The sequence below is a fragment of the Manihot esculenta genome, chromosome 3, assembly GCF_001659605.2.
Source record: "Manihot esculenta cultivar AM560-2 chromosome 3, M.esculenta_v8, whole genome shotgun sequence".
NCBI classification, from domain to species: domain Eukaryota; kingdom Viridiplantae; phylum Streptophyta; class Magnoliopsida; order Malpighiales; family Euphorbiaceae; genus Manihot; species Manihot esculenta.
The window spans coordinates 17,117,983-17,190,071 of NC_035163.2; the positions used below are offsets into that span (position 1 = coordinate 17,117,983).

Sequence of the window (72,089 nt, forward strand, 5' to 3'; positions counted from 1 at the left end):
GGAACCAGAGAGAGCAGCAGTGAGTACTGCTCCAGAGGTAAACCTGCAGAGTCAGTCAGTCCAGATAGCCAGAGGTGAGTGGAACTAAACTTAACTCTTTTAAGTGACAAATGGTATGTTTTTAGCATATCGCATGCATCATGTTTATGCCCTAGGTTGATTGCATTAGTATTCACGACTATGTTGCATTTCATTGTTATTTGGTGATGTGAGTAAATGCTGAATGATCCAATAGTCTCAGACAGGAAGTCCAGGAGCCTTTGACTACGCCCTGGCACGTATAGCAAAGACCAGGAGCCTTTGACTACGCCCTGGCAGGTATATAGCAAAGTCCAGGAGCCTTTGACTACGCCCTGGCAATGGTAAGTTCACAGGTGTTATATACACATACATATATGACAGGAAGACCAGGTGCTCGATTCTACGCCCTGGCACAGAGTTACTGGGACTATGTAGTGACAGGTTTACTCTTGATGTGGCTTGTCTGTGTTATGGCGCATTCCATGAGATCATATTTTACTGAGGTGTTTTACTGTTCTACTCACTGGGCTATAGAGCTCATCCCACTCCCTTAATCCCAGTTTTGCAGGTTCAGTGTACAGTGTACAGGGACAGTCCAGCAGAGTACAGAAAAAGTAAAGACATATGTAATAGCGTAGAGTGGACATGTAATATGAAAAAGATGTAATAGTTGTTGCTTGACCTAGTGATGTATGTTTTGTACATGATCTGTATATGTATATATGTTTTCCTGTATGTGAAAACCAGGCTTAACAGGTATGAATTAACCCATCTAGAGCAAGCTCTAGTCAGGGATACAGAGTACAGAGTACATGAGTACAGAGTACAGAGCTAGTGCATGCACAGGTTAAGCCTTGGTTCAGAACAGAGTTTTATTTTCACTGAAAATGTATGATCATGTATGAGGTTTATAGGTACACAGAGAGTATAGCAGGCTTGCTACGGGTTCTGGCGGCCTTAAGCCGACCTGAATCCTAGCGCCGGTGACGGTCCTTTTTGGGGTCGTTACAGCATCACAATACACGGTGAAGTCTTCATTACTAGTTGGCAGAGCTAACACCGGTGCTGACGTCAACCTTTTCTTCAGCTCTTCGAAGCTCTCTTCACACGGGTCAGTCCACACAAACCTCTGGTTCTTCTTAGTTAGCCTGGTCATAGGAGCTGCAATCTTAGAGAAGTCCTGAACGAACCTCCTGTAGTAACCTGCCAAACCCAAAAAGCTCTTGATCTCAGTCATTGTAGAGGATCTAGGCCAGTTAGCTACGGCTTCCACCTTCTTGGGGTCCACTTCTATTCCATTTTCTGATACAACATGCTCCAAGAAAGAAATGCTCCTCAACCAGAACTCACACTTGGAGAACTTGGCATACAAGCCGTATTCCCTCAAGGTCTGCAAGACTAACCTCAGATGATGCATGCTCCTCTGCATTCCTGGAATACACTAAGATATCATCTATGAAGACAATAACAAAGTGATCCAGATACTGACTGAAAACTCTGTTCATGAGGTCCATGAATGCTGCAGGGGCATTGGTTAACCCGAACGGCATCACAAGGAACTCATAGTGCCCATATCTAGTTCTGAACGCCGTCTTCGGCACATCCTCTTCTCTTATAATCAGCTGATGGTACCCGGATCTCAGATCTATCTTGGAGAAACACCCTGCTCCTGCTAACTGGTCAAATAGATCGTCGATCCTCGGCAATGGGTACTTATTCTTAGTAGTGACTTTGTTCAACTGCCTGTAGTCGATACAAAGTCTAAGGGACCCATCCTTCTTTCTCACAAACAGTACTGGAGCACCCCAAGGTGAGGTACTCGGTCGGATGAAGCCCTTATCTACCAGCTCTTGCAACTGCTCCTTAAGCTCCTTCAACTCTGCTGGTGCCATCCTGTAGGGAGGGATAGAGATCGGTCTGATTCTAGGCATCAACTCTATTTCGAACTCTATCTCCCTAGCAGGTGGTAAACCTGGCAGCTCGCCTGGGAAGACATCTAAAAACTCACTGACCACGGGCACTAAGGCGGGCTCTCTAATATGACTATCCAGCTCTCTCACATGAGCTAGAAAATCCTGACAACCCCTCCTGAGTAACCTACGAGCCTGTAGGGCTGATATCAAACCTCTAGGTGTACCCCTCCTGTCTCCCCTGAAGACAACCTCTGACCCATCCTGACCTCTGAACCTAACTATCTTGTCTCTGTAGTCCAAGGTAGCACCATGGGTAGATAGCCAATCCATCCCTAGAATGACGTCAAAATCTGTCAAATCTAGAACCACAAGGTCGGCTGAAAGGCATCTCCCCTCAACAAAAACTGGACTACACTGGCAGACTGACTCTGCCACTGACGGGTCACACTTGGGTCCACTGACCCATAGGGGGCACTCTAACCCAGAGACCATCAAACCCAACCTCTCGACCGCTCTTGGAGCAATAAAAGAATGAGATGCACCAGGGTCCATTAAGGCATAAACATCTGAACAACCAATGATGAGATTACCTGACACCACGGTGTTTGATGCATTTGCCTCCTGTTGTGTCATACTGAAGATCCATGCTGGAGTTGATGGACCTTCACCCCTGAAACCCGCTGAAGAAGAGGCTGCCCCTCTCCCTCTACCTTTGCCACTGGCCTGAGTCGCGGCTGGAGCTGCTGGCTGAGCCACACTACCCGAAGCTGTCTGCTGGGACTGCGCCATAAAAGCTGCTCTAGGACACTCCCGTGCCATGTGTCCCTCCTGCCCACATCTGAAGTAGGCTGTCGTCCCAAACTGACATACTCCCTTGTGCGGCTTCCCACACTTCATACATACTGCATTATCTGCACCTGAGCTCGAGCCACTTCCTAATCCCAGACCTGACTTGATCTTGTTCCAGAACTTGTTCTTCTTTGACTTTTTTGTGGTATTACTCCACCTCTTACTGTCTGAACTCAAAGAAGAAGGGTCTAACTTTCCCCCACCTGGGGTATTGGAATCAGAAGGCTGCGCCACTGACTGCTTAACTTTTCCTTCGATTATTGCACTAGCCTCCATTCTCCGGGCCATATCCACTATGGCATGGAAACTCTCCCTCTCTGCTGACTGGATCAAGGAGGAATATCTGGAATGAAGCCTCATGATATACCTCCTAGCCTTCTTCTGATCTGTGTCCAGATTTTGCCCGGCAAACGGCAACAGCTCTAAAAACCTGTCTGTGTACTCATCCATACTCATCTCCTCTGTCTGCCTCAACTGCTCAAATTCAATCATCTTCAACTCCCTTGAACTGTCAGGGAAAGCCCATCCTGTAAACTCATTAGCAAACTCTTCCCATGATAGGCTATCCAACCTCGGGTTCACATAGTTTTTAAACCACTATCGGGCCTTCTTGCACTTCAGTGTGAACCCAGCCATCTGAATGGCTCTACTGTCATCTACCCCTAACTCATCTGTTATCATCTTGACTGTCCTGAGATACTCGAATGGATCATCACTTGTTTCATACTTAGGAGCATCCAACTTCAAATAGTCAGTCATCTTGACCTTGCTCCCTCCAGATGAGCTAGGTTTAGGTACTTGGGTTTTTGGGACCATCGGTTCTACTGTTGGTGGAGGAGGTGCAACATCCCCGGATTAGGGTTTGCTATGCCTGGAAGGAAAGATGGGGGTGGGTACATAGGGTACTGTGAGTATGGTGGGTAGAAAGGTGGGTATGGCATGTGAGAAGGGTAAGGGTTAAAACTGGGGTAATCCAATGTACCTCCCATCGAATACCCGGGATTCTGTGAAAAGGGCGGGTATTGGGGTGGTTGAACAAACCCCGAGGCCTGAGTGCCTCCCTGAGACTCTCCCATGCCCTCTTCAGACATGCTCACACCAAGACTGCCATCCCTCCTCTGATCCACATCCATATCATCCCTTACATCTTCTGACGCTCCACCTTGAACTGTTCCCCTTCTGCTCACATCAAAAGACCTTCTAGGGTCCCTTGATGTTCTCTCCTTGCTAGACCTGCAGGACATTGCCCTAGCCAATGCAGGAGGACGGGCATCCGTGCCCTCATCCTGAGGTGGTACTCCAGTCAATCGTGCAGATCGACAAGTTCCTCTCATCTTGCTTACTGAAAAACAGCACACATCACACAAAACATTAGCATCATATGGTTCATGTGGAAACACATGAACCCGCAACACATACATCACATACATAGCATATCATCAATGCACATGCATAAAATCATGGCATTTCACATCATTATTCAAGACAGGACTCTACATCCTATCCTAGTGGACATGATTTTTCCTATTGTACTTGACCTTCTAGAACATCTATGAGCCCGACACTCTCTATAGGTCCGACCATATGAACCTAGGGCTCTGATACCAATCTGTAAAGATCCGAAAACTGGACCGCTACCGGTGCTAGGATCCAAATCGGCATAAGGCCGCCGGGACCCGTAGCAAGCCAAACATACATTCTGTATACCTGTTAAATCCCATACATGATCAAACATATATATAAAAAAAATCTAAACTTTTTCTTTCATTTACCAAGCTTAACCTGTGCATGCATAACTCATACTCATAATAACAAACCCCATACTGGAGCCCTCATCAAATGCTCCAATGGGGCAACATATTATACATTAAGCTTGGTCTACATAAACATCAATAAATCATCTCATTAAGAGATCATGTACTCAAAAGGGATTAACCAACATACTAGGGTCAAGCACAACTCTAAACCTCAATAAACATCATTACATCACATTACTGCACTATACTTTACATTACATCATCTTCATGTCCACATCTAGCTATTACATAAAACATAACTTTACTCTTATTGACTTCCTGATCTATCCCGTACCTGCAAACCTGGGGGATTAAGGGAATGGGGTGAGCTACTAGAGCCTAGTGAGCAGAATAATAAAACATTATATTTAAAGTTCATGCTTTCATGAAATGCATCACATCACAGACAAATCACCTTAAGGATGAACTTGTCACCAATAGCCCTCTACATTTCCATTAGTGCCAGAACGTAGAATGGGTCCTGGTCTTTCTCTTACATAACATATCATGACATTCCAATGTGCCAGGGACGTAGAATGGGTCTTCCTGGACTTTCTCTTACATAGTGCCAGGGACGTAGAATGGGTCTTCCTGGACTTCCATACCGTATCATCATCATATCATATCATACCATACGAGGGCTAATGGATCAGTCAATATTCATCCACATCAACAACATAATATGCAATGCAACATATTCGTGAATTCTAATGCAAACAACCTAATATATCTCATGGTATTCATGATGCGTGATTCATGCTAAAACTTTCATTATTTGCTTTGAAACATAAAGAGTCATTCTACTCACCTCAGGCTAGCTCTGACAAGACACTGAAGCAGCTATCTCACTGCTGGGGTCCTCGGTTCCTCGGGTCCGAACCTACACAGGTGGACTCAAATTGTAATATCCGGCTAGACTCCGGTATCGGAATTCCTACCGTCCTGTGGGATCTCGGATGTCAGAGACCTCTAGAGGGGTAAAATCATGTTTTCATAAAATGTTTTAATGTGTTTTATGATTTTAAGTAAGAAAGAAAGTGAATTTTAAATGAAAAAGACCATGGAGGCATTTCCAGGTTCGGCCGTCGAACCTCAAGTTCGGCCGCCAAACATTGGATAGTTTAGGGGGGCAAGTTAGGCTTCCGAAAGTGGTTCAAGTTCAGCCGCCGAACCCCATGTTCGGCCGCCGAACTTGCATGAGTTTTGGAGGCACTTTAGGCTGCCGAAGGTGGCCTGGCCAGCCCCTATATAAGGGCTCCATGACCGAAACGGGCGAGTTTTCTCCCCATTTTCGGCCAACGGTGAGTCCATGCTCTCCCATGGTCGTTTTTGACGATTTTCCTCCAATCTTTCAAGTTTTAACAAGTTTTTGCTTGGTTTTTGAAGATTTGTGAGCTTTGAGCAAGTTTTGGAGCTTGGAGACCCAAGGAGCTAGATCTCCTCCATCTCCGAGTTAGATCGCCTCTCCTCTCGTTCTCCAAGAGGTAAGAGTAGATCCTTAGCTCATTTTATATTTTAAATGAGTTTTATGAAAGTTTATGGGGTAGAAATGCATGTTTAGGTTATTATTGAGTTTATGGGTTTATGTTGAGTTTTTGAGCAATGTGGGTTGTTTGTTTATGCTTGATGTGTTGTAGTTGGGGTTTAGGATAGTTTGAGGCCCCTAGGAGCTTATGTATGTGTGTATGCATGTTGTGGAAGTGTTGTGTTTGAGTTGAATGGTTTGGGAGGCAAATGTGCATTTTGGAGGCTGAGTTCTGCCCTTTGGAAGAACTCAGGTTCGGCAGCCGAAAGGACTTTCGGCCGCCGAACCTGCCTGTGGAGGCAGGCCTTTGGCTGCCGAACCCTGCCCTCGAAAGTGGACTTTCGGCTCTGGAAGGGAGTTTCGGCCGCCGAAGGTGCCGCCGAACATGCATGAGTTTTGTCTCTGGAAGGAACCTTCGGCCGCCGAAAGTGCCGCCGAAGGTGCATGACTTTCGTCTCTGGAGGGACTTTCGGCCGCAGAACCTGCCGCCGAAAGTGTCCTGTTCAGCCTTCCTTTGCATGATTTCTGTGATTGTTTTAAGGTGTTTTAGGGGGTTTTTGGGGAGTATTTTAGAGTCATGTTCATGTATATTTGGTCCCTCATTTGAGTCCACCTGTGTAGGTTCGGACCCGAGGAACCGAGGATCCCAGCAGTAAGACAGCTGCTTTAGTGTCTTGTCAGAGCTAGCCTGAGGTGGGTGGAATAACTCTTTATGTTTCAAAGCAAATAAATCAGTTTTTGAGCATGTTCATGCATCACGAATGCCATGAGATAAATTAGGTTGTTTGCATTAGAATTCACGAATATGTTGCATTGCATAATATGATGATGACGTGGATGGGTATTGGATGATCCTTTAGTCCTCGTATGATATGATATGATGTGTTATGTTATGGTATGGTATGGAAGTCCAGGTCGAGGCCCATTCTACGCCCCTGGCATTATAGGAATGTTATGTTATGTATGTTATGTTAAGAGAAAGACCAAGACGAGGCCCATTCTACGCCCCTGGCACTATTGGATATGTAGAGGACTATTGGTGACAAAACCATCCTTGATATGATTTGTTTGTGATGTGATGCATTCCATGAAAGCATAAACTTTAAATATAATGTTTTATTATTCTGCTCACTGGGCTCTAGTAGCTCACCCCATTTCCCTAATCCCCCAGGTATGCAGGTACGGGATAGGCCAAGAGGTCAAGAAGAGTAAAGTTATGTTTTATGTAATAGTTAGCTGTGGACATGAGAATGATGTAATGTAGTGTAATGTAATGACGAGTATTGAGGTTTAGAGATGTGCTTGACCCTAGTATGTTGGTTAATCCCTTTTTGGTTACATGATCTTTTAATGAAATATTTTATGATGTTATGTTACCCCATTGGAGCATTTGATGAGGGCTCCAGTGTGTAGTTTATGTTTATGGTTATGTGCATGCACAGGTTATGCTCGGTAAAGGAAGGAAAAAGTTTACAGTTTCATGTATATGTTGATCATGTATGGGATTTATCAGGTATACAGAATGTATGTTAGGCTTGCTACGAGTCCCGGTGGCCTTAAGCCGATCTGGATCCTAGTGACGGTAGCGGTCCGATTTCCGGGTTGTTACACAAATGAGGGACCAAACATACATGAACATGACTCTAAAATACTCCCCAAAAACCCCCTAAAACACCTTAAAACAACCATAGAAAACATGCAAAGGAAGGCTAAACAGGGCACTTTCGGCGGCAGGTTCGGCGGCCGAAAGTCCCTCCAGAGCTGAAACTCAGCCACTTTCGGTGGCACCTTCGGCGGCCGAAAGTGGTTCCAGAGCCGAAACTCATGCACCTTCGGCGGCACCTTCGGCGGCCGAAACTCCCTTCCAGAGCTGAAAGTCCAACTTTCGGGGGCAGGGTTCGGCAGCCGAAAGCTTGCCTCCACAAGCAGGTTCGGCGGCCGAAAGTCCTTCGGCTGCCGAACCTGAGTTCTTCCAAATGGCAGAACTCAGCCTCTTCATGCACATTTTGCCTCCCAAACCATTCAAACATGCATTAAACTATTCTACAACATGCATACACAAGCAAATAAGCATTTAGGGGTCTCAAACTATCCTAAACCCCAACACAAACACATAAGGCAACTCAAACAACATACATTACCCAAAAACTCAACATTTGCCCTAACAACAAACAACTAACTTACACATGCATTTCTACCCCATAAACTTTCATAAAACTTGTTTAAAACATGAAATGAGCTAAGGATCTACCCTTACCTCTTGAAGATCGAGAGGGGAGGTGATCTAAACTTGGAGATGGGAGAAATCTAGCTCCTTGGGTCTCTAAGCTCTAAAACTTGATCTTAGCTCCAAAACTCTTCAAAACCAAGTTAGAACTCGTTAAAACTTGAAAGATTTGAGGAAAATCATTAAAACCAACCATGGGAGAGCATGGACTCACCGTTGGCCAAAAATAGGGGAGAAAGCTCGCCAGTTTTCGGCCATGGGGCCTTTTATAGGGACTGGCCAGACCACCTTCGGAAGCCTAAAGTGCCTCCAAAACTCATACAAGTTTGGCGGCCGAACATGAGGTTCGGCGGCCAAACCTGGGCCACTTTCGAAAGCCTAACTTGCCCTCCCAAACTATCCCATGTTCGGCGGCCGAACCTGGAAATGCCTCCATGGTCTTTTTCATTCAGAACTCAGTTTCTTTCTTACTTAAAATCATATAATACATGAAAACATTTTATAAAAACATGTTTTTACCCTTCTAGAGGTTTCCGACATCCGAGATTCCACCGGGCGGTAGGAATTCCGATACTGGAGTCTAGCCTGGTATTACATAAACCAATTATAGAACGTTCTCTAATTAATTACTAATTAACAAGTTGCCAAGGAATGTTCTTGGGCCTTAGGCATCAAAACAACTGTCAATTGCATTAAGAGATAGAGAAAGCCAATCCTAACTACTCAAACGCATGAGATGTTGCTAGATCATACAATTTCCTTAGTTTTTACACCAAGTGTTCTTATGTTTGAACAATCCAAGCAATTACGGACTTAAAATTATCCAAACTAACAATATATTACCTTGTAATCAAGAATCAAGTGGCCAATTTGATCAAAACAACAAAGCAATAATGGAATCAAGCATGAAATTGTATGAATATTGAATAAACCAAAGACAAACAACTTATGTTCAAATCTCACAATCCATAAAACAACTTAAGTTTCAACCAATCTTCAACTAGAATAAAAGGTTTCAGCTACTCATGGTTGAACCAAAAACCAAAAATAAAAGAAAAGAAGAAAGGTAGAAGAAGAGAAGAGAAGAAGAGTGCGCCAACCTTGTGCAATCCGAAGAGAAGAGGTGCAATAAGCTTATGCGGCTGGTCTTAAGTGCTTCTTAAATAGGATTAGATGCTGCCCTAGGTCTTACTTGCTGCCCAAGAGGTGCTTACTGCCCAAGTTGTTCCTGAAAAGGAAAGAAGCGCGTTGCAAGGCTCTCAGAAGGCAAGAGGCACGCGGAAGGGTTGTTCAGAAGGAAGGAGGCGCGCGGATGGGTTGTGCAGAGGGAAAGATATGCTGTCCAGACTTTCGTTTTTAGGTGGAGTCTTCGTTTGAATTTCAAATCTTGAATACTGAATGCAAGAGAGGCAAAAGTGTCTTCTTGAAATCTTACTGCCCAAATAGGAAGATCTGACTGCTGAGGTGTCTGCACATCTTTAAACAAGGAAAGAAAGATCTGCTATTTGAATTTCAAATAATCTGCTGACTGCGCTTTCCTTCTCTGTTTTTGCTTCTGCACTTTTCTTATTTGAAAACTTTCCATATTTGGCCCTTTTTGGCAGTTTTAAGAGTATTTTCACCAGATTGTCTCTTTACACCTATCTTCTGCAAAATAAGTTCAAAACCACAAAATTATGCAGAAATAGTATAAATGAACATCAATAATATCTTGATAAATGGATCTAAATTATGCTCTATCAAATACCCCCCACACCTAGCCTTTTGCTTGTCCTCAAGCAAATAAACATAGTCCAACAAGCTCTCTTTGCTACTTGATCCTTATTACCACTTAAGCTCTTACTCTAGACCCCTTTTTGAATCATTGCAGTGAAGAATATATACATCAAGGTTACTTACCTTCTTTCATTGTCTCCCTTCACTTACCATGGCTAGGATTTGTTTTCCTCAAGAGAGAGATCATACATGCACATGTTTTGTTCAATTAAGACTTTTTCTAGCTTTCAGAGTGACTTGCCCTTACCTTGAAGTACTTTATTCAACTTTTTGCACTTTAATCTTGCTTGAAAAAGTCACCAACCTTTTGACGTGAAGGTACATATTTGTGATACCTACCTCAAGTTACTCAGTTGGTCACCTGTCCAAGTGGCTACTAGCTTTGTTCATAGTCTTTCAACCATTGGAACAATTTTCAATTTGTGCTCATGAAGTCTAGGCCTTTGCTGAATTTCTTTAATCAATGCATTGGGCAAATCAACACCAATTGCTAAAACAAGTCATGTTAAGTTCATTCACATAACTTTCAATTCATTCTCTCTAATGAGTTTCATCAATATATTTTTCACCATGGCAAGCTCAAAGATTCAATTCAAAAGGTAATTCCCAAACATGAATATAACTCACTGCAATTGATTCAACATAAGTTTAAAGAGTCATCACATCAATGGGGTCATGGAAAGAAAGTTCATCCAACATAGTCTATCAGTTTGAGTAGAGCAATCAAAAAGAAGAAGACTGTGGTTGTGTGTGTTATTGAAAGCAAAAACGAAAAAAAAAGAATTTTAAAAAAATCAAACTGTGGCTAGCTATTCTCACGAAGAACTGAAAGAAGACTGAAAGGAAAATCGCAAACTGAAAGAAAAAAGAAGAAGAAAAAATCGCAGAAACTGAAAGGAGAAAGAAGAAGAAAAATTTCAAAAAACTGAAAGGAAAATTCAGAGATATAAACTGAAAGGAGAAAGAAGAAGAAAAATCGCAAAAAACTGAAAGGAAAATTCAGAGATATGCACCCCCACACCTAATTCATGCATTGTCCTCAATGTATAAGAAAAATAAAAGATAAAAGGAAATTGAGTACTCCCCTGGGTGGTGTGCATGGTGCGATCCACTTATTCAGAATGAGTGACGAACAGATGTTCGTCTGGGAAGTCTTTCTTGACTGGACATGGCGCAGAGCTAGAGGAAAGCCGGCTCAAGTGATCAGCCACTAGATTCTCCTTTCCTTTCTTGTCCCTTATTTCCAGATCGAATTCTTGTAACAATAGAATCCACCGAATGAGTCTCGGTTTGGCCTCCTTTTTCTTGATCAGATATCGCAAGGCTACATGGTCAGAATAGATGATGACTTTAGTCCCCAGGAGGTATGGTCTGAACTTCTCTAAGGTAAATACAACAGCTAAGAGCTCTTTTTCTGTTGTTGAGTAGTTGCTTTGGGCAGCATCCAATGTGTGAGATGCATAGTGAATCACGTGGGGTGAGTTTCCCACACGTTGCCCCAAGACTGCCCCCATTGCATAGTTGCTTGCATCACACATGATTTCAAAGGGCAAGTTCCAATCAGGTGCCTAAATGATTGGGGTAGTCACAAGCAATTCCTTTATCAGATCAAATGTTGTTTTGAAACCTGCATCAAAATCAAATGTTACATCTTGTTGGAGCAATTTACACAATGGCTGTGTGATTTTGGAGAAATCTTTTATGAATCTCCTAAAGAATCCTGCATGACCAAGGAAAGAGCGGATTTCTTTAACGTTTGTAGGATAAGGTAGATTTTTTATTGTGTCTACCTTGGCTTTGTCCACTTCAATCCCTTTAGTTGAAACTATATGCCCTAAAACCGTACCTTGATTAACCATGAAGTGGCATTTCTCATAATTAAGCACAAGTTTTGATTCAATGCATCTCTGTAGGATCTTCTCCAAGTTGGCAAGGCACTCTCCAAAGGAGTTACCATGCATTATGAAATCATCCATGAACACTTCAATGGTGTTTCCCACATAATCTGAGAATATGCTCATTATGCAACGTTGGAAGGAAGCAGGTGCATTGCATAGTCCAAATGGCATTCTTTTGAATGCAAAAGTGCCAAAAGAACAAGTGAATGTGGTCTTTTCTTGGTCTTCTGGAGCTACTGCAATTTGATAAAAACTTGAAAAACCATCAAGACAACAATAGTGGGACTTACCTGCGAGCCTTTCCAGCATCTGATCAATGAAAGGTAGTGGGAAGTGGTCTTTCCTTATGGTTGCATTCAACTTCCTATAGTCCATGCATACTCTCCACCCATTATGAACTCTAGTGGGAACAAGTTCTCCTTCAGCATTTGGAACAATGGTGATCCCAGTCTTTTTGGGAACTACATGCACAAGACTTACCCATTTGCTATCAGAGATTGGGTAGATGATACCTGCGTCCAGAAGCTTGACTATCTCCTTTTTCACTACCTCCATCATAGGTGGACTTAGCCTTCTTTGAGCATCTCTGACTGGCTTGCATTCTTCCTCCATGTGTATTTTATGCATGCATGTGGCAGGGGAGATACATTTTATGTCATCTATGGTCCATCCTATGGCTCCTTTGTGCTTCTTTAGTACTCTCAGGAGGCTTTCTTCTTCATTCTGGCTCAATTGATTGGACACTATCACTGGATGTGTCTTTTCAGCTCCCAAGTACATGTATTTCAAATGGCCTGAAATTTTCTTACCTGTATTCTGCGGACTGGGTGAGCAAGGGGGTATCTGCGATTTCTGTCTGGCTGAACTGGACTCAGCTTGCTCTTCTTGGGCTTGTCCTTTCTGCGTTGGATGAAGTGCAGAGCTGAAGAGGTGCGATCCGGATGGCAGAGGTGTGATGGGGCTCCCTTCATTCTGCGCAATGCCCTTTCCCTTTGCTTCATGCGTTGGTTTGCAGCTCATCTGCTGGATGCTGCAGACAGTCTCTTTCAGTACCGGCTCTTTCTGGCTCTCTTCTTTTTCCTGGTCATTCTCCCTACAAAGATCATTAGTTAGTGTATCATCTTGATTCTCATCAAAGGTGTCCTGACTCAAACAATCAATAATATCAAGACCATAAACAGAGGACATATCATGGGGATATTTCATGGCATCATAAACATTGTATTTAATCACTTCCCCTTCAAATTCCATGGTGAGAGCGCCATCATGCACATCTATTTTAGTCCTGGCAGTGCTTAAGAAAGGACGTCCAAGTAGGATGTCTGAAGAAGTGCTACAATTGTCTTCCTTTGTGTCAATCACATAAAAGTCTGCTGGAAAAACAAGTTCATCTACTTGCACTAGAACATCTTCTAGAACTCCTTTTGTATACACTACAGATCTGTCAGCTAGTTGAATAACAACTCTTGTGTCTTTCAGTGCACCTGCATTTAAAGAATTATAGATAGCAAGAGGCATAACATTAATGGATGCACCAAGATCACACATAGCTTTCTTAATCCCAACATTTCCAATTTTGTAAGAAATAGCAAACATTCCTTTATCTTTACATTTGGTTGGGAGTTCTCTTTTTATCACAGCAGTAACAATCTCACCTACACTTACTTTCTCTCTCTCATCAAGCTTTCTTCTGTTGGTACACAGTTCTTTCAGAAATTTTGCGTACCTAGGAATCTGTTTAATAGCATCTAGCAGAGGCATGTTGATTTTCACTTTCTTGAAGGTCTCAAGGATCTCCTTTTCTTCTTTTTCTTTTTGTGTTCTTTCAAATCTTTTTGGAAAAGGAGGTGGAATTTGGAAACTTACCTGTTGATCAGCCTTCTGCGTGTGTTCAGGAGTGGTGCGCCCAATCGGCTTGGAGAGGTGGTGCGCAGGTTGCTCAGCTGAAACACCTGGTTCTTGCGCCTTTTGCTTCTCTTCCTCAGATCTGGCATCTTGAAGCTCTTTTTCACTTTTCAATGTGATAGCACTCACATTCTGTCTAGGATTAGTTTCAGTTTGGAAAGGTAGCTTACCTTGGGATTCAGACTTGCTCATAGATATGGCCATTTGTCCCACCTGTTGTTGGAGAGTCTGCACAGAGTTTGCCAGTGTTTCCATCATCTTTTCAAGGTGCTGGATGGAACTTGGAGGTGCTGGTTGGGCTTGATTTGTTTGATAGTTCTGATTGTTGTTAGCCCTTCCATAGCTGAAATTGGGGTGGTCTTTCCAACCTGAATTGTAGGTGTTAGAATATGGATCATGTCTTACCTGACTGTTGTATCCTCCAATGGCATTGACTTGCTGGCTATCTTCTTGAAGAGTAGGACATTGATCAGTTGCGTGTCCTACATATGCACAAATCCCACATGGCCTAGGTGGTTGGGATGCTTGAGCTTGTTGAGCATATCCTATGGCAAAATTTTTCATAATAGAGGTCAGTTCGGAAAGCTGAGAAGCAATAGCGGGTGTACTTATCTCATTGACTCCTTTCTGCAGTTACTTTTCTTCTCCATATTGCCTGGATGAGGCTGCAAGGGTGGAGATCAACTCTCTCATCTCCCTAGGTGTTTTGTCTGCAATGGAACCTCCACAAGCTACATCAATGAATCTTCTTTCTGATGATAGCAATCCTCCATAGAAGAATTCTATGAGTGCCTTATTTGAAATATCATGTTGAGGACAACCTGTACACAACCTTTTAAACCTTTCCCAATAGTCATACAAATCCTCAGATGGTTTCTGTCTAATGCTACTGATTTCTCTTCTTATGCCAATGGCTTTAGAAGTTGGGAAATATTTATTCAAAAAGGTTATTACCATATCATCCCAAGAAGTAATAGATCCAGATGGCAAATAAAATAACCAGTCTTTAGCATAATCATCAAGTGAAAAAGGAAAAGCTCTCAACTTAACATGATCTTCAGAAATACCTTGAGGTCTCATAGATGAACAGACAATGTTGAACTCTTTCAAGTGCTTGTGTGGATTTTCATTTTCTAAACCTCTAAACTTAAGAAGGAGATGGATCAAACTTGTTTTCAGTTTAAAGGGAACTGTCAGAGGCGGATAGGTGATGCAAAGAAGTGTTTGATCACCTATAGGTGCAGCCAATTCTCTCATGGTTCTTTCTCTTGGCAGTGGGGCTCTCATGGCTGGATTTTGTTGTATTATTTCCTCACGGACAGCATGTTCATTGTGGACAGCAGGTTGTGCCACGTTTTCAGCCATCTCTGGAGTTGGATTGTAATACCCGGCTAGACCCCGGCATCGGAATTCCTACCTTCCGGCGGAATCTCCATTGGAATTCGAAATTCTCGGATGTCAGAGCCTTCTAGAAGGGTAAAATAAAGGTTTTTTAAAAATTTTTTATATGTTTTTATGGTTTTATTAAAGAAAGAAATTGAGTTTTGAAAAAGAAAAGAGCTTAGAGGCAAACCCAGGTTCGGCTGCCAAACCTCATGTTCGGCCGCCGAACATGGGGCGGATGCGGAGGCACTTTTGGCCCCCGAAGGTGGTATGACCAGCCACCTATAAAGGGCCCCCTGTCCGAAAATGGGCGAGTTTTCTCTCTCCATTTCCGGGCAAGGTGAGTCTCCGCCACTCCTTGTCGATCTTGTGCTTTTCCTTCAAGTCTCTCATGATTTTTATAAGTTTTTATCTTTTTTTTGAAGATTTTTGAGTTAAGATCAAAGTTTTGAAGCTTGGAGACTCCCGGAGCTCGTTCCTCCATATCTCCAATGTGACGACCCGAAAATCGGACCGCTACCGGCGCTAAGATCCAGATCGGCTTAAGGCCGCCGGGACCCGTAGCAAGCCTGACATACAACCTGTAAACCTGTTTAATCCCATACATGATCAACAACATACATAAAAATTTGAACTTTTCTTTACATTCATTCATTCATTCACCAAACTCAACCTGTGCATGCACTAAACATAACCTGATCATAAACATTAACTCCTCTTTGGAGTCCCAACAGTGCCCCAATGGGGTGACATCACATATATTGAGTTTGGTTACATAAGCATCATTAAAACATAGATCATGTTTACAAAAGGGATTACTATATAACTCGGTCAAGCACAATCTCTAAACCTCAATCTCTGAATCAACATATACATGACATAACTATTCATAACTTTTACATCATTATACAATTTATCATGTCCACATTCTAACTATTACAAACACAAGACTTCATTCATCTTGACTTCTCTGTCTAGCCCGTACCTGCAACCCTGGGGGATTAGGGAAAGGGGTGAGCTACTAGAGCCCAGTGAGCAGAATAATAAAATATTTAAAATACATACTATCATGGAATGCATCACATCACAGGTAAATCACATCAAGGATGGTATTGTCACCAATAGTCCTCTACATTCCAAAGTGCCGGGACGTAGAATGGGTCAACCGGTCTTTCTCTTAACATATCATAACATAACATTTTCAAGGTGCCGGGACGTAGAATGGGTCAACCGGTCTTTTTCTTACATAGTGTCGGGACGTAGAATGGGTCAACCGGACTTCCATACCATACCATACCGTATCATATCACATCGCATCATATCGAGGACTAAAGGATCATTCAATAACCAATCCGCATCAACATCATAAAATGCAATGCAACATATTCGTGAATTCTAATGCAAACAACCTAAATCATCACATGGCATTTATGATGCATGAACATGCTCAAAACTTTATAATTTATTCGCTTTAAAACGTAAAGGTTTATTCTACTCACCTCAGCTAGCTCTAACAAAGACTGAAGCAGCTGACTCACTGCTGGGGTCCTCGATTCCTCGAGTCCGAACCTACACAGGTGGACTCAAATGAGGCACCAACATACTAGAACATGACTCTAAAAACATCCCCCAAAAACCCCCTAAAACACCTCAAAACAATTATGCAAAACATGCAAAGGAAGGCTAAACAGGGCACTTTCAGCGGCAGGTTCGGCGGCCGAAAGTCCCTCCAGAGCCGAAAGTCAGGCAGGTTCGGCGGCACCTTCGGCGGCCGAAAGTGCCCTCCATAGACGAAAGTTCATTTTCGAGGGCAGGCTTCGGCAGCCGAAAGGCTTGCCTCCTAGGCATGTTCGGCGGCCGAAAGTTCCTTCGGCTGCCGAACCTGGTTTCTCCCGAAAGGGCAGAAACTTGGCTCTTATGCACATTTGCCTCCCAAAACCTTCAATCATGCATATGACTCAACCAAAACATGCATAGAAACATACATCAGCTCCTAGGGGCTTCAAACTATCCTAAACCCCAACTACAACACATAGCAAACAACACATCAACTCACATTGCCCACAAGTTCACATAAAACCTAACCATGCTCATCTAACCTAAACATGCATTTTTACCCCATGAATCAACTTAAAACTTAGTTAAAACATAAAAAGAGTTCAAGATCGGCCCTTACCTCTTGAAGATCGAGAGGGGAGGCGACCTAAACTTGGAGAACGGAGGAAGAGGGCTCCTGAGTCTTCCAAGCTTCAAAACTTGCTTTATGCTCAAAAATCTTCAAAAAAAAGTTGTAAACTCATAAAAATCATGAAGAATGGAAGGAAGGAACTCAAAATCGGCGAGGGACGGTGGAGAGCTCACCTTGGCCGAAAATGGGGAGAAAAGCTCACCCGTTTCGGCTAAGGGACCCCTTTATAGGTGGCTGGCCAGGCCACATTCGGGGGCCGAACATGCCTCCGCATGCATGCCATGTTCGGCGGCCGAACATGAGGTTCGGCGGCCGAACCTGGACTTCCCTCACTTATGCTTTCGGGGGCCTAAAGCACTTCCGAAGTGCATGCATGTTCGGCCGCCGAACTTGAGGTTCGGCGGCCGAACCTGGGTCTTCCTCCAAGATTATTTTCATGCAAAAACTCATTTTCCTTCTAGTTCAAAAACATAAAATACATTAAAATATTTTATAAAAACATGATTTTACCCTTCTAGAGGTCTCCGACACCCGAGATTCCACCGGACGGTAGGAATTTCGATACCGGAGTCTAGCCGGGTATTACATCCAAGTTTGGGATCGCATCTCCTCTCGATCTTCAAGAGGTAAGTGTAGATCCTCCTTTCTTTTAAGTTTTAAGTGAGTTTTAAGGGGTTTAATGGGTGTTTAATGCATGTTTAGGCTAGTTGTAAAATGTTAGGGTTTATGATAGTTTAATGTTAAATGTGATGCTAAATGTGATGTTTGTTGGGGTATAGGCTAGTTTTAAGCCCCTATATGCTTGATGATGTGTTTATGCATGCTTTTGAGTGTTGAGTATGAGTTTGGAGGGTTTTGGGAGGCTAGATGAGAGAGGCGAATCGGGTTCTGCCATTCTGGAGAACCCAGATTTGGCCGCCGAAGCCATGTTCGACCGCCGAACCTGCCTGTGGAGGCAGCTTTAGGCCGCCTAAACTCGCCCCTGAAAGTTGGACTTTCGGCTCTGGAGAGGAGTTTTGGCCGCCGAACCTGCCCCCGAAAGTGCCTGACTTTCGGATCTGGAGGGACCTTCGGCCGCCGAACCTGCCACCAAAAGTCCCCTGCCCAGCCTTCCTTTGCCTGTTTTGCATGCATGTTTCATGATGTTTTAGAGGGTTTTTGGGGAGTTGTTTAGAGTCATGTTAGAGTATGTTTGGTCCTTCATTCGAGTCCACCTGTGTAGGATCGGACCTGAGGAACCGAGGTGATCAGCAGTGAGATAGCTGCTTCAGAGTTAGTTCAGAGTCAGTCAGAGGTGAGTGGAATGAAACTAATCTTTTATTTCGAGAAATCAAATGTTTTAAGCATGTTCATGCATCATGATATATAACAGGTTGTTTGCATTAGAATTCACGAATATGACGCATTGCATTATTCATTGTGGGTGTGGATGGACAACAGGACGACCCATTAGCCCTCTAGATATTATGTTATGTAATAGAAGTCCTGAGGAGCCCCACCGAGGGCCGGGCACAGAGCTTATATATGTAATAGAAGTCCTGGGGAGCTCCACCGAGGGCCGGGCACAGAGTAAAGGGATTTTTGGGTCAGTCCATCCGTGATGTGAATTGTTTGAGTTGTAATGCATTCCATGAAAGTATATGTTTATTAAATTGTTTTTACTGTTCTGCTCACTGGGCTTTTATAGCTCACCCCTCTCCCCTAACCCCCAGGTTTGCAGGAGCACAGGTAGCTATGGAAAAGTCAGCAAGGCTATGTTTATGTAATAGATTAGTAGTGGACATGTAATGTAAATTGGTATAATGTAAGGTAATGTAGAGAAATGTTTCATGGTTTAGTATTGTGCTTGGCCCTATCAGTAGTGATAATTCCTTTTGCACAGGATCTATATGAAATATTTTAATGATGAGAAATGTTGAACCAAACTTGATGTATGTTATGTTGACCTACTAAAGCATTTGATGAGGGCTCTAGTATGGGGTTTTATGTATATTGTTATGGTGCATGCACAGGTCAAGCTAGGTATATGAAAAGTTTAGAGTTTTTGTGAAAATGTATGATCATGTATGGGATTTTATCAAATGTACAGGATGTATGTTAGGCTTGCTACGAGTTCCGGCGACCTTAAATCGATCTGAATCCTAGCGCTGGTAGCGGTCCGGTTTCCGGGTCGTTACATGGATGGTTACGGTTCAGTGGTTTCAGAAGTGTGGTCTGCGCAGGGGTGCTCTTCAAATGAAGATTCGGGCGTGACTTGCTTGTTCAATCTCCTGATTGTGCGCTCAATTTCCGGATCGTAAGGCAGAGTTTCCCTACGTTCAGATCTGGTCATGAAAGAAAAAAAAATAAGTTAAATCAACTCCACGGCAACGGCGCCAATTTTTGACTCGCGGTTGTCAAAGCTGGTTAAAAATAACATTTCTGGTTGTCAACAATATTACTACTGCAGATAGTGATAAAAGATCGAATCCACAGAGAATTCAAAACTTACCTATCTTTCTTATCAAAACTAAGACAATTGACTGAAAGCAAATAACTGAAAGAGAAGTAAACTGAAACGAGATAAACTGAAAGCAAATAAACTGAAAGTAAAATAGGGGGGGAGTTTGAGATTGATTTAATTGATCTAATTCTGAAAGCAGTAAAAGTAAAGCAAATAATAAAAATAAAGGGAATTCAATAATGAAAAAGCTCTAGTTGAAGTGTTGGATCCACTTCAGTTGTTGGGATTGATCATTGAAACTTATGTTCTTTTGATTGATTCAATAGGTTAGTTATGGAGATGGAAAAGGCTTCTCACCATCATGGCTCTCCTTAATCATAAACCAATTAGGGAACGTCCTCTAATTAATTACTAATTAACAAGTTGCTAAGGAATGTCCTTGGGCCTTAGGCATCAAAACAACTGTCAATTGCATTAAGAGATAGAGAAAGCCAATCCTAGCTACTCAAACGCATGAGATGTTGCTAGATCATATAATTTCCTTAGTTTTTACACCAAGTGTTCTTATGTTTGAACAATCCAAGCAATTACGGACTTAAAATTATCCAAACTAACAATATATTACCTTGTAATCAAGAATCAAGTGGTCAATTTGATCAAAACAACAAAGCAATAATGGAATCAAGCATGAAATTGTATGAATATTGAATAAACCAAAGACAAACAACTTATGTTCAGATCTCACAATCCATAAAACAACTTAAGTTTCAATCAATTTTCAACTAGAATAAAAAGTTTCAGCCACTCATGGCTGAACCAAAAACCAAAAATAAAAGAAAAGAAGAAAGGTAGAAGAAGAGAAGAGAAGAAGAGTGCACCGGCCTTATGCAATCCGAAGAGAAGAGATGCAAGAAGCTTGTGCGGCTGGCCTTAAGTGCTTCTTAAATAGGATTAGATGCTTCCCTAGGTCTTACTTACTGCCCAAGAGGTGCTTGCTACCCAAGTTGTGCTTGAAAAGGAAAGAAGCGCGTTGCAAGGCTCTCAGAAGGCAAGAGGCGCACAGATGGGTTGTTCAGAAGGAAGGAGGCGCGCGGATGGGTTGTGCAGAGGGAAAGATATGCTGTCCAGACTTTCCTTTTTAGGTGGAGCCTTCGTTTGAATTTCAAATCTTGAATACTGAATGCAAGAGAGGCAAGTGTGTCTTCTTGAAATCTTGCTGCCTAAATAGGAAGATCTGACTGCTGAGGTGTCTGCACATCTTTAAACAAGGAAAGAAAGATCTGCTATTTGAATTTCAAATAATCTGCTGACTGCGCTTTCCTTCTCTGTTTTTGCTTCTGTACTTTCCTTATTTGAAAACTTTCCTTATTTGAAAACTTTCCATATTTGACACTTTTTGGCAGTTTTAAGAGCATTTTCACCAGATTGTCTCTTTACACCTATCTTCTGTAAAATAAGATCAAAACCACAAAATTAGGCAGAAATAGTGTAAAAGAACATCAATAATATCTTGATAAATGGGTCTAAATTATACTCTATCAGTCTTCCACCCCCATAACTAATTTATTGAGTCAAATAAAAAAACCTAAGTGTCAATGGTCAATCCCAATAACTGAAATGGATTCAATACTTCAACTAGAATCTCATCATTATTGAATTTCATTTACTTTATTATTTGCTTCACTTTATTGATTTTAATTCTAGTTTAGTTCATCAAACTTCAAAACCCCCCTTCTATTTTTATTTTCAGTTTATTTACTTAGTCTTTGATAGAAACATAGGTAAGTATCAATTCTTTGTGGATACGATCCTTTTACCACTGTCTACAGTTGTGAAATTGTAGATAACCAACAATGTTATTTTTGACCGGCCTCGACAACCGAATAGTCATTAGAATTGAAAAAATACACAGAAACCCGTCAGGGCTATAAAAGGCCAGAAAGACTGTCAGGGTTGTAAAAAGCCAAGAAGCTCGTCACGGCTGAGAAAATGCTCAAAAACTTGTCAATGCTAGAAAAATACACGAAAACCCATCAAGGCTGAAAAATACACGAAAACCTGTCAAGGCTGAAAAAATAGATGAAAATCCGTCAAGGTTATAAAAGGCCAGGAAGACTGTCAGGGTTGTAAAAATCCAAGGAGCTTGTTAGAGCTGAGAAAATACTTGGAAGTTCGTCATGGCTGGAAAAACACACAAAAGCTCATCAGGTTTGTAAAAGGCCAGGTAGCTCGCAGGGGCTGGAAAATGCTCGGAAGCTATTCAAAGCTGGAAAATGCTCGGAAGCTATTCAAGACTGGAAAATGCTCGGAAGCTTGTTAGGATTAGAGAAAGCTCGGAAGCACGTCAAGACTATAAAATGCTCGTAAACTTATCAATGCATTACTATATCACTCGGATCAATTTTTGCCAGACAAGACTTTGGACCTGACTGATCGGTATGGCAAGTAAGAAGAAAGTAAGGATATCGTGTGCTCGGCCTAAACAAACAAGTCACATGACCCAGATCATGAATACAACTGTTACCTTCGAATCTAAAGAATCAAAGGCCAGCAGGGGACCTTTGATGCTATATGAAACTCGCTCAAAATAGGCAGTGAGCTGTCATTATAAGATAGGGTCACGTGGCAAGAATTTGATAAACCTATATGCGCGGTCCCACTCGTAGAAAAGAAGATCCGAGCGCTTCAAGTCAGTTTTCGGACAGGTCGGACAAACAAGCCACATGACCCAGGTCATGAAGACAATTGTCACCTTCGAATCTAAATAATCGAAAACCAACGAGGAACCTCTGATGCTATATAAAACTCGCACAAAGTAGACAATGAGTTGTCACTATAAGATAGGCCCACGTGGCAAAGATCTGATAAATCTATACGCGGTCCCACCCGTAGAAAAGAAGATCCGAGCGCTTCAAGTTGATTTCAGGACAGGTCGGCCTCAGGTCGAACAGACTCGCCCTCTCAATTTCAGGGCGAGTCTCCATAAGGAAGTTACCGTTAAATAGCTATAATCCAGCAGATCCCCTTTATGCCTACGATCACGGGATTCCTAACCAATTAACCCTTGAAAATCTCTTACTAATGGGTCGGCCACATTATCGTCGGATTATTAGAGAACGTTATCTTTATCTTCATCTTCTTACTGTATAAAAGGAAAATAATCACGGAGGTAAAAGTAGGTTATTCTCCCACACAACTACTCTTGATTTTTAACATTATACTTATCATTCTGTTCAACTTATTGACTTGAGCGTAGGAATAGCTACCGTAAGCGCCAATCACCTCATATTTTTTATCTTACAGGTGGACCAATTACAGTACAGTTCCGTTATGCATCATCAATTTTTTTTCAACAACATCACATATTATTGAAATTAAAAATTATAATACCTTTACAATTATTATTATTATTAAATATATAAAATATTTTTTCTATGTGGTTCTAATTTCAATCTGATTACATTTGATTATCAAAAATCATATTTAAAATCAAGTAATTAAATAAATTCAATTTTTTTCTATAATATGATTGATTTTCGATTTTGATATAGTTCAAAATGATTCTTTAATCCGGTTCAAAACCGTAACTGCCCTAATAGAAACCATTAAAGATAAAATCCCCTTGTCCAATCGAAGCACAATGTCTCGCACTTTATCAATTTTTTACAGCAATCTAATGAATGGTAGTTATACTCAGGCATATATACATCTGATGAGTATTGATAAATCTGATTTTCTTCTTACTCATCTGGTTTTCTTCTTACTCTATTATATGAGTCCATCATATGGGTCTCTCAATGTTCGATTTGATGAAAGGATCTGCAAAATAAGTAAAGATGGTCAGGGGTCTATCGGGGATGCCCCCGGTGGAAACCCTCTGACGTTCAAGTCAGATTCATGAACTAAATGTAGAATCCATAGGCTAGAGTTGCAGAGAAAAATAAAGTAAAAATATAGAGCCGAGGAAGAAGCCCCAATAAGAAGGAAGACCATCTCTCCTTTGTTTTACCTGCCCCTGACGCCTTCCCTGCTATTGTGCTACCTTTCTATGTCACCCAAACCCGTACGTACGGAAGTGTTAGACCCTCTCCATGTCAGGCGGCCATTTAATTCCCCGGCGCACGTGTAGGCAGGGCTGCGAAGTGACTGGGCTAGCTCCTCTCCCTCACTTCACATCATCGGGCTGGACTTCTTCCTCCTGGGTTTGGGCTCGCGGGTAACCCATCCGGCCCGGCGTGTTTGGGTGGAGGCCTGAGATGCTGAGTTGGTCAGCCTAAGGAGCACTTAATGGGCTTTGGGTCATTGTTCTCCTCTTTGACCCGGTCTCGCCCAGAGTAGAAGAAGCCCGATGGTCATCAAGTATATATTAAAAATATGGTTGAACTCAACTAATAATATTATGGTTTTTCTAAAAAAAAAATATTATGAAAAATTTATAACTTAATTTCTACAGAAATTTATTAATTAATTTTTTAAATTTAAAAAATATATTAAAGTATTATAAATATTTTAATTTATTTATTAATCACTTAATTTTATAAAAAATTTATTAATTAATTTTTTATTATCGAGAATATTTTAATTTTTTTATAATATCTAATAATAAAAATTTATAAATAAATTAATTAATAAATTTTTTAAAATATCAAAAATATTTTAATATATTTTTTAAAATTAACTTATTAACTAATAAATTTTTTCATAATACCTAAATAGTATTTTTTAAAATATTATTTATTTTTTTTTTTTTAAGGAAAAGTCTCTCACTAATTGGAAATTACGATTTTTTAAGAAAAATCTCCACTGATTGAAAATTACAATTTAATTACGATTTTAAGAAAAGCCTCCACTGATTGGAAATTATATATATATATATATTTTTGTCCACATTGGATGTAAGTATACTTAATCAATAAGAAATTGCTATATACATAAATACCCAACTTTTCTCTTCATTTCTTTTTCTTTTTCTTTGTATATTTTCAATTTCTGTTCTTTTGTGAACACCTTTAATAAGGAGCTGGCTTCCCTTTTTTAAATGTGTTAAAAAGAATTTATAATTTGATCTGTAAATTTTATAATTAACAATTTAATTTTTATATTTGAAAATTAAATTATTTAGTTCTTTAATTTTAATTCGATCACACACTTACATTCTTCCATTTTAGTATTAGTATTTAAGAAAAATTTATATATAGTCTCTATATATTATAATTATATTAATAATTTTATTCTGTAATTTTGTAATTATTCATTAATTTTATGTTTTTTAAAGAGAGATACAAAGAGAGAGAGGGGCAAGAGATGAAGAAATGAATATAAGATATTAAATTGTAACTAATTATAAAATTGAAAGATGAAACTATAAATAATTATAATATTCAAGGATTAAAGAGTAATTTAATTTTAAAATTAATAAAAAAAATAGACAAAAGGACGTAAATATATTAATAAAAGCAAAATCAAGAGATTAAATATTTTTAATTTTTAAAATATAGGGATCAAATATAAAATTGGAGAATGAAACTGTAAATAATTATAATATTCAAGAATTAAAAAGTAATTTAATTTTAAAATTAACTGAAACATAGATGTATTAATGAAAATAAAATTAAGAGATTAAATAATTTTAATTTATTTAAAATATATACATATTAAATAAATAAATAAACAAAAAGCAAGGAAGCAATTGAAACCCACTTAAGCAATGATGAATATATAAATGATAATAATAATAAGCAAGAAATGAAAGTAGGTAAAGTGGTTGCAAAGTTACTTGTAAATGCGGTATATGCTACGCAGAGTAGAGTGTGGAAGAGAAGTGGGAAATAGAAGCTATGGGCTATGGATTTTGTCAAAGCAAAAGAAATGAGAATTGACAGAAAAAGATTGGTGGTGGTCTCAAAGTGCGCACTAAAATGAAATCCGCACAAAATCACCACATTTTTGCTTCTCAAATCCAAATACAAAACACAACAATACAAGAAACCGTGCTCTTAGTGGACCCATCCACGCCCCACTCATCATTTCCATCAAGAACTCTCTCTCTCTCTCTCTCTCATTCATCACCAATTGCACCCACAAACATTTTTCTTTCCTTTCACTTAAATAACCTGGATTTTGGAAGCGTCTTCTTTCTTTTCTCATATATTTATGGGCTTTTTTCTTCCTTTTAGTAATTTGTGTTTTTGTGTAATCTTTCCATAAGGTTGATGTTAAGTTTGTTGGTGGTGAAGAAAGTTGAATTTTTTGTTTGATTACTTTTTTTTAAAATATACTGTATATAGTTTTTTTTTTTTTTTTTTTATATATATAATGGGAAATTGTTGGAGTAGATGGAAGCCTTCAGTTTATACTGTTTCATCAAATGCAAAATCAGGTTGGTTACCATCCTCTTTACTTGTTTAATATAATCAAATCATTCTGTTTCTCATTTGATTTAAGAAGTGGGTTTCTCTTATTGTGATTTTTTCTTTCTATCACAATCAGCTAAAAGCAGGACTATAGTCTCATTGAAATGATCTTGTTCTGTGATTCCTTTCCTGCTTCTCTGTCCTTTGTGAATTATATGTTTCATTTTTCCTTTTTTTTTTTTTTTTTTTCCCTCTTTATAAAGTTTGATTCAGTGATGCAGTGTGGTTCTGGTTTTGATTCTGATGACTGTATCTTTCTTCAAGTCATACGAGAGTGGATATTCACATTCTCCTTGTCTAGTGTTTCTTATGTTTTCTAGTCATTTTGTGGGATTTTTCCCCGATTATCTTGAAAACATTAGAATTTGACATCTTGGAAGATGATTTATTAGTATCATAGTATGATGTCCTAGCCTTCTGCAACTTGATTAAGAAGAGAGTTGAAGGGAATGTAACTTTTTTTCTTTTCTCTTCCCAGCCTTTAGCTTATTCTCACCAATGAAGGTGATATACTTTTTATTTTCCTTCTTATGTGAAAAGTGGAAAATTACTGTGGTGGGGTTGGTACTTATCTCAAACTATTATATTATTTGTAGTAATATGGGAGAACATATCCACTGTTTCAATACTAATTAAAAAGAAAAAGTTTTTAAATTGTTATTTTATTAAACATTCTTTATCTTTGGTTTTCTTTTCTTGCTATAGAAATTAGTTACTATATCTTTTATTCTGTGTTTCCTCAGTGTCTTTCAAGGTTCCATTCTAGTTTTTTTCTACCTTATTGATAATTTAGTTTGCACTGTGATTCTTCTCTCTCAACTGATGAAGAAAGGAAAACATGTGGAGTAAATTAATTGACTCAATTTTACAGCTGCTTATCAACTTTTCGATTTAAATTATAGTTCAGAGTGCTGAACATGGTTCTTCCTGATAATCTTCTTTTACATAAAAGTAGTTTGAAAGAGTATTATTTGATTACAATTTCAGAATTTTTTAATTTTCAATAGAAATATTGCAGTGGACTTATTTATTTCATTGGTCTTAAAGGAGTGTATAAATAAGGATTGCTTCTTCCTTCATGTGATACAAAATGATGGTATATTTGACATTATGTTTTCTCATCTTTCCATTTTAGAGTCTCCAAAAGACCAAACCCCTTCAGGGAAACCAATAAAGGATATTAGGAAGCTACCATCAAATCCTGAGGAAGTAGAAGACCTACGTCGCAATTCAGCTGCAAATCCATTGATTGCCTTTACATATGATGAGCTAAAGGTAATCACCGAAAACTTTAGGCAAGATCGCCTGTTGGGTGGAGGAGGATTTGGAAGTGTTTATGAGGGATTTATTAATGAGGATCTAAGAGAAGGACTTCAGCCACTTCCAGTTGCTGTGAAGGTTCATGATGGTGATAATAGTCATCAAGGCCACCGAGAATGGCTGGTAATCTATGTGTTCTTTTCTTGCCCCTGCTATATATAATGTTATTCATTTTGACAGCCATTGTTGTTCATTTTCTTTCTGTTATGTCTTGGTATTCTTGATAAGATTGATTGAGAGTTTTGAGAATTTTCAGGCAGAAGTCATATTTCTGGGGCAGCTTTCTCATCCAAATTTGGTGAAATTGATTGGATACTGCTGTGAAGACAAACATCGGGTATTAATATATGAGTATATGGCTCGGGGCAGCGTGGAAAACAATCTATTTTCAAGTAAGTATCTTATAAGTTCTCTGTAAAATATTAAAACCCTATTGTGATCTTCTTGTTTTTTTTCAACGGTTTAGCTTTTGAAATTAAAAAACAAAATACAATAGCGGAAGCAAGATATAATAGTAGGAAAAGTTCGCGGGTAGATGCTGTAGAAAGTATGGTATTCTTTTACTAGCTTGCAAATTGAATGGCAGTTCAGCTCTATTTATAAATGAAAAGGTCGCTAAGGAAATAATGCCTCATGATCTCCCCAACTTGCTTGCTTCTCAAATTGTGGTACCTGCACCTCAAGTGCAAGAAAACAAGATAATGCACTAACAAAAAACCATGTCATTAGCTATCTAACAATTATGGCATCACATATTGACTGTGCGGTTGTCGAAACCGGTCAAAAATAATATTTTTTGTTATCCACAATTTTACAGATGTAGATAGTGGCAAAATGATCGAATGCACAGGAAATTGATACTCACCTATTTTCCTTATCAAAACCAAGTAATTAAATTGAAAATAAAATAAAAAGGGGATTTTGGAATTGATGAACTAAACTAGAATTCAAAACAATAAAGTAAAGCAAATAATAAAGTAAAAAAATTCAATAATGAGAAAGGCCTAATTGAAGTTTCGGATCCACTTCAGTTGTTGGGATTGATCATTGACACTTAAGTTCTTTTATTTGACTCAATAAATTATTTATGGGGTGAAAGACGTTTCTCACCACCATATCCCTCCTTAATCATAGATTAACTAGGGAACGTCATCTAATTAATCACTAATCAACAAGTTGACAAGGAACGTCTTTGGGGCTTTTAGCATCTAACAACTGTTAATTGCATTAAGAGATAGAGAGACATAATTCTAGTTACCCAAACGTATGGTGATCTTGCTAGATTATGCAATTTTCTTGGTTTTTACACCAAGTGTTCTTGTGTTTGAATAATTCAAGCAATTACGGACTTAAACCACTCAAACTAACAAATTATCATTTTGTAATCAAGAATCAATGGGCCCTATTGATCTAAACTACAAAGCAACAATAGAATTAAGCATGAAATTACATAAATATTGATAAATAAAAGATAAACAACATGTGTTCAGATCTCACAATCCATAAACAAACTGAAATTTCACTTAATCTTTAACTAGAAAAAGGGGGTTTCAGCCACTCATGGCTGAAACTAATATAAAAATAAAAGAAAGAAAACCAGAAAGATGGAGAGGAAGGAGCCGATCGGCCGGCTGGTGTGGCGTGCGGCTGCAGGTGCAATCTCCCCAAAGATTGAAGCTCGTTTGTTGCTAGTTTGATCCTCTTTTTATAGCTGAATAGGCTGCCCTAAGTTTCTTGATTTGGATGGAGTTCTTTTCCTATTTAGAGTTGGATTTTCTTGAAGGCAATTGAATCTTCTTGAGATTTGACTTCCTAAATAGGTGGGATAGAGTGCTAAGTTGTCTTCACATGTTTTGGGAGGGAAAGACTTTTTCGAAAGTTTAAAATTTGAATTTCTCGCATCTCTGCTTCAGCTTTGTTTGGGCAAACGGTCTTGGCCAAACCAGGCTTGATCTCATTTGTTCTTTTTTTGGGCAGTTTTAAGGCCATTTTTACCAAATTACCCTTTTACACTATTTTCTGCAAAATAAGATCAAAACCACAAAATTAGGTAGAAAATGTGTAAATTAATATTAATAACAACATAAAAAATGGGTCTAAATTTGGCTTGATCAAATACCCCCACACCTAGCCCTTTGCTTGTCTTCAAGCAAATAAACTTAGTCAAACAAGTTCTCTTTGCTACTTGATCCTTTATTTCCACTTAAGCTCTTACCCTAGACCCCTACTTTGAAGCATTGTAGTGAAGTGTGTATGCACTAAGGTTACTTTCCTTCTTTCCTTGTTTCCCTTTACCTACCATGGTTATTAATTGTTTTCCTCAATAGAGAGATTTAGTTATACATGCACACGTTCTTTGTTTATTTTAGACTCTTTCTAGCTCTCGAAGTGATTTGCCTTTACTTGAAGCACTTTATTCAGCTTTTTGCACTTTTATCCTTGTCTGAAAAAGTCACCAACCATTTGACGCAAAGGTACATATTTGTGATACCCACCCCCGTTTACTCAGTTGGTCACCTGTCCAAGTGGCTACTAGCTCTGTTCATAGTCTTTGACCATTGGAACAGTTTTTATTTTGTGCTTTTGAGGTCTTTGCCTTTGCTGAATTTTCTTTTTCTCAATGATTTGGGCAAATCAACACCAATTGGTAAAATAAGTCATGTTTGTTTCCCACATCTTTCATTTTATTATTCTCTTTAATGAGTAATAAAATTTATTTTTCACCATAGCAAGCTCAAAGATTCAATATAAAAAAAAATCCCAAAAATGAATACAACTCACTGCAATTGATTCAACTTAGGTTTAAAGAGTTATCACATCAATGGGGTCATGGAAAGAAAGCTCATTCAATATAGCCTATGTGTTTGAGTAAAGCATACCAAAACAGAAAAAAGAAAAAAACTGTGGCTACATGTGTGTGAAGACTGTGGCTGTGTGAAAGCAAAAATAAAAAAATTTCACCTAATGTATGCTAATTAAAAATTAAAACTTAAATGGATATAAAAGAAATAAAAAAGAATGCATGAAGCATCAAAATTCAGAGATATGCACCCCCACACCTAATTCATGCATTGTCCTCAATGCAATGGAGATATTAAAGCTTAAGAGAAACTGAGTACTCCTCTGGTGTGGTTGTTTGGGCAGCTGTTTAGGTAAACAACTGGCCAAACTAGGTGTCTCGGTGTGCAGATGGCAGTGTGTGTTGCACCTGCAGCTGCAGCATGTCTTCCATTGGGCAAGTTGCCTCCGCTGGGTTGCCTCCCAGTAGCGCCCTAGTTTAAAGTCACGGGCTGGACCTTCTCGACTTGATCAAGGCTCAAGTAATTGGAGGAGGGAAAAGGGTCCCAACTGAATTAAGTAAAAAGTGCAGCATGCCTTTTGTTTTGGTCATAACCCATCCTATTTCTTTCATGTACTCATAAAGTAATATGATTAGTTTCTCCTCTTTCAAGTGAGGTGTGCCTCTAGCCTTTATGTTTGCATTTTTGAGATGATTGGGTAGCACTTCGAACTCCAATTCATATTTCTCCATAGGTGTCTGCAATTTAGTACTGAATTTGAGCAAATTGAATTCTGCCTTATCCTCTGCTAGTGGTTTGGGAAAACCACTTTCTGGTTGTGCTGTCTGCATAGCTGGTTTGGGCAAACCAGAATCTGCCTAGGCTGTCTGCTGAAGTGGGTTGGGCAAACTGCTTTCTGTCAATTGCGTGTAGCAGGCTATTTCTTCTATTTCAGTTTCTTTCAAATTTCTCCTGTTCTCCTCATCCTCCTGGCTGGTATCCCTTGCTGGAAAGGGAGGTGTAATTGTGAATTTTTCTTGCTGTTCTGAATTCTGCTTTTGTCTTGAATCTGCCTGTTTGGGCAAATAGATTTCTGCTTTATCTGTCTGTTTGGGCAAATAGTTTCTGCCCTACTATGCAGTCTGCCTGTCTGTTTGGCTTGTTGTTTGGGCAAACAAATTTTCTGGATCACTTTCGAGTAGATTTTCTTCAGCAACCTATTTTTCCAATTGTGCAGCCTTATCATCAGCCCTATCATTCAGAAGCTCTCTCCCATTTCTCAACGTGATGGCACTAGCATTTTGCTTTAGATGAATCTCTATTTGGGAAGGTAATTTCTCTTGAGATTCTAGCTTACTCACGGAAGTAGCCATTTGACCCATTTGCTCTTGAAGGTTTTGCACCGTATTTGCTAAAGATTTTACGATCTCTTCAAGGGGCACACTAGATTCCCGAGGTGTTGCTTGGACTGGATTTTGATATTGATTTGCCCTAGCATAACTGAAGTTCGGGTGCTCCCTCCAACTTATATTGTAGGTGTTAGAGTAGGGATCGTATCTCTGCTGTCCATTAAATCCTCCATTGGTATTGACTTTCTGTTCTTGATGAATTTGTTGAGCCTGACCTACAACCAAACTATGGACAACAGAAGTTAAATCAGAAATTTGTGAGGCTAAGGAAGATTTACTTACCACGTTAACTCTCCTTAGCAGTTCTCTTTGATCTCCATATTGCTTGGATGCGGTTGCCATTGTTGAAATTAACTCTCTAATTGCTTGAGGTGTTTTATCTTCAATTGAACCTTCACATGCTGCATCAATGAATTTTCTTTCGGATGGCAGCAAACCTCCATAAAAATGTTCAATAAGGGATTTATCAGAGATGTCATGTTGAGGGCAGCTTGTGCACAATCAATTGAATCTTTCCCAATATTCATATAGCTCTTCATAATATTTTTGCTTGATGCAATGGATCTCTCTTCTGATGCCAATAACTTTTGAGGTTGGGAAGTATTCGCTCAAGAAGGCTCTCACCATCCCTTCCCATGAAGTAATGGATCCGGGTGGTAAATAGAACAATCAATCTTTGGCAAAATCATCAAGAGAAAAGGGAAAGGCTCTTAATTTAACATGCTCTTTAGAAATACCTTGAGGCCTCATTGTTGAGCACACAATGTGAAATTCTTTAAGATGCTTGTGTGGATCTTCATTCTCCAAACCTCTGAGTTTTGGAAGTAGGTGAATTAATCCGGTTTTAAGCTCAAAAGGGGTTGTAAAAGGTGGGTAAGTGATGCACCATAGTGCTTGATCATCCACGGGTGTTGCTAGTTGACAGAGCGGTTGTCGAAGCCGGTCAAAATAATCAATTCATTTATCAACAATATAAATACTGTAGATAGTGGTGAAAGGATCGAATCCACAGGGAATTGATACTTACCTATCTTTCTTGTCAAGACCAAATAAACAAACAGAAAATAAATAGACAATGAAAATAAAGTGCAAGTAAAGTAAAAAAAGGGGTTTTGAGATTGATTCAATTAATCTAATGATGAAAGCAAATAAATAAAGCAAATAAAAATAAAGAGGAAACAATAATGATAAAAGCTCTAATTGAAGATTCAGATTCACTTTAGTTGATAGGATTGATCATTGACTCATATGTTCCTTTGTTGATTCAATAAATTGGCCATGGAGATTGAAGAAACTTCTCACATCCATTGTCTCTCTTTAAGATTAAATCAATTAGGGAAAGTCCTCCAATTAATTACTAATTAACAATTGCCAAAGAACGTCTTTGAGCCTTAGGCCTTTTACAATAGTCAATTGCATAAAGATATAGAGAGAACCAATTCTAGTCACCCACATGCATGGAGACAACACTAGATCATGCGATTTCCTTGGTGATGCACCAAGTGTTCTTATGGTTGAATAAATCAAGCAATTTCGGACTTAAAATCACTCAAACCAACAATATATTACCTTGCAACAAAGAATCAATGGAGATCTTAAATAACAAAGCAATAATGTCCTTAAGCATGAAATCACAAGAATACTGAATAACAAAAGATAAACAATGTAGTCCAAGTCTCTCAATCCACAATACAACTAAAGCTTCACTTGTTCTTCAACTAGAAAAGAGGTTTCAGCCTCTCATGGCTGAAACAAAAACCAAAAATAAAAGAAAAGAAGAAAGGTAGAAGAAGAGATGTGAATTTGGTAGGTGTCTCCCAAGGGGAGCTTAAGGACCCTGTAGAGGCTTCTTATGTGGCTTTTTATAGTTGAAAAGTGTTGCCCTAGGTCATACTTACTGCCCAAGAGGTATTTTCTGCCCAAGATGTGTCTGAAAAGGAAAGAATCGCGCTTTTCGGCTTCAGAAGGAAGGCTGCGCGAAAATGCACTGCTGAAGGAAGTTGGTGCGCGCGGTTTGGTCTCAGAAAGGGAAGGAGGCGCAGATTGTGCTTCCTAAATAAGTTTAGATGCTGACCTTGCTTCCTAATTAGTGTAGAGGCTGCCCAAGGTGCTGCCCATGTGCAACTTGCTGCCCAAGTTGTTGCAAAAGAGGAAAGAATCGGACTGCAAGGCTTCAGAAGGAAGTTGGCGCGCAGATTGCCTTCAGAATAGGAAAGGAGTGTACCTTGTGCTTGAAAAGGAAGGAAGAGCGATCCAAGGCTGCCAATAGAGGAAGAAAAGTCGTGGCTTGATGTTCATAAGGAAATATGCACGTACTAAGGCTTTCAGAAGAGGAAGGACGCGCGGATCATGCTTCCAGAAGAGGTAGGCGCGCGGATGCTTCTGAATAGGAAGTAATTGCTGTCCAAACTTCCTATTTAGATGGAGCCTCTTTTGAATTATGAATCTGGACTGAATAAAGGCCAAGTGCGTTGAGATCTCCTTCCTGAATAGGGAGTGGCACGCAGATTGTGTTGCAAGAGGCAAGTGGTGCGCAGTCATTGAATGCAGAAGAGAAAGTGCATCTGTCTAATCTTTTCCTTTTTAGGTGGAGCCTTCGTTTGAATTTTGAATTCTGAATGCAGAAGAGGAAGAGCATCTACTTGAGATCTTGCTGCCTAAACAGGAAGATATGACTGCTGCAGTGTGTGCACATCTTTGAACAAGGAAAGAAAGATCTGCGATTTGAATTGCAAATAATTTTCTGACTGAGCTTTCCTTATTTGCTTTTGCCTCTGCACTTTCCTCATTTGAAGACTTCCTTTTTCTGAAAACTTGCCTTATTTGAAAACTTTCCTTTCTTGGCATATGTTCTAAATAAGGCAGGAAAGATTCTGCAGTTCGAATTTCGGACAGTTTGCTGACTGTGCTTTCTGACACTTTCCTTATTTGGCACTTTCCATATATGAAAACTTTCCTTATTTGGAACTTTCCATATTTGAAAACTTTCCTTTTCTGAAACTTTCCATATTTGGCAACTTTTTGGCAGTTTTAAGAGCATTTTCTCCAGATTGTCTTTTCACACCTAATTTCTGCAAAGCATGAACAAAACCACAAAATTAGGCAGAAAAGGTGCAAATAAATATCATTAAGATCATGATAATATGGCCTAAATTATGCTCTGTCACTAGTTCGCGAAGAGTCCTTTCTTGTGCCATTGGAGCTCTCACCTCAACATTTTCAGCTTCAAATTCAGCAAGGACAGCAGCTTGTTCAAGAGCAGCAGCTGCTGCATTTTCTGCCTCTTCAGGTGCTGCTGTGACTGCCTTTATTGCGGCTGATTCAGATGCTGTTTGGGGGGCTGGTTTGGGTGCAGCAGCTTGTATATCAGTTGTGGATGAATCTGTCACCTCTGTAGCAGATTGTGCAGTAAATTCAACAGCTAGTTCAGCAAGTTCTGCTACTGGTTCTTTTCCTTGGTACAACAGGTTTGACAGCAGGTCCAGAAGGTGATTCTTTAGCAGCATTGGTCTGAATGTATTGTGCAGCAAATTGAATTGCATCTTCCAAGTTGGTGGCTGCTGTTTGATGAAGGCTGTTTTGAGGCTTGGTTCCTCGGATTGGCTTGTCGTGATGTGCACTCAATTTCTGGATCGTATAGTAGGTTTTCTTTACATCCAGTCCTGGTCATGAAAGAAAAATAAATTAGTTAAATAAACTCCCCGGCAACGGCGCCAATTTTTTACTGTGCGGTTGTCGAAACCGGTCAAAAATAACCTTTTTAGTTATCCACAATTTTACAATTGTAGATAGTGGCAAAAGGATCGAATCCATAGAGAATTGATACTCACCTATTTTCCTTATCAAGACCAAGTAATTAAACTGAAAATAAAATAAAAAGGGGGGGTTTTAGGATTGATGAACTAAACTAAAATTAAAAACAATAAAGTAAAGCAAATAATAAAATAAAGAAATTCAATAATGAGAAAGGCCTAGTTGAAGCTTCGGATCCACTTCAGTTGTTGGGATTAATCATTGACACTTAGATTCTTTTATTTGACTAATAAATTAGTTATGGGGGTGGAAGACGCTTCTCACCACCATATCCCTCCTTAATCATAGATTAACTAGGTAACGTCCTCTAATTAATCACTAATCAACAAGTTGTCAAGGAACGTCCTTGGGGCTTTTAATATCTAACAGCTGTCAATTGCATTAAGAGATAGAGAGACCTAATTCTAGCTATCTAAACGTTTGGTGATCTTGCTAGATTATGCAATCTCCTTGGTTTTTACACCAAGTGTTCTTGTGTTTGAATAATTCAAGCAACTACAGACTTAAATCACTCAAACTAACAAATTATCACTTTGCAATCAAGAATCAATGGGCCCTATTGATCTAAACTACAAAGCAACAATAGAATTAAGCATGAAATTACATAAACATTGATAAATAAAAGATAAACAACATGTGTTCAGATCTCACAATCCATAAACAAACTGAAATTTCACTTAATCTTTAACTAGAAAAAGGGGGTTTCAGCCACTCATAGCTGAAACTAACATAAAAATAAAAGAAAGAAAACCAGAAAGATGGAGAGGAAGGAGCCGATCGGCCGGCTGGTGTGGCGCGCGGTTGCAGGTGCAGTCTCCCCAAAGATTGAAGCTCGTTTGTTGCTGGTTTGATCCTCTTTTTATAGCTGAATAGGCTGCCCTATGTTTTTTGATTTGGATGGAGTTCTTTTCCTATTTAGAGTTGGATTTTCTTGAAGGCAATTGAATCTTCTTGAGATTTGACTTCCTAAATAGGTGGGATAGAGTGCTAAGTTGTCTTCACATGTTTTGGGAGGAAAAGACTTTTTCGAAAGTTTGAAATTTGAATTTCTTGCGTCTCTGCTTCAGCTTTGTTTGGGCAAACGGTCTTGGCCAAATCAGGCTTGATCTCATTTGTTCTTTTTTTGGACAGTTTTAAGGTCATTTTTACCAAATTACCCTTTTACACTATTTTCTGCAAAATAAGATCAAAACCACAAAATTAGGTAGAAAATGTGTAAATTAACATTAATAACAACATAAAAAATGGGTCTAAATTTGGCTTGATTACATATTATCCATTATCTCTGAATCTTAAGGTACATTGCAACACTGATGAAGCCTCATGTCAGCATGGTTATTCAGCTGAGTTGCAACTGCTGAGGCATCATATGCCAACAGATCTTGGATGCTAAAATAAACTAAATGATGCAGATTTTGAATAGGGAAAATATGCTCCAAGAAAATAAGGCAACTATCTTCCGTTAAAATGACTCAAACTAGTTTAATTTTTCTGTCTCTTTCTTTTTGTTTAGTGGTCCTTTCCTACTTCTTATTTCTTACCTCTTGATGACTCCTTTTTGCAAGCTCAATATCTGTAGAGCTAAGCTTGTGTGATGATTTTGGTGATGACATTGTAATAGCTAGGATTGCCATTTAAAGGCTTGGTTCCGAGTGCAATAGGGCTTTACTTTTGTGTTTGAAAGTAATTTTTCAAAAGCCATAATGGTCTCCAGCAGCGTACATCTGATATCTTATGTTACTTCCAAGGAAGGTGAAAATGAAAGGTGAAGGTTGAATGCATTATTTGGTCCTTGACCGTAACACAAAAAATCAGTTAGCAACCTGACCTTTTTGTTATTAATATTTAACATCCGACTTCTATAAATGTATATTTTTTAACACTTGTGCATGGACATGCATTACACACACTCTGAACTTTTAGAGGATTAAATAGCTACATTTTATAAAGTTCAAGGGTTTAATGATTACACTTTATGAAGTTCAGAGGTTAAAATAGCTGCATTTTTATAAAGTTCAGAGTTGTCAAATGTTAACAACAAAATTCAAAATGCCGACTACTGTTTGTTTAAATGTCAGGGGAAAGTAATGTATTTGGCCAAAGGTAAAGTACTGCAGATGTGGGTTATAGAATTAAAATGATATGATTAAAATTACATGCGGTTTCAATCAATCTAAAATAGAGGTAGGCTTTTAGCTGAAAGTAATTGCAAAAAGCCAGAGTAAAGGAGCTAATTGAGGATGTATACTCTGCAGACCCTTGATAATTACTTAATACTATCCAACTTTTTTTCTCTATAACTGTTTATGGGCTTATTTGTAGTATAGCATATTATACTTTTCTCAGTTTGATAGCATCTCCTTAATTTTTCATTTTAATTATTTTCTATCTCTTGGGATGTATGACGATGTATGCCTTTCATGTTGCAGGAGTATTGCTTCCTCTTCCATGGCATATTAGAATGAAGATTGCATTTGAAGCAGCAAAAGGACTTGCCTATCTCCATGATGCTGAAAAACCTGTTATATATCGTGATTTTAAGACATCTAATATTCTGCTTGACCTGGTTAGTTTATTGAAAATGCTACATTACTGTGACGAGTAAAAAGACAATGAAATGATTTTCTTAGGTTTTTTTTTTTCATGCTTGAAAATCAAAACTACTGAGACGACATGTTTTCATTTCTGCCAAAAACTTAGATTTCATACATGGGGAAGCTATGATAATGGATTATAGCTCCCGTTAGAGATGGAATAATAGGAAAGACATATATGACACCTTTTCCTTTTACAGTTCAATAACAACAGAAGTTTCTGAGACAAGCTAATGCATGAATGTCTTTTCACTGCAAGAAGTATGGGATTTCACAGAATTAGTTTTAACATCATCAGATATTTCATATTAAACATGATAATCAGCATCGTTAACAAAACAGTTGATCATTAGTGAAATGCAAAGTGAACCTTGAAACAAACACTTCCTTTGTATTTTTGCCCCTCTAATAGGCATTGCAGAACCATCATATATTACTGCTAGAATAATGAAACAGCATTCCATTACTGTGATATGTTTAAACTTGCATTTGTGGTTTAATGTTCAAACAGGACTATAATGCAAAGCTCTCTGACTTTGGTCTTGCAAAAGACGGACCTATGGGAGACAAAACTCACGTTTCCACGCGCGTAATGGGAACTTATGGGTATGCAGCGCCTGAATATATAATGACAGGTAACTTTCCACCAAGTTCTATAAAATTTGAAACCAATTTTCATGCTGGCAAAGGAATCATTCTTCCATGAGCAAACATGAAACTGATACCAATCCTTCAACTTCTGTGCAGGCCATCTTACTCCGAGAAGCGATGTGTATAGCTTCGGTGTGGTTCTACTTGAGCTTCTAACAGGCAGAAAATCTTTAGATAAATCAAGACCAGCCCGAGAGCAGAACCTTGCAGATTGGGCTCTTCCTTTGCTAAAAGAGAAAAAGAAATTGCTCAACATTGTAGACTCGAGATTACAAGGAGATTATCCCATTAAAGGAGTCCACAAGGCAGCTATGTTAGCTTATCATTGCTTGAACCGAAACCCGAAAGCGAGGCCTCTAATGCGAGATATAGTTGATTCATTGGAGCCTCTGCAGGTTCCTGAAGAAGCTTATTTGAATGGGAAGTCTGTGTTTACTGTGATTAATGTAGCAGATGGCGAGATAAAAAGAAAAGAAGATTCAGTGTAACTGAGATGGGTGTGATTTTGTTTTGTTAAGCTTCTTCTCCCCTGCAAAGGTAGAGTTTCTGCATCAGATAGCTTCTTCCCTTGTGTGTATCAATGCCATGAATATTTTCTTTTCTCTTCTTTTCTTTTTTCAATTTGCTCTTCTTTTTTCTCCCAAGAGTTTATCAATTTTTATTAAATCTATTCCCATCTAACGTCACTGGATCAAATGAAGCCATTCTTAGAAAATTTTTTCTTTTTTTGGGATGAAACTGAGAACTAATTTCATTAAATAGGATTTTCACATTGGATGGCAACAAGTAGAGTATTGGTGAAAGTTGTTCAATTTGAATTCGAACTTGTTTCATCTTAATAATATCTAAACTCTTTTAAGCTTAATTGGCATTTATTTTAAATTATTTGAATCTAACTTGAATCTGTTGTGATAATTGAAAATGGCAATTTCCATTAACTTAGGATCTATAACAGTAAAACAGTAAAGTTCATAAACTTTATTTTGTAATATAAAACTTGAAATTTTTTTTTTTTTTTTTGAAATAAACCCATGTAAATTACAATGATAAATCAAAGGCAAGTACACGAAGGAATGGTGTAGAGGTTCATGGATTGGTTCAAACAATTTTTATTTTTTATTTAAAATATTAATAAATTAATTAAATATTAAAAATGGAAATATATATATATATATATATATATTATAATTTAACAAATGTCATGACAGTAAAATAATTTAGAAAGGATTTTATATTACAAAATGAAATTTATGAATTTTACCGTTATAGACCCTAACATGTACCGTTTGTGAAAATTAATCAATTTAAAAATATCTAAAAATCGTGTCATATGCTTTAATTGATAATGTATATAAATTTTTTTATGGAAATTATTTAAACTTTTGATAATTTTGTAAAATATTTAAATTTGGTTCTTTTAGAATGTAAAATATAAAAATAAGCATGAGGAGGAGATCAACAATATCCTTCAAATCCTAATCTCACTCGTTAGGAGGAAGAATGATTGGGTTTGGCATTACACCAGGAATGGGAGATATGCAGTTCATTCAGGTTATTCCATCGCAAGGGAGGTTCTTCATAGTTCTTCAAATTCTAACGTTGCAGGTCCTGGTCCACAAAGTATACTCAATTTTGTGGAATCAGTTTTCAAACTGCCTTGAACCATAATTAGGGAATTTGTGTTAGCTAATCAAGAGGAGACTTTGTACTCACAGCGTTCTAACCAAGAACTGGCAGTTTTTATCCCTCCTCCCCTGAACATGATCAAAATAAGCTTCCAAGCAGTTAACTCTCCTGAGAATTTTTGGGGCGATAGCAGCAATTGCGAGAAATGACTAGAGTTAGCTGTGCATTTCTGAAGGATCATTTTGGAAGGTGATAACCTCACAGTCATAAAATCTTTTGAAAGGTAATGTCGCTTCCACAGTGAGGTTATTCCATGGATTTCTGAAATTTAAAGCGGGCTTGCTTTCTAGTTATGGAGTTCCTTGGGATGTCTTGTTCCCAACAACATTAAGGTGGCTATGGAAGCGACAGAACTCTTTTCTTGTTTTCAAGAACAAATGGACAACAAGTTATTGATTGCACTTATTCAGTTATGAACACGAGATTTATGCAGCATGGAAAAATGAAGGTTCAGAGCTTTTGGGAACAGTAATTGGAAAACATTGTACGTTGGATGGAAACTGCCAAAGGAAGGTTGGATAGCAGTTGATTCTGATGGAGTGCGAAAGGGGATCCTAGTAAGGTTGCATGTGCTGGATGTTTTCAGGATAGCTATGGTCTTCGGGTTCTTGCAAAGCATTGGGCTTTTTGTAAAATTAGGGTCGGGCTACTTTTATTTCCAAATGTGGGGTTGGGAAAATTTTATTTGTGATTTTGGTGTTCGGCTGCCATGTGGCAGCCGAAAAGGACGCCTGGCGCCTCTTTGACAGGCGCTAGAGCCTGGCGCCACTTAAATATTATGTTGCGATTAGATGTATAAATAACATTTTCTAATTAAATTAGTTACCTTGAAATTATATTTCAGGAATATAAATTTGATATTATGTTGCGATTAGATGTATAAAAATAATTCAATCATATCCTATACATTTATCGAGTGATAAATTTTTTTATTATTTTAATATATTAATACATTAATTCTGCAATTAAATAGTATAAATATTTTGTACACATTTAATATTATTTTATAACTTTACAAAATACTAAGCGTAGTTATAAATAATTATTGTAGTTATAAATAATTATTATATTATCTTACTATTAGATGTTATACGAGAATTGAGTTATTTATAATTTATTAAGAAAATAATTAATTAATCTAATTCAAAGTAAATTAATTAAATTTATTATATTTGATAAATTATAAACAATCATGTGATCGCATGCAACATTTAAGTGGCCTATAATAATATTCTATAATTCTAAATAGCAGTTAATAAAAAGTAAATTTAATTTTTATAATTTTAAATATTAATATTTATTTATTTATTTTTATAATTATAAACAATAATGTAATTTAAATAATTAATAAAAAATAATAATTATATATTATAATAGATGTAATTAATTTATTTTGCAATTAAATTTATTTTGCATTATTGTTTATAATTATTTATAATTTATAATTTATTAAATATAATAGATCTAATTAATTTATTTTGCAATTAAATTAATTTTTTTTTTAATAAATTATAAACAACTCAATTCTCATATAACATTTAATAATAAGATAATATAATAATTTTAAATATTTTATACAAATTATTTATAATTTATTAAAAATAAAAAATAACTAAATTAAGTAATTAATTCAATAAAGCTATCTTATACAGATTTAATTGCAGTATAATATTATAATTCTAAATATTTTTGTGTGAAATCACTTTACTATTAATTTTTATAATATTCTTACATATTAAAAATATTTTTATAAAATATAATAATTATTTATAATTACCCTTAGTATTTTGTAAAATTATGAAATAATATTAAACGTGTATAAAAATATTGATACTATTTAATTACAGAATTACTGTATTAATATATTAAAATAATAAAAAAATTTATCCATCTAATCGCAACATAATATCAATTTTATAATCCTGAAATATAATTTCAGTAATTTTTTATTTAAATATTAATAATAAAATTTTTTAAATATTAATATATTAAAATTATAAAAAATATTTATTATTATAAAAATATAATATAAATAAAAAAATTAATATAATATAAATATTTTATTATAATATATTAATAATTAAAAAAAATAATTTAAAAAAAATGTCTGGCGCCACTTTAAGTGGCGCCAGACCACATTTAAAAAAAAAAAAAAAAAGCCTGGTGCCACTTAAAGTGGCGCTAGGCTTTTCGGCTGCCACGTGACAGCCGAACCCCAAAATCGCAAATAAAATCTTTCCAACTCCAAATCCGAAAATAAAAGTAGCCCCGACCCTAATTTTGCAAAAAGTCCCAAAGCATTGGAGGCTGAATTATGGGGGATATATTATGTATTATCTATTGCATGAAGGAGAGGATGGCAGAAAATAGAAATGCAAACCGATTCTCATATAGCTTTTGACATGCTTAATGGTAGAGGGAAGGGAGCTTTCAAGGTGACTAATTTAATTAGAAAATGTTTGGAACTTGTGGCAAGAGATTAGAAAGTCTGTCTGTTGAAGATCCATAGAGAAGCAAATGCAGGGCTTGCGAAGATGGCTACTGTGGATGATCCTAGGTTGAGAATTTTTTAGTGGTGATGACTGCTGGGCTTCACCACCCCGATATCAGGTCCAGCCCATGATCACAAACTTAACCTAAGGGTTGAAAGGCATATTCAACGATCCGATCTGGGCCATTCGGCCCCGAGGTCGGGCCTCTCATGGGCCCCAGCCTTCTCATACCCATCTCAGTTGAGGCCCAGTGAGATAAGGAATAACCGGCCCGTACACCCAGCAAAATTGCTTACACGCGTGTTAAGGAGGGAATTAACATACGAATCTGTATGGAAGAGACAGGTGGTCCAATAATAGTAGGGCCGTTATGCGTCATTAGCAGACAAAAAAGAAAAGAATAAAGAGAGAGGAACACACTTCTCTCAGACCAAGCTTACCTAACCATTGTAAACCCCCTGTTTCTGGATCTCAGAACGTCAAGTGGCCTAGTGTTCCAATAAAATTTTTACTTGATGCTAATTTTATGGGACTTTCTTGGCAGAGTAATATCGGATCACCATGAACGTTAAAAATATCTTATAACACAACTAAATTATTTAAAAGTGGAATTAAAATGATCTTGTAATATAAACTGGATTTTAATTTCATCTTAGTAACACTTTTAAAAACTTTAAGCATTTCATGGGACGCTTTTAAAGTTTAGTGGACAACAAAAATATTTTGGTAAAATTTAAATATGTAAATGAAGATATGCATCGGAAATGAGTAAAAATTCTTGAATAGCAATAAACAAAGGATTATTTTTTCAATAATAAGAGATTGTTTTTAATAAATACATTATATATTATATTTTATAAAGTCTGTAGATCTAAATGTAGAGAGCTACATAATATTGCTACCATATGTCTAAATAAAATAAAACCAAACCACAACAAATCAAAATTGAACAAACCAAACTAAAAGTAAACTAAAACCAAATTACCCAAAAATAAAATAATAGATCCATCTACAACATAACTACCGAGACGATCGAGAAGCATTGTTCCACCGAATTGTCTAGAAATTCAAGAACTGAGCAGTACAATACCATCGACAATGCATCAGACACAAAAATATAAATAGAAGATTCAAAACAATAAAAGAAACATACATGCAATAAAAGAGCAATAATATGGAAAATACCAACAATAAATAGCTCTGAAGCACCAAACTGCAACTTAATTAGGAAAGAGATGCAACATAACTCACGATGTTACATTAGCCTATGAGAGCAGTGGTTACTGAACATAACAATTGTTAGTGTACATGCCCTAGGCCATTATCTTGGACCTTTTTATATGTCGTTTTGGTTATTAATAAAAGAGGTTTTTATCATTATTATTTGTTTGCATGTTGCATAATAATGATTATCATCCCTGGTTACTTATTATTATATTGATAATAATAAAATATAACTGGTATGATTATTGATTGATAATCATGAGATGATTATGTATATGTTGATATAATTCAATAATCATAAATACTTGTTAGAGAACAAAGTATTGGATGGACCCGCATTGAGATCACTACATGGGTCATTGTCATAAGTGAATCTCAAAGTAGTTATGTCTTAATCCTTTGACTTGAGATTGTCATAGTTTCCAACATAAGGACTATTATGTTTTGACATAACCAAACGTTGTCTTTAATCGGACAATCATAAAGGTTATGATTGAGCATAATAGAAATTATGTAGAGGATAATGAACAATCAAGATAGGATTTGTCCATCTCTATGAGAGAGATATCTTCTAGGCCCCTCGATAAGTGAGACTGAGAAATGCATGGCCGTGCTCAAATGAATTGATAGTGTGATCAATATCATTTGAATTTATCAGTCTACTTAGAGATCGAGAAATCATAAGTTTGAACATTATACGTTTGACATTGACCATGACTTATGTTCAAACTAGATATCGTGTGACAAAGGGATTAATTCATGTTCTATTTATTAGGCTTTATTGGACTATTGATCCTCATATTAGTTTGGTAGTCATAATGTCTTGCTAGAGGCCACTTATGACTTATGGGCCTTGTGGGACTGGGCCTATTGCCAATTAATGTGAGCCTATTGGGTCACACACAAAAGAACGTTGTTGATGTGCTATATCATATTAATGGGCTAAAAGCCCAAAGTCCATTAATATAATTAATAATAATAAAGTGTTATTATTATTAATCATTAATATAATTAATAATAATAATAAAGTGTTATTATTATTATTGATATTAATTATTAATATAGTTAATAATAATAAAGTGTTATTATTATTAATTATTTATTATTATGAGATAATAATATTTAAAAGATCTGCAGTCTATCTGTAAGTGTTACAGATAAAGGACTCTATCACATAAGATATTTGAGTATCTGCAAGATTGTGATAGTGGGTTCTGAGCACAACTCTTTTAGGAAAAGAGTTGGTGGAAAACAAAAGACTGAAATTTATAAATACTCCTACTACGAATTGTGGGGGTGGACGACCTTTTGAGAAAACTCAGTCTAATAGTTGCAGATAGTGGAGCACATAATCTATCCATCTTTGAGAGAGCTAGCACTCTAGAAGGATAGAAGACGTTCGTGTGGATACCATAGAGGGTGTCCGTTTGAAAAAGCAGCACCATCAGTTCAACATTGTATCTTCTTAATGAGATTAACAGGTTAGTCTCATATCAATCTTTAGAATTAAACGAAGCACTCGGATTCTGGGAAAGGAAATTAGAGAAATATTATTTTTCCACTGCACCTTTGGATTGCAATAATATCGGGATTTCCCAACAACAATGTGTTTCCAAGATGCTAATATCACACCGGTGAAGTCCTCTCTAGAAGAAAGAAATGGTAACTCCTAAAAAGTAGATCCTAAAGAGTTCCTTATTGATAGTCTGCAAGATCTACAAAAACAAAATAAGAAACAAAACTAAAAAGACCATCATGTTTAGGCAAGGCAAGGGAAAACTAAGAGGATGGATATAAAGCTATATAAAAATGAAGAATTGAGAGGAAAAGAAAAATACTTTCTCATTTCATGAATAAAATATTATAATAAGTCTAATATATACCCTATATGGGATACACATATACATAATTACATATTAGCATTTCCTAATGAAGGAATAAACTAATAAGCAATGAAACTAAAACAGTAACTAATATAAGCTAAAATAGTAATTATTCTAAGACCTATAGCTTTACAATTAGTAACTAGATATTTTTTACAACCCCCTCCCTCTCAAGTTAGAGCAAGAGACATGGTTACCAGAGACAACTTGGAGCACAAGTGATGAAGAGACTCAGAATTGAGGAGTTTAGTAAATATATCAGCTAGCCAACTATAATTTGGAAGAAATATGTTGAGGAACAGTGAGGCTGTAATACCCGACTAGACTCCGGTATTGGAATTCCTACCGTCCGGTGGAATCTCGGATGTCGGAAACCTCTAGAAGGGTAAAATCATGTTTTTATAAAATGTTTTAATGTATTTTATGGTTTTAAGCAAGAAAGAAATTAAGTTTTGAATGAAAATAGTCTTGAGAGGAAGACTCAGGTTCGGCCGCAGAACCTCAAGTTCGGCTGCCGAACATGCATGCGCTTCGGGAGTGCTTTAGGCCCCCGAAGGCATAAGTGAGGAAAGTCCAGGTTCAGCCGCCGAACCTTAAGTTCGGCCGCCGAACATGGCATGCATGCGGAGGCACGTTAGGCCCCCGAAAGTAGCCTGGCCAGCCACCTATAAAGGGATCCCTTGTCCGAAATGGGCGAGCTTTTCTTCCCATTTTCGGCCAAGGTGAGCTCTCCGCCATCCCTCATTGATTTTGAGCTTCTTCCTTCGAATCTTCATGATTTTCTTATGAGTTTTCATTTAGTTTGAAGATATTTGAGCAAAAGAGCAAGTTTTGAAGCTTGGAGACCAAAAAGGTGATTTCTCCCCATCTCCAAGCTAGGATCGTCTTTCCTCTCGATCTCCAAGAGGTAAGCTTAGATCCGACCTTCCTTATATGTTTTAAACAAGTTTTATGAAGATCTATGGGGTAGAAATGCATGATTAGGTTTATGTTGAGTTTTTGGTTTATGTTGTGTTTATGGACAATGTGGGTTGTTTATGCATGTTTGATGTGTTGTAATTGGGGTTTAGGATAGTTTGAGACCCCTATATGCTTGTTGGCTTGAGTTTGCTTGTTGTAGAATAGGTAAATGCATGTGTGAATGGATTGGAAGGTTTTTATGCATGAAAGAGGCTGAGTTCTGCCCTTAGGAAGAACTCAGGTTCGGCAGTCGAAGGCTCTTTCGGCCGCCGAACCTGCCTGTGGAGGCCAATTTTTGGCTGCCGAACCCTGCCCCCGAAAGTGGACTTTCGGCTCTGGAAGGGAGTTTCGGCCGCCGAACATGCATGAGTTTCGTCTCTGGAGATAACCTTCGGCCGCCAAAAGTGCCGCCGAAGGTGCATGACTTTCGGCTCTGGAGGGCCTTTCGACAGCCGAACCTGCCGCCGAAAGTGCCCTGTGCAGCCCTCCTTTGCATGTTTTCTATGATTGTTTTGAGGTGTTTTAGGGAGATTTTGGAGAGTATTTTAGAGTCATGTTCATGGATGTTTGGTCCCTCATTTGAGTCCACCTGTGTAGGTTCGAACCCAAGAAACCGAGGACCCCAACAATGAGCTAGCGGCTTTAGAGTCAGCCTGAGGTGAGTAGAATAAACCTTTATGTTTTAATTTAATGAAAGTTTTGGCATAACTCATGCATCACGAATGCCATGTGATATTCTAGGTTGTTGCATTAGAAATTCACGAATATGTTGCATTGCATATTATGTTGTTGATGTGGATGAACATTGAATGATCCATTAGCCCTTGTATGGTATGTTATGGCATGATGATGATATGGTATGGAAGTCCAGAAAGACCCATTCTACGTCCCTGGCACTATGTAAGAGAAAGTCCAGGAAGACCCATTCTACGTCCCTGGCACCTTGGAATGTTATGATATGTTATGTAAGAGAAAGACCAAGACCCATTCTACGTTCTGGCACTATGGAATATGTAGAGGGCTATTGGTGACAAGTTCATCCTTGATGTGATTTATCTGTGATATGATGCATTCCATGATAGCATGTATTTTAAATGTTTTATTATTCTGCTCACTGGGCTCTAGTAGCTCACCCTATTTCCCTAATTCCCCAGGTATGCAGGTTCGGAATAGGCCAGGAGGTCAAGAAGAGTAAAGTTTTGTCTATGTAATAGTTAGATGTGGACATGGTATATTGTAAAGCATTAAACAGTTATGTAATGTAATGATAAGTATTGAGGTTTAGAATTGTGCTTGACCCTAGTATGTTATTAATCCCTTTTTGGTTACATGATCTTTTAATGAAATGTTTTATGATATTTAAATTTAACCAAACTCTCATGATATTATGTCACCCCATTGGAGCATTGATGAGGACTCCAAGGAGGGGTCAATGTTTATGATTATGTTTATGAATAGTGCATGCAGGTTGAGTTTGGTGAATGAATGAAAAGAAAAGTTCAAAATTTTTATGTAATTGATGATCATGTATGGGATTAAACAGGTATACAGGATATATGTTAGGCTTGCTACGGGTCCCAGCGGCCTTAAGCCGATCTGAATCCTAGCGCCGGTAGCGGTCCGATTTTCAGGTCGTTACAGATTGGTATTAGAGCCCTAGGTTCATATGGTCGGACCTAGAGTGTCGGGCTCATAAAGGTTATAGAAGGTCAAGCACAATAGGAAAATCATGTCCACTAGGATAGGATGTAGAGTCTTGTCTTGAATGATGATGTGAAATGCCATGATTATATGCATGTGCATTAATGATATGTTATGTATGTGATGTATGTGATGCGGGTTCATGTGTTTGTACATGAACCATTTGATGCTAATGTTTATGTGATGTGTGCTGTTTTTCAGTAAACAGGATGAGAGGAACTCGTCGATCTGCACGATTGACTGGAGTACCACCGGAGGATGAGGGCATGAGTGCCCGTCCCCCTGCATTGCCAAGGGCAATGTCTAGCAGGTCTAGCAGGGAAAGAGCAGTGAGAGACCCTAGAAGGTCTTTGGATATGAACAGAAGCAGATCAGTAAGGGGAACAGTGCAAGGAGGAATGTCAAAGGATGTGGGGGATGATATGGATGTGGATCAAAGGAGGGATGGCAGTCTAGGAGTGTAATACCCGGCTAGATTCCGGCATCGGAATCCCTACCTTCCGGCGGAATCTCCGTTGGAATCTGGAATTTTGATGATGCCAGTCTTCTAGAGGGTTAAAATGTGGTTTCTAAAATGTTTTTACTGATTTCATGGTTTTAAATGAAAAAGAATTGAGTTTTGAAAAGAAAAGACCAAGGAGGAATTTGCCAGGTTCGGCCGCCGAAAGTTAAGTTCGGCCGCCGAACATGGGAAGACTTCGGGAGCGCCTTTGGCCTCCGAAAGCCTTGTTTGAATGAACCAAGGTTCGGCCGCCGAACCTCAAGTTCGGCCGCCGAACATGCATGAGTTTAGGGGGCACGTTAGGCTGCCGAAGGTGGTTCAGCAGGCCAACTATAAAGGGCCCTCAGACCGGAAATGGGCGAGTTTTCTCCCCATTCTCGAGCTCAGGTGAGTTTTTGTCCTCCTTTGGTCGTTTTCATGTTTTCTCTACCCATCCCTCAAGTTTTTCATGAGATCTACCTTTGTTTTGAAGTTTTGAAGCCCAAATAGAAGTTTTGGAAGTTTGGAGGCTTTTGGAGCTTGGATCCTCCACACCTCCGAGTTAGAGATCGCACCACCTCTTGATCTTCAAGAGGTAAGTGTAGATCCTTGCTTTCCTAGTGTTTTAATGAAGTTTTAAGTTAGTTTAATGATGTTTTGATGGTTGATGTAATACCCGGCTAGACTCCGGTATCGAAATTCCTACCGTCCGGTGGAATCTCGGATGTCGGAAACCTCTAGAAGGGTAAAACCATGTTTTATAAAATGTTTTTAATGTATTTTATGTTTTTAAGCAAAAAGGAAATTGAGTTTTGAATGAAAAAGACCAAAGGAGGCTTTGCCAGGTTCGGCCGCCGAAAGTTAGGTTCGGCCGCCGAACATGGTGGGGTTTTGGGAGCGCTTTAGGCCTCCGAAAGCCTTGTTTGAAAGACTCAAGGTTCGGCCGCCGAACCTCATGTTCGGCCGCCGAACATGCATGAGGTGTGGGGGCACGTTAGGCCGCCGAAAGGTGGCAGAACCAGCCCTATAAGAGACCCCATGACCGAAACAGGCGAGGTTTTCTCTCCCATTTCGGCCGACGGTAAGCTTTAGCCCTCCTATGGTCATTTTGAGTGTTTTTCCTCAAATCCTTTAGATCTTAACAAGTTACATCTTGTTTTTGAAGAGTTTTAAAGTTTAAGCAAGTTTTGGAGCTTTGAGGTTCAAGAACTCGAATCTCCCCATCTTCGAGCTAGGATCGTTTCTCTCTCGATCTTCAAGAGGTAAGAGCCGATCTCTAGTTCTATATGTGTTTTAAGTAAGTTTTATGCAAGTTTTTGGGGTAGAAATGCATGAGTAGGCTTGATGGGTTTTTATGAAAAATCCATGGTTTTAATGTGTGTTTATGTGCGATGTGGCTTGCTTGTGTGTTGTAGTTGGGGTTTAAGCTTGTTGGAGACCCCTAGGAGCTTGTATGCTTGAGTATGCTTGTTGTAGAATAGGTTTATGCATGATTGGTTGTGTAGGGGGTTGTTTTGGGCATGAAGAACCAAGTTTCTGCCCTTTGGCAGAAACCAGGTTCGGCAGCCGAAGGTACTTTCGGCCGCCGAACCAGCTTGGGAGGCAGCTTTAGGCTGCCGAAGCCTGCCCCCGAAAGTTGGAGTTTCGGCTCTGTCCGAGACTTTCGGCCGCCGAAGGTGCCGCCGAACATGCATGAGTTTCGTCTCTGTCTGGGAGTTTCGGCCGCCGAAGGTGCCGCCGAACCTGCCTGACTTTCGGCTCTGGAGGGACTTACGGCCGCCGAAGGTGCCGCCGAAAGTGCCCTTCCCAGCCTTTTCTTGCATGTTTTCTAGGGATGTTTTGAGGTGTTTTTAGGAGGTTTTTGGGGGGTATGTTCAGAGTTATGTTCTTGTTGTTTGGTGCCTCATTTGAGTCCACCTGTGTAGGTTCGGACCCGAGGACCCGAGACCCCCGGTTGTGAGATAGTCTTTCAGAGTCCATTGATAAAGCTTCGGTCACCAGGTGAGTGGGATTATTCCCTAAGTTTTTAAGTAATGAATAAATGAACAAATGAATGAATCTGATAGCATACTCATGCATCATAAATGCCATGCGATGTTTCAGGATGTTTGCATTAGAAATTCACGAATATGTTGCATTGCATAATTTGATGTTGATGTGGATGGTTGTTGGATGATCCATAGTCCTCTGATGTTATGTTATGATGATATGTTATGGACGACCAGCGAGGCCCATTCTACGCCCCTGGTGCTATGTAAGAGAAAGTCCAGTGAGGCCCATTCTACGCCCCTGGCATTTGGAATGTTATGTTATGTTATGTAAGAGAAAGTCCAGTGAGGCCCATTCTACGCCCCTGGAATTTGGAGATGTTGAGGACTAATGGTGACAATACCATCCTTTATGTGATTAAATGTGATGTGTTGCATTTCATGAAAGCATGTAAAGTAAAAGTTATGTTATTTAATGATATTAATAAAATGAATAATAATATACCTAAAAAGGGTGGAATTAAAGCAAATGTTAATAATAAAATGGAGAATAAAATACCTAAAAATGGAGGAATTAATATCATGTTTTTACTTTTTGCTCACTGGGCTTTTTAGCTCACCCCTCTCCCCTAACCCCAGTCTTGCAGGTGCAGAGTAGATAGAGGAGTCAGCAAGAGTAAGAGAAGTCTCTGTAATAGCATAGAAGTGGACATGGATTAGTTGTAATGTAAAAGTATGTTATGTAATGTAATGTAAGTTTTATAGTGTGCTTGACTAGAGTCTGTTGTAATCCCTTAAATACATGAGATAAATGTTTTATGATGTTTATGTAACCCAAGCCTGCTATATGTTATGTACCCCATTGGAGTATTTGTTGAGGACTCCAATGAGGGGTTTATGTTATGTTTATGCATGCACAGGCTAGGCTGGGTAAAGAAATGTGTAAATGAAATAAAAGTTTAAATTTTTATGTATGTTTTGGTTCATGTATGGGATTGAACAGGTTCACAGGATGTATGTTTGGCTTGCTACGGGTTCCGGCGGCCTTAAGCCGACCTGGATCCTAGCGCCGGTAGCGGTCCGGTTTCCGGGTCGTTACAGAATGGTATCAGAGCCCTAGGTTCATATGGTCGGACCTAGAGTGTCGGGCTCATAGATGTTATAGAAAGGTCAAGCACAATAGGAAATCATGTCCACTAGGATAGGATGTAGAGTCCTGTCTTGCATGAAAGTATGATATGCCTTGTTCTGTGATATGTATATGATGTGGGTTCATGTGTTTCCACATGGACCATTTGATGCTAATGTTTTGTTATCTGTGCTGTTTTTCAGTAAACAGAATGCGAGGAACTCGTCGATCAGCTAGATTGACTAGAGTACCATCGGAGGATGAGGGCACGAGCGCCCGTCCTCCAGCATTACCAAGGGCAATGTCAAGCAGGTCCAACAGGGACAGAACAGTGAGGGACCCTAGAAGGTCCTTGGATCTGGGTAGAAGCAGATCAGTAAGGGGTACAGTTCAGGAAAGAATGGCAGTTGATGGAGAAGAAGAGATGGATGTGGAGCAGAGGAGGGATGGTAACCTTGGTGCAAACATGCCAGAAGAGGGCATGGGTGAGTCTCAGGGAGGCACTCAGGCCTCGGGGTTTGTTCCACCACCCCAGTACCCACCTTTTTCACCATACCCCGGGTATTCGATGGGAAGTACATCGGATTACCCCAGTTTTAATCCTTACCCTTCTCACATGCCATATCCACCTTTCTACCCACAGTATCCACAGTACCCTATGTACCCACCTCCATCCTTCCATCCAGGCACAGCAAACCCTATCCCAGGGGATGCCGCACCTCCACCACCAGCAGAAACCGCAGTTACAGAAACCCATAGACCTCAACCTACCTCATCTGGAGGGAGCAAGGCCAAGATGACCGACTATATGAAGTTGGGTGCTCCCCAGTTTGATACCGGTGATGATCCGTTTGTGTACCTGGAGAAGGTCAAAACAATTACAGATGAGATAGGGGCTGATGACAGTAGAGCCATCCAGATGGCTGGTTTCACTCTGAAATGCAAGAAGGCACGAGAGTGGTTCAAGAACTATGTGAAACCAAGGGTGGACAGTCTGTCATGGGAGGAGTTTGCGAATGAGTTTGCAGGATGGGCTTTCCCTGACAGTTCCAGGGAGCTGAAGGTGATTGAGTTTGAACAGCTGAAGCAGACAGATGAGATGGGTGTCGATGAGTACACCGATAGATTCTTAGAGTTGTTGCCGTTTGCTGGGCAACATCTGGACACAGATCCGAAGAAGTCGAGGAGGTATATCATGAGGCTCAATTCCAGGTATTCCTCTTTGATTCAGTCAGCTGATAGAGAAAGTTTCCATGCCATTATAGACATGGCCAGGAGAATGGAGGCTAGTGCCGTAATAGAGGGAAAAGTCAAGCAGTCAGTGGCACAACCTTCTGGTTCTAAGACCCCAGGTGGGGGAAGGATAGACCCTTCATCCTTGAGTTCAGCTAGTAAGAAGTGGGGCAGTACCGCTAAGAAACCAAAGAAGAATAAGTTCTGGAGCAAGATCAAGTCAGGTCTGGGATTAGGAAGTGGCTCAAGCTCTGGTGCTGATAATGCAGTGTGTGCAAGGTGTGGTAAGCTACACAGGGGGGTATGCCGGTTTGGGACGACAGCCTGCTACAGGTGTGGGCAAGAGGGACACATGTCTTGGGAATGTCCGAGAGCAGTTCCTACGGCACAACCCCAGCAGACAACTTCAGGTAGTGTGGCACAGCCGGCAGCTTCAGCCGCAACACAGGCTAGTGGCAGAGGCCGAGGGAGAGGGTCAGCCTCTTCTTCATCAGTCTACAGAGGGGAAGGTCCGTCAGCCCCAGCACGGATCTTCACAATGACGCAGCAGGAGGCAAACGCATCCAACACCGTGGTGTCAGGTAATATCATCATTGGTTGTTCAGATGCTTATGCCTTAATGGACCCGGGTGTATCCCATTCTTCTGTTTCTCCGAGAGCGGTCGAGAGGTTGGGTTTGATGGTCTCTGGGTTAGAGTGTCCCCTATGGGTCAGCGGACCCAAATGTGACCCGTCAGTGGCAGAGTCAGTCTGCCAGTACAGTCCAGTTTTCATAGAGGGAAGATGCCTATCCGCCGACCTAGTGGTTCTAGACTTGACAGATTTTGACGTCATTCTAGGGATAGATTGGCTATCTACCCATGGTGCTACCTTGGATTGCAGAGACAAGGTAGTTAAGTTCAGATGTCAGGATGGGTCAGAGGTTGTCTTTAGAGGAGACAGGGGGAGTACACCTAGAGGTTTGATATCAGCCCTACAGGCTCGTAGGCTGCTCAGGAGGGGTTGTCAGGGTTATCTAGCTCATGTGAGAGAGCTAGACAGAGATGTCAGAGAGCCCGCCTCGGTGCCTGTGGTTAGAGAGTTCTTAGATGTTTTCCCAGACGAACTGCCAGGTTTACCGCCTCCGAGGGAGATAGAGTTCGAGATAGAATTGATGCCAGGAACCAGACCGATCTCTATCCCTCCCTACAGGATGGCGCCAGCAGAGCTGAAAGAGCTTAAAGAACAGTTGCAAGAGCTGGTAGACAAGGGTTTCATCCGACCGAGTACCTCACCTTGGGGTGCTCCAGTGTTGTTCGTGAAAAAGAAGGATGGATCCCTTAGAATTTGTATCGACTACAGACAGTTGAACAAAGTCACTACCAAGAACAAGTACCCGTTGCCTAGGATCGATGATCTATTCGACCAGCTATCAGGAGCAGGTTGTTTCTCCAAAATAGATCTGAGATCTGGGTATCATCAGCTGAGGATCAGAGATGAAGACGTGCCAAAGACAGCTTTCAGAACCAGATATGGGCACTATGAGTTCCTAGTGATGCCGTTCGGGTTAACAAACGCCCCTGCAGCATTCATGGATCTCATGAACAGAGTATTTAGCCAATACCTGGATCACTTCGTTATTGTCTTCATAGATGATATCTTAGTGTATTCCAGGAATGCAGAAGAGCATGCCCATCATCTGCGGTTGGTCTTGCAGACTTTGAGGGAACATGGCTTGTATGCCAAGTTCTCTAAATGTGAGTTCTGGCTGAGGAGCATTTCGTTCTTGGGGCATGTAGTGTCAGAGAATGGTATTGAGGTGGACCCCAAGAAGACAGAAACTGTGGCTAACTGGCCTAGACCCACTTCAGTGACAGAGATTAGAAGTTTCTTGGGTTTGGCTGGTTACTACAGGAGGTTCGTTCAGGACTTCTCAAAGATAGCAGCTCCTCTGACCAGGTTAACCAGGAAGAATCAGAAATTTCTGTGGACCGACCAGTGCGAAGAGAGTTTTGAAGAGCTTAAGAAGAGGTTGACTTGAGCACCAGTTTTAGCTCTGCCATCTAGTGATGAGGACTTTACAGTCTTTTGTGATGCATCCCGTGTGGGACTGGGTTGTGTACTGATGCAGAATGAGAGGGTGATTGCTTATGCTTCTAGGCAGCTGAAGAAGCATGAGTTGAATTACCCCACACATGACCTTGAGATGGCAGCAGTAATCTTTGCACTCAAGATGTGGAGGCACTACCTCTATGGGGTAAAATGTGAGATCTTTACAGATCATAAGAGCCTGCAGCACATCCTGAGTCAAAGAGATTTGAATTTGAGACAGAGAAGATGGGTAGAACTGCTCAGTGACTACGATTGCAAAATCCAGTATAATCCGGGTAAGGCTAATGTAATGTAATACCCGGCTAGAGTCCGGCGTCGGCATTCCTGTTTACCAGTGGAATCCAGGACGTCGAAGTGTGTTATATGTTCTTACGTGCAATTATGTGTTTTATGAGATGGTTAAGGTTAAGGGAAGTGAGGTTTGAGTGGAAATGACCTAAGGCAGTTGAGCCAAGTTCGGCCGCCGAAAGTAAGTTCGGCCGCCGAAAGTGTTTGGCTTCCGAAGGGAAGTTCGGCCTCCGAATGTTGCATGGTCTTGCCTGTGATTGGGCAGCCGACGATGAGTTGGCTAATGAGCTGAGTCATGTTTGTTTTGACAAGTGTTGGCCTCAGATTCTTGCGATGGAATGACCACGTTTTCTATGACTCATCTGCAAGTGTTTTGAGCAGCTCATGCAGGAGTTTGCTCATTTACCAACTTGTGAAGGTTTTGAAGCAAAAAGTAAGCTTTGGAGAGTTAGTGAGGGTGAAGAGAGTTGAACCGTTTTCCTTTGTTGAGATCACTCACCAGGAGGTAAGTGATGTGTTGGCTATGGTTTTATATGTTTTCTGAAGGTTTTATGGGATAGGTGAAAAGAGAGATGCATGTTTAGGTTTTCAATGGAAGGTTTGGGATATATGCATGAATATATGTTTCTGTGTTATGTGTGTTTTGTTGTTTGGGGTTATAAGCTAGTTTTGGACCCCTGGGAACATATACTTGAGTATATGTGTGTTGAATACGTGAAGGATGCATGTTAGAAAGTGTTGAAGGGAAGAAGGAAAGGGTTTGCCATGGAAACTGAGTTCTGGATGAACTCAGGTTCGGCAGCCGAAAGTTCATTCGGCCGCCGAACCTCCTGCATGGTAACTTAGGCTGCCACAGCTTGCCCCCGTGAGTTTTGCATGTTCGGCTCTGTTCGGGGACTTCGGCCGCCGAAGGTGCCGCCGAAGGTAGAGACTTTCGTCTCTGGAGTATGTTTTGGCCCCCGAAACTTGCCCCCGAAAGGGTTCGGCCGCCGAAGCTTGAGATTCGGCCGCCGAAGGTACTTGAGTTTCGTCTCTGGAGAGGACATTCGGCCGCCGAACCTGCCGCCGAAAGTGTCCTGTCCAGCTTTCTTTTGCCTGCTTTGCATGGATAGGTGAGTGAGCTTCAGGGGAGTCTGGGCGAGTTTAATAGAAGTATTGGATAAGTTAGTTTGGTCACTCATGTGAGTCTATCTATATAGGTACAGACCAGAGGAACCAGAGAGAGCAGCAGTGAGTACTGCTCTAGAGGTTCAGAACCTGCAGAGTCAGTCAGTCAGATAGCCAGAGGTGAGTGGAACTAAACTTTACTCTTTTAATTGGAACATAAATTGCTTTCAGCATCAGTCATGCATCATGATTATGCCATAGGTTGCGTGCATTAGTATCCACGAATATGTTGCATTGCATAGTTATCTGTTTATGTGAGTAAATGCTGAATGATCCAATAGTCACAGACAGGAAGTCCAGGAGCCTTTGACTACGCCCTGGCACGTATAGCAAAGACCAGGAGCCTTTGACTACGCCCTGGCAGGTATATAGGAAAGTCCAGGAGCCTTTGACTACGCCCTGGCAATGGTAAGTTCACAGGTGTTATATACGCATATACATATATGACAGGAAGACCAGGTGCTCGATTCTACGCCCTGGCACAGAGTTACTGGGACTATGTGGTGACAGGTTTACTCTTGATGTGATTTGTCTGTGTTATGGTGCATTCCATGAGATCATATGTTACTAAGATGTTTTACTGTTCTACTCACTGGGCTATAGAGCTCATCCCACTCCCTTACCCCAGTTTTGCAGGTTCAGTGTACAGTCCAGCAGAGTACAAGAAAAGTAAAGAGATCTGTAATAGCTTAGAGTGGACATGTAATATTAAAGAGATGTAATAGTTGTTGCTTGACCTAGACCTAGTGATGTATGTTGTGTACATGATCTGTATATGTATATATGTTTTCTTGTATGTGAAAACCAGGCTTAACAGGTATGAGTTAACCCATCTAGAGCCAGCTCTAGTCAGGGATACAGAGTACAGAGTACATGAGTACAGAGTACAGAGACAGTGCATGCACAGGTTAAGCCTTGGTTCATAAAAGAGTTTTATTTTCACATAAAATGTATGATCATGTATGAGGTTTACAGGTACACAGAGAGTATAGCAAGCTTGCTACGGGTTCTGGCGGCCTTAAGCCGACCTGAATCCTAGCGCCGGTGACGGTCCTTTTTGGGGTCGTTACAGATTGGTATCAAAGCCCTAGGTTCACATGATCGGACCTATAGAGACAGTGTTGGGCTCAGACAGGTTAGTAGTGGTCAAGCACAATAGGAAATCATGTCCACGAGGATAGGGTCTTGAATCCTATCTGTTATGATATGCCATGAGTGTTGCATGTGTATGAGTGTGATGTGATGTTTATGTGCTAAAATGCTATGTTATATGTTGTGTTTCCAGAATAAAGATGCGAGGAACTCGTCGATCAGCTCGATTGACTGGAGTCCCACCAGAAAATGAGCCAGCTGCTCGTCCTCCTGCATTGCCAAGGGCAAGGTCTCAGAGATCGAGCAGGGAAGGTACGTCAATAGACCCGAGAAGGTCTGTCGACGAGAGCAGAAGAGGAACAGCTAGGGGAGGAAGATCAGAGGAAAGGAGGGAAGCTATGGAGATAGATGACAGCATGGGTATAGGCAGTTTTGAGGAAGGCATGGGAGAGTCGCAGGGAGGTGTTCAGACCTCAGGTTTTGGCTATCCAGAGTATCCGATGGGAGGTATGTCGGAGTACTCGAGTTTTGTGCCATACCCTCCGTATATGCCTTATATGCCTTATCCGTACTATCCACCATATCCTATGTATCCCTCTTCCCCTACCCATCCAAGTGCAGCACACCTAGAGCCAAATGAACCAGTACCACCACCAGAACCAGTAGCCCCTGTTATTGACAGATATGAACCTAGCTCATCTGGAGGTAAAGTCCAAATGACGGAGTATTTGAAATTGGATGCTCCTAAATATAACGCAGGAGATGATCCATTTGATTACCTCAGAGCAGTTAGGATGATCACCAGCGAATTGGGAGCAGATGATCGGAGAGCCATTGAGATGGCAGGTTTCACACTAAAATGCAAGAAGGCCAGAGAATGGTTTAAGAATTATGTGGAGCCTAAAATGGACAGTATGTCCTGGGGAGAGTTCGCCAATGAGTTTGCAGGGTGGGCTTTTCCTGACAGTTCCAGAGAGATGAAGATAATTGAATTTGAACAGCTGAGACAAACAGATGAGATGACTGTTGATGAGTTCACAGATAAGTTCTTAGATCTGCTTCAGTATGTGGGTCAGGCCTATGATACTGATCAGAAGAAAGCAAGGAGATATACCATGAGACTTCATCCCAGGTATTCTTCTTTGATCCTTCCAGCAGAAAAGGAGAGTTTTCACTCGATTATAGATGCAGCTAGGAAGATGGAAGCTAGTGCTAATAGTCAGAAACAGTCAAAGGTACAGGCTTCGGGTTCTAAGGCCCCCAGTTCAGGTTCGACAGGCAGTAAAAGATGGGATAGAGCGAGAGGAACAAGGAAAGGGTTCTGGAGTAAAGTCAAGTCAGGTCTGGGAATAGGTAGTGGCTCAAGCTCTGGCACAGCTCCAGTCTGCAGACGATGCGGAAAACCACATGGAGGAGTTTGTCGGTTGGGATCTACAGCTTGTTTTCGCTGTGGACAGGAAGGGCATATTGCTCGGGATTGTCCACAGATGACTTTTGCACCATCCCAGCAGATGAGTTCGGGCAGTGTGGTACAGCCAGTTGTACGGCCAGTAGCTCCAGTCATGCCTCAGAGTAGTGGCAGAGGTAGAGGGAGAGGGGTAGCCTCTACTTCAGCAGCAGGTTCCCGAGGTGGAAATCCGGTAGCCCCAGCACGGATTTTCACGGTGACACAGGAGGAGGCGAACACGTCGAACACAGTGGTGTCAGGTAATCTCATCATTGGGTGTTCAGATGTGTATGCTTTGATGGACCCCGGTGCTTCTCATTCCTTTATTGCTTCGAGAGCCATAGAGCGATTGGGTTTGATCAGTTCTGAGTTAGAGTATCCTCTCTGGGTCAGCGGACCTAGATGTGACCCATCAGTGGCAGTGTCAGTCTGTCGTTTCAGTCCAGTATTCATAAAGGGTAGATGCCTTCCAGCTGACCTTGTGGTTCTAGACTTGACAGATTTTGATGTCATTCTAGGGATGGATTGGTTATCTACATATAGTGCTACGTTGGACTGTCGAGAGAAGTTAGTGAGTCTCAGAGACCAGGATGGGTCAGACTGTGTCTTCAGAGGAGACAGGAGAGGTACACCCAGAGGTATGATTTCAGCCCTTCAGGCTCGTCGTTTGCTTAGGAGGGGTTGTCAGGGGTTTCTAGCTCATGTGAGAGAGCTAGATAGTCAGGTTAGGGAACCAGCCACAGTACCAGTCGTCCGAGAGTTTCTTGATGTGTTCCCAGACGATTTGCCAGGACTACCACCTGATAGGGAGATAGGATTTGAAATTGACTTATTGCCAGGTACTAGACCTATCTCTATTCCTCCCTACAGGATGGCGCCAGCTGAGTTATCAGAGTTGAAAGAACAGTTGCAGGACTTGGTAGATAAGGGTTTCATCCGCCCTAGTACCTCACCTTGGGGTGCGCCAGTGCTCTTTGTCAGAAAGAAGGATGGATCCCTCAGACTTTGTATCGACTACAGACAGTTGAACAAGGTCACTATCAAGAATAGATATCCTTTACCTCGGATTGATGATCTATTTGACCAGCTAGCTGGAGCAGGTTGTTTCTCGAAAATAGATCTGAGATCTGGGTATCATCAGTTACGAGTCAGAGAGGCAGATGTGCCTAAGACAGCTTTCCGGACCAGATATGGGCATTATGAGTTCTTAGTGATGCCGTTCGGGTTGACTAACGCCCCTGCAGCATTTATGGATCTCATGAACAGGGTATTCTGTGAGTTTCTGGATCACTTTGTCATTGTGTTTATCGATGATATCTTAGTGTATTCCAGAGATGCAGAGGAGCATGCCCAGCATCTGAGGATCATTTTGCAGACACTGAGAGAGCATGGTTTATATGCCAAGTTCTCGAAGTGTGAGTTTTGGTTACGGAGCATTGCCTTCTTGGGACATGTGGTATCAGCAGAGGGTATTGAGGTCGATCCCAAGAAGATAGAGGCTGTAGCTAACTGGTCCAGACCCACGACAGTGACTGAGATTAAAAGCTTTCTGGGACTGGCAGGTTACTACAGGAGGTTCGTTCAGAACTTCTCAAAGATAGCAGCTCCTATGACCAAATTGACTCAGAAGAACCAGAAGTTTATCTGGTCAGATCAGTGTGAAGAGAGCTTTGAGGAACTCAAGAGGAGATTGACAACAGCACCAGTGTTAGCTCTGCCTGTCAGTAATGAAGAGTTCACAGTGTTCTGTGATGCATCTCGAGTGGGATTGGGTTGTGTTTTGATGCAGAGTGATAGAGTAATAGCTTATGCTTCTAGACAGTTGAAGAAGCACGAGTTGAATTACCCTACCCATGACCTAGAGATGGCAGCAGTTATCTTTGCACTTAAAATGTGGCGGCATTACCTCTACGGGGTTAAATGCGAGATCTTCACCGATCACAAGAGTTTACAGTACATCTTAAGTCAAAGAGAGCTGAATTTGCGGCAGAGAAGGTGGGTCGAATTGCTCAGTGATTATGATTGTAAGATTCAGTATCATCCGGGTAAGGCGAATGTTGTCGCAGACGCCCTAAGCCGGAAGTCACTAGGCAGTTTATCCCATATAGCAGCAGAGCGGAGACCAGTTGTGATGGAGCTTTATACGCTCTTTGATGAGGGATTACAGCTAGAGTTGTCTGGTACAGGTGCGTTGATAGCACAGATGAGAGTGACACCTGTGTTTCTGGAGCAGATAGCTCAGAGACAGCACGAGGACCCTGAGTTGATGAAAATTGCCAGGACTGTTCAGTCAGGCAATAGTGTAGAGTTCAGATTTGACAGCAAAGGGATTCTTCGCTATGGGAGTCGACTTTGTGTACCAGATAGGGGCAGTGTGAAGGAAGACATTATGAGGGAAGCTCATAATGCGAGGTATAGTGTTCACCCAGGAGCCACCAAGATGTATCAGGATCTGAAAAGGGTATATTGGTGGCCAGCCATGAAAAAAGAAGTGGCGCAGTTCGTGACAGCCTGTGAGGTGTGTCAGAGGGTGAAATTAGAGCATCAGAAACCAGCCGGAATGCTTAACCCATTACCGATTCCAGAGTGGAAATGGGAGAACATAGCCATGGATTTTGTAGTGGGTTTACCAGTAGCGTCCAACAGGATAGACTCGATATGGGTGATTGTGGACAGACTCACGAAATCTGCTCATTTTCTTCCAGTACGGAGTAACTATTCTGTGGATAAGTTGGCACAGGTCTATCTGGATGAGATAGTGAGATTACATGGAGTTCCAGTGTCTATAGTGTCAGACAGAGGACCTCAGTTTACCTCCCGCTTTTGGCGGAGTCTGCAAAGTGCAATGGGCACGAGGTTAGATTTTAGTACTGCTTTCCACCCACAGACTGATGGACAGTCAGAAAGGACCATCCAGACCATAGAGGATATGCTTCGCCTTTGTGTGTTAGACTTTGGCGGTTCTTGGAGGCAGCATCTACCTTTGGTGGAATTTGCCTACAATAACAGTCATCATGCGAGCATTGGGATGGCTCCTTATGAAGCATTATATGGGAGGAAGTGCAGATCACCTGTTTGCTGGGAAGAGGTAGGAGAGAAGGCTCTTGCAGGGCCAGAGTTAGTAGACATTACCAGTAGAATGGTGCCCATGATCAGAGAGAGAATCAGAACAGCTCAGAGTAGACAGAAAAGTTATGCAGACGTTCGTCGAAAGCAGTTAGAGTTTCAAGAGGGTAATTGGGTATTGCTGAAAGTGTCTCCAATGAAAGGAGTGGTTCGATTTGGAAAGAAAGGTAAATTAGCTCCACGGTACATTGGACCCTTTGAGGTGTTGCAGAGGATCGGAAATGTGTCGTATAAGCTGGATTTACCTGCTTCTATGGAGAGGATTCACCCGGTATTTCATGTTTCTATGCTACGACAGTTTGTGTCAGATCCGAATCAGGTTCTGAGTGAGCCTGAAGTGGAGATTCATACGGATCTCACCTATATAGAGCAGCCAGTGCGGATTCTGGACACGCAGATCAGACAGCTAAGGAACAAGGAGATTCCGATGGTGAAAGTTCTATGGAACCACCATACTCTAGAAGAGTGCACCTGGGAGACGCGGGAGTCCATGCTCCAGCAGTATCCATATTTGTTTTGAGGTTAGTTTTCTCTGTTTCATGTGTTAATTGTGTATTGTAGGAACATCCGAGGACGAATGTTCTTAAGGAGGGGAGAATGTAATACCCGGCTAGAGTCCGGCGTCGGCATTCCTGTTTACCAGTGGAATCCAGGACGTCGAAGTGTGTTATATGTTCTTACGTGCAATTATGTGTTTTATGAGATGGTTAAGGTTAAGGGAAGTGAGGTTTGAGTGGAAATGACCTAAGGCAGTTGAGCCAAGTTCGGCCGCCGAAAGTAAGTTCGGCCGCCGAAAGTGTTTGGCTTCCGAAGGGAAGTTCGGCCTCCGAATGTTGCATGGTCTTGCCTGTGATTGGGCAGCCGACGATGAGTTGGCTAATGAGCTGAGTCATGTTTGTTTTGACAAGTGTTGGCCTCAGATTCTTGCCATGGAATGACCACGTTTTCTATGACTCATCTGCAAGTGTTTTGAGCAGCTCATGCAGGAGTTTGCTCATTTACCAACTTGTGAAGGTTTTGAAGCAAAAAGTAAGCTTTGGAGAGTTAGTGAGGGTGAAGAGAGTTGAACCGTTTTCCTTTGTTGAGATCACTCACCAGGAGGTAAGTGATGTGTTGGCTATGGTTTTATATGTTTTCTGAAGGTTTTATGGGATAGGTGAAAAGAGAGATGCATGTTTAGGTTTTCAATGGAAGGTTTGGGATATATGCATGAATATATGTTTCTGTGTTATGTGTGTTTTGTTGTTTGGGGTTATAAGCTAGTTTTGGACCCCTGGGAACATATACTTGATTATATGTGTGTTGAATACGTGAAGGATGCATGTTAGAAAGTGTTGAAGGGAAGAAGGAAAGGGTTTGCCATGGAAACTGAGTTCTGGATGAACTCAGGTTCGGCAGCCGAAAGTTCATTCGGCCGCCGAACCTCCTGCATGGTAACTTAGGCTGCCACAGCTTGCCCCCATGAGTTTTGCATGTTCGGCTCTGTTCGGGGACTTCGGCCGCCGAAGGTGCCGCCGAAGGTAGAGACTTTCGTCTCTGGAGTATGTTTTGGCCCCCGAAACTTGCCCCCGAAAGGGTTCGGCCGCCGAAGCTTGAGATTCGGCCGCCGAAGGTACTTGTAACAGCCCGGAAACCGGTACCCCTCTAGTAACGGCCCGACCTGCTCGGCGCTAGGATTCAGATCGGCTTAAGGCCGCCGGAACCCGTAGCAAGCCTGCTAGACATCCTGAACAACTGGTATAATCCCATACATGATCACACTTTACGTAAAAACTAAAACTTTTGTTTCGAAAATACATCAGCCTGAACTATGCATGGAAACATAGAACCTCATACCAGATGGGTCATCAAGCTTGCTTAAAAACATATCCGCTTTGGGTCAAGGGATTGGAACCCTTTCTTCCCTCACGGCCATCAAAACACATAACATTTAAAATCATTTCTTATCATGGAAACCTTACATACATCTTGAAAACATTTTTAGTGATCACGCACAAACTAAGGGATTAACCAACTCTCTAGGCAAAGCACAATTCTATACATCACATGCTACAACACATGGCATATCTATACTTTTCTTAACCTTACTCTATCTCTTATAACATGCTCTTTCCATTCATTCATATTCATACATCATCATCATGTCCACAACTAGGCTATAAACATACAATGCATACATAACATAACATCTCTTTACATACATCAAACTTACATAACATGCTTTTTCCTTTACATAAACTAAGCTATTCTATTACATCCAGACATGGCAACCCATGCCCAAAATCTTCTCCCAAAGCTCTTTCTGACCTACTCTGGCGTACTAAACTCTGGCCCTGCAAGACTGGGGATAAGGGAAAGGGGTGAGCTACGAGAGCCCAGTGAGTAGAAACAGAGAAAAACATTTGATTTAGTTCCTCCTTTTTTAGATATATTATTATTCTTTTTATTGTTCCACCCTTTTTAGATATTTTATGCTAAAGACATTTTATTAATCCAATATTATCATTTGCTTTAATTCCACACTTTTTAGGTATATTATTATAACTTAACTCTTCATGCTTCATGAAATGCAACACATCACAAATAAACACATCAAGGATGGAATTGTCACCTTTAGCCCTCTACAAGAAAAGAACCTCAACAATGCAACATGCTCAACAAAGCTCTGTTCCAGGGCGATACGGCCACGCCTGGACTACATATACATACTCTGTGTCAGGGGCGATACGGCCACACCTGATCTCCTCATACTCTGTGCCAGGGGCGATACGGCCACACCTGGTCTACTCATCTCTTAATGTGCATGACATATCATAACATGTAACATTACATCACACTGAGGGCTATAGGATCATCCAGTACCATCCACATCAAATCATCGTATTATGCAATGCATCAACTTCGTGATGTCTAATGCAAACATCCTACTACATATAAACATGGTGCATGGCATGGTGAAACTAGTGCAATCATCCTATTACATATAAACATGATATACGTGATGCATGAACATGCTTTAGGCATTAATTCTTAATTAAGAGATTAAGTTAGTTCTACTCACCTGAAGCCTCTGCTCAGCTTACTCTACTGGCCAACTATCTCTGAAACTAGACACCTCGCCTCGGGTCCGATCCTACACAGATGGACTCAAATGAGGTACCAAACACACTCTAACAACTCATAAGAAACTCCCCAAAAACCCCTCTAAACATCCTCAAAACAAGCATAGAACATACTCAAGAAAGGGCTGGACAGGGCACTTTCGGCGGCACTTTCGGCGGCCGAAGGTCCCTTCCAGAGACGAAAGTCAGGCAGGTTCGGCGGCACCTTCGGCGGCCGAACCTTCTCTCCAGAGACGAAAGTCAGGCACTTTCGGCGGCCGAACATTACCTTCGGCGGCCGAAAGTCTGCTTTCAAGCCAAAACCTCAACTATCGGGGGCAAGGTTAGGCGGCCAATCCCTGCATCCTCAGGCAGGTTCGGCGGCCGAAACCACCTTCGGCGGCCGAACCTGAGTTCATCCAGAACTCTGCCTTTGGGCATTTCAAGCCTCCCAAACCTTCCAAAACACCCCAAAACGAACACACAACCTCTAAAAACATGCATAACACCTTAGTCATGCAAAAAGGAGCTTAACAACTAGATTAAACTCCAAAAACAACATCAAGAGCACTCATAGATAGTTTATGACCCACAATGGCCAAAACCATCAAAACAACCCATAATCTCACTTGCTCTCTCCCAATCATGCATACACTCTCCCACAAACATAAAGGAGCATAAACTAACATATACTCCTCAACACAAACATCACTTAGCATACATTGGGCATAAAACCCTCAAAAACCTAAACATGCATATCTACCCAAACTCAACCATCAAAACATCATTAAACTTACTTAAAACTTATTTAAAACACTAGGAAAGCAAGGATCTACACTTACCTCTTGAAGATCGAGGGGTGGTGCGATCCCTAACTCGGAGGTGTGGAGGATTCAAGCTCCAAAAGCCTCCAATGCTCCCAAAACTCCTATGAAAGCTTCAAAATCTTCAAAACAAGGGTAGATCTCATGAAAAACTAAGGGATGAGTGAAGAAAACGTGAAAGCAACCCAAGGAGGACCAAGACTCACCTGAGCTCGAGAATGGGGAGGAAACTCGCCCATTTCCGATCTGGGGGCTCTTTATAGGTGGCCTGCCGAACCACCTTCGGCAGCCTAACGTGCCCCCTAAACTCATGCATGTTCGGCGGCCGAATCTCACTTTCGGCGGCCGAACTTCAGCTTGTTCCAACAAAGCTTTCGGAGGCCTAAGGCGCTCCCGAAGCCTTTCCATGTTCGGCGGCCGAACATCACTTTCGGCGGCCGAACCTGGGTTCTCCTCCTTAGTCTATTCTTTTAAAAACTTAACTTTCTTTTCATTTAAAACCATGAAATCACATGAAAACATTTAGGAAAACCTTTTGAAAACCTTTGCTATACCCCTCACAACTGATCCGACATCCGAGATTCCACCGGACGGTAGGAATTCCGATGTCCGAACGAGCGGGGTCTTACATTCTTCCCCCCTTACAGAACATTCGTCCCCGAATGTTCAACAAACAAACAAACAACAAGGGTACAAAAGAACCTCAACAATGCAACATGCTCAACAAAGCTCTGTTCCAGGGCGATACGGCCACGCCTGGACTACATATACATACTCTGTGTCAGGGGCGATACGGCCACACCTGATCTCCTCATACTCTGTGCCAGGGGCGATACGGCCACACCTGGTCTACTCATCTCTTAATGTGCATGACATATCATAACATGTAACATTACATCACACTGAGGGCTATAGGATCATCCAGTACCATCCACATCAAATCATCGTATTATGCAATGCATCAACTTCGTGATGTCTAATGCAAACATCCTACTACATATAAACATGGTGCATGGCATGGTGAAACTAGTGCAATCATCCTATTACATATAAACATGATATACGTGATGCATGAACATGCTTTAGGCATTAATTCTTAATTAAGAGATTAAGTTAGTTCTACTCACCTGAAGCCTCTGCTCAGCTTACTCTACTGGCCAACTATCTCTGAAACTAGACACCTCGCCTCGGGTCCGATCCTACACAGATGGACTCAAATGAGGTACCAAACACACTCTAACAACTCATAAGAAACTCCCCAAAAACCCCTCTAAACATCCTCAAAACAAGCATAGAACATACTCAAGAAAGGGCTGGACAGGGCACTTTCGGCGGCACTTCCGGCGGCCTTAAGCCGATCTGAATCCTAGCGCCGAGCAGGTCGGGCCGTTACTAGAGGGGTACCGGTTTCCGGGCTGTTACAGTACTTGAGTTTCGTCTCTGGAGAGGACATTCGGCCGCCGAACCTGCCGCCGAAAGTGTCCTGTCCAGCTTTCTTTTGCCTGCTTTGCATGGATAGGTGAGTGAGCTTCAGGGGAGTCTGGGCGAGTTTAATAGAAGTATTGGATAAGTTAGTTTGGTCACTCATGTGAGTCTATCTATATAGGTACAGACCAGAGGAACCAGAGAGAGCAGCAGTGAGTACTGCTCCAGAGGTTCAGAACCTGCAGAGTCAGTCAGTCAGATAGCCAGAGGTGAGTGGAACTAAACTTTACTCTTTTAATTGGAACATAAATTGCTTTCAGCATCAGTCATGCATCATGATTATGCCATAGGTTGCGTGCATTAGTATCCACGAATATGTTGCATTGCATAGTTATCTGTTTATGTGAGTAAATGCTGAATGATCCAATAGTCACAGACAGGAAGTCCAGGAGCCTTTGACTACGCCCTGGCACGTATAGCAAAGACCAGGAGCCTTTGACTACGCCCTGGCAGGTATATAGGAAAGTCCAGGAGCCTTTGACTACGCCCTGGCAATGGTAAGTTCACAGGTGTTATATACGCATATACATATATGACAGGAAGACCAGGTGCTCGATTCTACGCCCTGGCACAGAGTTACTGGGACTATGTGGTGACAGGTTTACTCTTGATGTGATTTGTCTGTGTTATGGTGCATTCCATGAGATCATATGTTACTAAGATGTTTTACTGTTCTACTCACTGGGCTATAGAGCTCATCCCACTCCCTTACCCCAGTTTTGCAGGTTCAGTGTACAGTCCAGCAGAGTACAAGAAAAGTAAAGAGATCTGTAATAGCTTAGAGTGGACATGTAATATTAAAGAGATGTAATAGTTGTTGCTTGACCTAGACCTAGTGATGTATGTTGTGTACATGATCTGTATATGTATATATGTTTTCTTGTATGTGAAAACCAGGCTTAACAGGTATGAGTTAACCCATCTAGAGCCAGCTCTAGTCAGGGATACAGAGTACAGAGTACATGAGTACAGAGTACAGAGACAGTGCATGCACAGGTTAAGCCTTGGTTCATAAAAGAGTTTTATTTTCACATAAAATGTATGATCATGTATGAGGTTTACAGGTACACAGAGAGTATAGCAGGCTTGCTACGGGTTCTGGCGGCCTTAAGCCGACCTGAATCCTAGCGCCGGTGACGGTCCTTTTTGGGGTCCTTACATAGTAGCTGATGCCTTAAGCCGGAAATCACTCGGCAGTCTATCCCACATCACGGCAGAACGAAGACCAGTAGTAAAGGAGTTCTACAAGCTCATCGAAGAAGGGCTGCAGTTAGAGTTGTCGGGTACAGGTGCCTTGTTGGCTCAGATGAAAGTGACACCCGTGTTCCTTGAGCAAGTTGCTCAGAAACAGCATGAGGACCCCGAGTTAGTGAAGATTGCCAGGACTGTTCAGTCAGGCAATGATAGTGAGTTCAGATTCGACAGTAAGGGGATTCTCCGCTATGGGAGTCGATTATGTGTACCAGACGACATAGGGCTAAAAGGAGACATTATGAGAGAGGCTCATAATGCAAGATACAGCATTCACCCCGGAGCCACCAAGATGTATCAAGATTTGAAGAAAGTTTATTGGTGGCCAGCAATGAAGAAAGAAGTGGCACAGTTCGTGTCAGCCTGCGAAGTGTGTCAGAGGGTGAAGCTGGAACATCAGAAGCCAGCTGGAATGCTTAACCCGCTACCTATTCCAGAATGGAAATGGGAAAATATAGCTATGGACTTCGTAGTAGGGTTACCGGCGGCGTCCAACAGAGTGGACTCCATATGGGTGATTGTGGACAGACTCACCAAATCTGCTCACTTCATTCCTGTCAGGAGTGGCTATTCTGTGGACAAGTTGGCGCAGGTGTATGTGGACGAGATCGTCAGGCTGCATGGGGTTCCCGTTTCGATAGTGTCAGATAGAGGGCCCCAGTTCACCTCCAGGTTTTGGCGGAGTCTGCAGAATGCCATGGGTACTAGGTTGGATTTCAGTACTGCCTTCCACCCCCAGACTGATGGACAGTCAGAAAGAACCATCCAGACTATCGAGGATATGCTCAGAATGTGTGTGCTGGACTTTGGCGGTTCTTGGAGGCAGCATCTACCTTTGGTGGAGTTTGCCTACAATAACAGCCATCATGCTAGCATCGGGATGGCTCCATATGAAGCTTTGTACGGAAGGAAGTGCAGATCACCTGTTTGCTGGGAGGAAGTTGGAGAGAAGGCCTTAGCAGGGCCTGAGCTAGTAGAGATTACCAGCAGGGTGGTACCCATAATCAGAGAAAGAATCAAGACTGCTGCAAGCAGACAGAGGAGTTATGCAGACATCCGCAGAAGGCAGTTAGAGTTTCAGGAGGGGGATCTGGTATTGCTTAAGGTGTCTCCAATGAAGGGAGTGGTTCGCTTCGGGAAGAAAGGTAAACTAGCCCCACGATACATCGGACCCTTTGAAATCTTGCAAAAGATTGGGAATGTGTCGTACAAGCTAGATTTACCTGCTTCAATGGCAAGAATCCATCCGGTTTTCCATATTTCGATGTTGAGGAAGTTTGTGTCAGATCCGAGCAAGGTTCTTAGTGAGCCTGATGTGGAGGTCCAAGAGGATCTCACCTATGTTGAACAGCCAGTACGGATCATAGACACGCAGATCAGAAAGTTAAGAAACAAGGAAATCCCGATGGTGAAAGTCCTGTGGAACCACCACAACTTGGAAGAATGCACTTGGGAGACACGGGAGTCTATGCTCCAGCAGTACCCTCAGCTCTTTTAAGGTTAGATCCCTATGTGTTGATGTGCTTAGTATGTATGTTATATGTTTGCCATGTTATGTGTTGTTTGGTGAACATTCGGGGACGAATGTTCTTAAGGGGGGAAGAATGTAATACCCGGCTAGACTCCGGTATCGGAATTCCTACCGTCCGGTGGAATCTCGGATGTCGGAAACCTCTAGAAGGGTAAAACCATGTTTTATAAAATGTTTTTAATGTATTTTATGTTTTTAAGCAAAAAGGAAATTGAGTTTTGAATGAAAAAGACCAAAGGAGGCTTTGCCAGGTTCGGCCGCCGAAAGTTAGGTTCGGCCGCCGAACATGGTGGGGTTTTGGGAGCGCTTTAGGCCTCCGAAAGCCTTGTTTGAAAGACTCAAGGTTCGGCCGCCGAACCTCATGTTCGGCCGCCGAACATGCATGAGGTGTGGGGGCACGTTAGGCCGCCGAAAGGTGGCAGAACCAGCCCTATAAGAGACCCCATGACCGAAACAGGCGAGGTTTTCTCTCCCATTTCGGCCGACGGTAAGCTTTAGCCCTCCTATGGTCATTTTGAGTGTTTTTCCTCAAATCCTTTAGATCTTAACAAGTTACATCTTGTTTTTGAAGAGTTTTAAAGTTTAAGCAAGTTTTGGAGCTTTGAGGTTCAAGAACTCGAATCTCCCCATCTTCGAGCTAGGATCGTTTCTCTCTCGATCTTCAAGAGGTAAGAGCCGATCTCTAGTTCTATATGTGTTTTAAGTAAGTTTTATGCAAGTTTTTGGGGTAGAAATGCATGAGTAGGCTTGATGGGTTTTTATGAAAAATCCATGGTTTTAATGTGTGTTTATGTGCGATGTGGCTTGCTTGTGTGTTGTAGTTGGGGTTTAAGCTTGTTGGAGACCCCTAGGAGCTTGTATGCTTGAGTATGCTTGTTGTAGAATAGGTTTATGCATGATTGGTTGTGTAGGGGGTTGTTTTGGGCATGAAGAACCAAGTTTCTGCCCTTTGGCAGAAACCAGGTTCGGCAGCCGAAGGTACTTTCGGCCGCCGAACCAGCTTGG

The 72,089-nt window shown here is 40.6% G+C and overlaps 1 protein-coding gene and 1 non-coding gene across 2 annotated transcripts; both read left to right on the plus strand.

Moving 5' to 3' along the window:
* The first annotated feature begins 25,724 nt into the window (after positions 1 to 25,724).
* Positions 25,725 to 39,511, plus strand: LOC110611542 (probable serine/threonine-protein kinase PBL16). The gene is made up of 6 exons (XM_043955274.1): positions 25,725 to 26,303; positions 27,473 to 27,780; positions 27,914 to 28,049; positions 38,089 to 38,225; positions 38,765 to 38,888; positions 39,001 to 39,511. The coding sequence occupies exons 1-6, from the start codon at positions 26,240 to 26,242 to the stop codon at positions 39,390 to 39,392; spliced, it is 1,161 nt and encodes a 386-aa protein (XP_043811209.1). The 5' UTR covers positions 25,725 to 26,239; the 3' UTR covers positions 39,393 to 39,511.
* Positions 32,319 to 32,425, plus strand: LOC122723389. The gene has a single exon (XR_006350338.1). It is a non-coding gene; the product is annotated as a small nucleolar RNA R71 (small nucleolar RNA).
* Positions 39,512 to 72,089: the final 32,578 nt, after the last annotated feature.

Excerpts from the sequence above, each read along its gene's own strand:
- LOC110611542 (XM_043955274.1), top strand. The coding sequence starts at position 26,240 with ATGGGAAATTGTTGGAGTAGATGGAAGCCTTCAGTTTATACTGTTTCA. Across the intron at positions 26,304-27,472 it reads TTCATCAAATGCAAAATCAG|AGTCTCCAAAAGACCAAACC; the intron begins GTTGGTTACCAT and ends TTTCCATTTTAG. Across the intron at positions 27,781-27,913 it reads AAGGCCACCGAGAATGGCTG|GCAGAAGTCATATTTCTGGG; the intron begins GTAATCTATGTG and ends GAGAATTTTCAG.